Source organism: Jaculus jaculus, chromosome 11 (genome assembly GCF_020740685.1).
Source record: "Jaculus jaculus isolate mJacJac1 chromosome 11, mJacJac1.mat.Y.cur, whole genome shotgun sequence".
Classification (NCBI taxonomy): Eukaryota; Metazoa; Chordata; class Mammalia; order Rodentia; family Dipodidae; genus Jaculus; species Jaculus jaculus.
Window position 1 is genome coordinate 66446298 of NC_059112.1, and position 72089 is coordinate 66518386.

The following is a 72089-nucleotide window of genomic DNA, read 5'->3' on the forward strand; positions in this document are numbered from 1 at the left end:
CCTAGTATTTGCAGAAATTATATACTCAGTCCTCAGATCATTAGTCATCCAAGAATTGAACTTTGCATTGTACACTGACGATCACACACTGGCCACTCCAGACATCATTGTTTACATGTTTTATTTCTGTTTTGTTCAGTTGTTTAAATAAACTGATGTCAGACACTCAGCTTTACACTGATGAGCTCATTCCTTTATTTTTTTTTCCTCTGGTGAAATTATATCTATTTAATGATTCATGTTTCGAAATTGGATTTTTTTCTCCATTCCTTGCTACTTTAATAAGTGGTATAATAACTACCATGAAAGCAGAAAATGTATTATGTGATGCATTTCTTCTATGCATGCACACATTTTATTAATGCAAGTGGCAACTATTTACTTCTGTATCACCAATAGTCCCTCAAAATCAGTGAGACCTTAATTACTTCCTAATTATCCAGACCCCTATTTCTCTATAAAGACTAACTGGAAAACAAAAGTCAATAGATCAGACATTTTACAGCTAACATTGATTTCTCCTCCCTCCTCATTTATTGATGGGCCATTTTCCCTCTTGGATTTCCTTTTCCATGGTGAAGTTATAAATGAGCTGTGATTCCTTCAGTTAGCATTAGCTCAGTGGACTTCTTTGCATCCTTGGCCTTTCTGGCTATGATACTTATACTGAGATTAAAACTTTATGGTTCCATGTTTTATATATTTGTAGCCCATTTCCACAAAATTATTCTGCAAAATAATCATTGCCACATGGGAACTTTTGCACTTTGTGCTAGTGTACACACTATCATCACTCTTTTCTCTTTGTAGTTTTAATAGATCTAAAATGCAGAGATACTCTATCACATGCATTTCAACAGAAAAATAGGACTAATCTGTCAATGAATAGCATATGTATTTACCTCTAGTAGCCTGGGGAAAACAGAAACAATCAGAATAGTTCTATAAATAGAAGCTTCATCAGTTCATTCTCTTCAGAATTTCCAAAAACACAGCCATTCTGCCCAAGGTAAAAGATCCTGTTCAGTGATTTGCTCTGTCCATAGCACAAGACCCTATTTATCCCCCACTCTCATTCCAGACTCCAGCATGTGCTATAAAATAGAAAGTAATCTCTGCCCGAGACAAAAGGGAAAATAACATTTCCACTTAAATAGTGAAAATATTTCATTATTCACATCCATCCACACCTTGGGTGGTAACTTTCTGCTGTACCTAAGTGATCTTTATCCTATGTCTAAATATGTTAAAGTAATAAAAACACAAACAAAGACTCTAATTTCAAACTCAGCCCATGGCATGCAATGTGACAAAGGATGGTATTGTATTGATCTCCTGGTGCTGCTATAACAAATTACCAAAAACTTGATGGCTTTATATGACACAAATTTTTTTATCCCATAGTATCAGAAGTCAGATTTCTAACATGAACCTCACCTCTGAAGTCAAATTGGCCACCAGATTGGGTTCCTACTGCATGCTTAGTAGAGGCTCCAGTTCTCACTTTTCTAGCTCTACAGACCACCTGCAATTTGGACTCCTGGCCTCTTCCATCTTCAGGGTCAGTAATGGACTGCATCATGGATACTGGCTCATGATTCCATCTTTTTCACTTGTAAAAAGTCTGGGATGACATTGGATCCTCCTGTACAACCCTGGCTAAATCTCTCATCACCAAGTCAGCTGACTAGCAACCATAGTTCTTCTTTGCCATGTAACATTGTTGTGCTTCTAGGGGATAAGAGATAAACATCTTTGAGAAGCCATTATGAGTCTCCCTATGAATGATTTGGGGTATGTTATTGAAACAATGAACTTGTATTTTTAAGTGAACTTTATCCCCTTCACAGTAATAATTTTGGAGGCCATACACATTTCTAATCATGTCAAATATGTTGAAGACATGACTTTTTTTTGGTTCTGTCTGCAACCTCAATGGAAATTTCTTAGAATAATAACAATTTTAGTATATTTTTACATTTAAATATGAATATACAATCCAGACATGGTGGTCCACACTTGCAATTCTAGCACTCTGGAGGCTGAGGTAGGAGGATCTCAAGTTTGAGGCCAACCTAAGCTCCATAAGTTGTTGAAGAACAACCTGAACTATATAGCAAAACTCTGTCTCAGAAAACCAAAAACAGAACTATACAAATTTACATTTAGGGCTGGAGAGATGGCTTAGCGGTTAAGTGCTTGCCTGTGAAGCCTAAGGACCCCGGTTCGAGGCTCGGTTCCCCAGGTCCCACGTTAGCCAGATGCACAAGGGGGCACACGTGTCTGGAGTTCGTTTGCAGAGGCTGGAAGCCCTGGTGCACCCATTCTCTCTCTCTCCCTCTATCTGTCTTTCTCTCTGTGTCTGTCTCTCTCAAATAAATAAATAAATAAAACTTAAAAAAAATTACATTTAGAAAGAGCCAAAATCATAAGAAAACAAATGCTTTGACTTAGTTAGCCTGGGAGAGAGCAACAGAATACAGCAGAGAGCAATTTAGCCAGGAGGGTAGAGGCTCTCTGAGCACATAACACTGAAGAAAAACAAAAGGCAGACATACTTAAGTCTGTAAAGTCAATGTAACCTGTATTAAAAATTCAGCCAGTTACCCTGCCTCTTAATATTTGTTACACTTCACGTATCTCACACTTAATGTTGCACATTCCTAACAGTTTTTGGTTATCCTCCATATTTCCCAGGTCTCTTCTCACATCTTCTAGCTATATACACAAATGCATATATTATAGGTACCTGCATGTTTCTGACTTACTTCCTGTACTGGAAAAAAGTAGAAAAAGGTTTGAAACTTGACTATCACCTATACCTTAACAAATACCAAAAACTTTTAAGACAATTATGTTTTTCAATAACATAGTCATTTAGTTTGATTAATCCTCTAATAGATCTTGACTATGAGGTACAAGAAGGAATAGATGATTCTTTCTACTCTACTTATATTCTTTTGCTCTTCTCTTTGGCTATTTGATTTTTTTTTAATGGGGTGGTAGGCCAGGTATGGTGGTACACACCTTTAATCCTAGCACTCAGGAGGCAAAGGTAGGAGTATCACTGTGAGTTTGAGGCCACCCTGAAACTACATGGTGAATTCCAAGTCAGCCTTGGCTAGAGTGAGACTTCTAAAAACCAAAAAAAAAAAAGGTGGGGGAGGTAGTAGAGGTAATGATACTTGTCTTCAATGAACCATTGGTGCTTCTGTAGTTAACTGATTTCAAGAGCTAGTCATCAATGTCACTTAAAAAAGTAATTCACATCTAAAATTTCTATAAGTGAGACAACTGGACCCCTAAAACCTTATAAGGAAGCATTATGGGAATTTTTGCAAAACCAAATTCCTTCCAAGAACATTATCTGCTCTTTTACCTTATTCTAGGAGAACTTTTTAAGATATATAATATATGAAATGTAGATAGTTTCCAGTTTCTTTAGAAAAAAACTGACAAAAAGTATACATTTCTAAACTATACTATATGAAAATTAGTATTTGTTTGCAAAAACCCCAATAGTAAATAATTCAGCTTTCTTCCTCAGACAAAATTAAAACACATTTCAATCTGCCTAGTGAGATTTTACACATATAAGCAAACATGGAATTTATTATCTGGAGAGTCAAATATCCCATTTCTCTGACTGTAAGAAAGCCTGTGTTGAATATCCTTCCAGGAAGAAAATTAGTCAAAGAAAATGAAAACATATTTCTTCCCCCAAATTGTAATGAGATAAAAGATATGAAAGGGATAGGATAAGCCAGCAGTGCGATGGCAGGATATATAATCTCCCACTTCCCAAAATCTCACTTTCACTAAAACAAATCTTAAAACTTGAAATAGAAAATGGAAATCAGATAGAGGTGGACTTTTACTCTACCTGTTCTCTTTATTTATATAATAATATCTAGACTCTTATGTGAAGAGCATGAACAAATAAATCCATTTGTAGGAAAAGCAATTATGTAATATATTCTAGGGTACCCTGCAACTATTTCAAGTTATCTTTTCTGCAGTTCTGTTCTGGAAGCATAAACCTAGAAGAAGTGTATTTAGAGACACAATATAAAAAACTGACTATAAAATAAACTGGAATACATTCATAAAATCAGACATTTATTTCAGATTAATTCATAGATTCTGGCCTATTTACTTAAAATTGTAAAAATATTTTCACAATTAAACCTTTTTCACTCATATAATTAGTTAAAGATTTTCGCCAGTTTCATGTGCCTGGAGGTTTTTGCATACTTCATTAAAGTATAAAGATAAAGATTTAAAGTTTAAAGATAAAGATTAACCCTTGATAATGTTAATAAAATAATCACTTGAATGGATAGAATAGTCAATGAAGCTGTGATTGCATTAGTCCCCATCAGAAAACAGAATATTATTAATTCTCAAAAATGCCCATACCTTAAAAGACATTAATATTATGTAAATGCTATTCAATTCATTTTGTGGTGATTTAAGCAGGAGGCAAACAGTAGCAAGAAAAACAGTATGATGAACCAAGTAGACATTTAGCTTCATAGAATGAGGGGTGAGGGAAGAAAAAAAAACAGAGAATGGGGAAGGAAAATCAGGCAACAGGAAACTAATGTTTCTTGAACACACCTAGTTTAGATTTCTTTTTCTCTTGTGGGACAAAGGATTGAATCTAGAGCCTCTCATGCTAGCCAAGCACTCTTTCAATGAGCTATGTCTCCCATACCCTGTTTAGTTTCTATTATCAGATAGAGTCTAATTTGTCCAGGCTGACCTTGAATTCATTCTGTAGCCTAGGCAGACTGTGGATTTGGGCTGCTCCTGCCTCAGCCTCCTAAAATCACAGGTCTGTGCCACCAAGCCTGGCTTGTCAGATGTGATTTCATTTATCTTTATGTGAAGTCTTGCATTAACACTTCCGGGGCAGCATGAAGTCCATGGCAATACTATCTACATCATATAGATGAGAAAATAACATGGTAATTAACTCATGTGTATTTCTATTTAGTTTCTAATTCTTTTGAACAAGTAGTGAGGAGGAAAGTAAGGGATGATTAGGTGTGGAAAGTAATAAATACTTTATTTTCTTTCTGGAATAGAAAACAAAATTGTGTTCACTCGCTGAGTTTTTTATTTGAGTTCTATAGTTGTTTGCTGTATAGGGACACTTAAGCTAAGATGGAGGAATATCTCTCCTTTCTGAGAGAACAGAACTTAACAAGCAGGAGAGCAGTATGCCAAAGAAGCTTCAGTGTAAGGCAGGAAAAAGTGACCCCTGGAGTATGAGGGATACACAACAAAAACACAAATCTTCTTGGCATTTGATTGAGAAAAAATGCCCATTGCAGGAGAACCAAAACAAAATATCCATCTTTCCCTGGATGGAAGTCACCTGGAGCTGGAGTCTATAGCCTGGCAAGAAGGAGTTTGGTTTACACTGGCCAAATGCTCTTATGCAGGGCACATCCTGTGCTGGCATCATGTACTATGTCCTGGAACTTGGTATGCATGGCGGCTTTGTTAAATGGCCTCATTTTCTAAGTCTCATCATGTAGGGAGCTTTGTTTCCTATCTTCAAGAGCTCCCAGCACCATCTTGCAGGTCTCCATGTGTCCTGCACCTTATAAGCAAATCAGTTGCAATGCCACTTACTCTGAGAATCTATATCCAAAAGAAAGTCATGAAAGGACAGAGATAGAGTAGGAGACTTCTGCTGCCTGAAGAAAGCATCCAGTTGCTAAGAAGAACCAAACTTCAGTCTGACAGTCAGACTGAAGACGAGGAATGTCTCAGGTTCTGTCATTGTTCTTTCCTCAATATAGTACAAGTTAGATAAAATGGTGAGGAGACAGAGCTCATATACTTCCAGGTTACACTCACTATATAAACATTTTATAGATCCAACTCCAGGCTGAATTTGAAAATTCAAAATCCCCAATACTCAGAAATCTGAGACTTAAAAAAAATATTTTGGGCTAGAGAGATGTCTTAGCAGTTAAGATGCTTGCCTGTGAAGCTTAAGGACCCAGGTTCAATTCTCCAGGTCACACATAAGCCAGATGCATAACATACATCTGAAGTTCATTTGCAGTAGCTGGAGGCCCTAGCTTGCCCATTCTCTCTCCCTCTCTCTCTCTCTCTCTCTTTCTCTCTCTCTCTCTCTCTCTCTCTCTCTCTCTCTCTCTCTCTCTCTCTCTGATTTCTGTCTCTAATAAACAAATAATCTTTTAAAAATATTTTACTTATTTTCAAGGAGGAAAGAGAGAATGGTCATGCCAGGGTTGCAAACGAACACCAGATGCATATGGCATTCTGTGCATCTGTTTTTACCTGGGTACTGGGGAATTTAGCTGAGGTTGTTAGGCTTTGCAAGCAAGCACATTAACTGCTAAGCCATCTCTCCAGCCCAATCTGAGAAATTTTGAACACTGCTCAGCAAAGTACATGAGCACATGTTCTCTAAATGTGAGCCCCAAGCCTTACTTGGTGAAAGATAGACTCACTTTTCCTCAATACCACTAATTTATCAACCTCTACAGCCAAACACTGCTTCTTCACATAGATTCTATGTATCTTTCTTCTCATCCCACCCCACCTCACCCTGATACCTCACACATAAATATTAATAAATAAATATTTGATAAATATACACAATAATGATATTCAGTACCTGCATTTAATGACTTTTAGCAATTTCTGGGAGAGATGCCAAGATTTTCCATAAAAGCTACAACACCTAATAAGGTACTGAAATATTAAATACTATGGAAGTTGTCCCTGTCCTAGTCTATATTTACTCATACAGTAAACACTAAGAAGCATGTCTTTGCAAATAAAGAACAGTGTTATTAGGAAGGTACTATAGTTGGAGCAGTGAGAGCAGGAGGGACAAGAGGAGAGCAGACTCTGCCTTCAAGCCTATATGAGGACAAGAGACATATACCTCAAATAAATGGACATCAGCACAGTCTGTGGTAATCATGGGAGACTCGGGGGAAAATGTTAGGGGCTTCAAGTGGAAGAGTGACAAGCTACAAGGTGACAGTGTATGAGAACAAACCTAAGGTCTTCATGGACATTACAGACAAGGAAAGAAAGAGATGTAAATACCATCAAGTCAGGGAAGCACGTGCCACCAGTTGTCTCATTATCATACCCTATTCATACTATCTGCAAAGTCAAACAAACTGGCAGCTAGGCACCAAATGTTGGTAGTACACATCCAATGTGGTCAGGTTTATGTTGTTCTAGATAAGGGTGTCTCTTACGTCTTTCAACATTTGAATTTTCACCAGTGATGTGTTTTTGGTTCTATAATTAGAAGACAAAACTATTAGTTCTTCTTAGTTACCTAATGTTGTTCTTCTTCATGAGGTGCTACTGAGTAATAACACTGAGGCACCTCTATTGCACCTACTCTATATATTTCAAAATTGATGTTTCTGTAGTTATCTATATCTTGCTTTCCCTAGAATCATTTTACGCATTTTTCAGGCTACGGAGATGGCTTCATTTATGCATTTTCAGGCTACAGAGATGGCTTCATTTATGCATTTTCAGGCTACAGAGATGGCTTCATTTAAGCATTTTTCAGGCTACAGAGATGACTTAGCTGTTAAGGCACTTACCTGCAAAGCCAAAGAACCCAGGTTCCATTCCCCAGGGCTCACCTAAGCCAAATGACAAGGGGGCACACACATCTGGAATTCATTTACAGTGGCCTGAGGCCCTGGTGCACCCATTCTCTCTCTCTTAAATAAATAAAAATAAATTTTTTAAAAAAATAAATAAAATAAAATAGATATGATGGATATGTTCAGGATATGAGCTATTTGTAAAAAAAAAAAAAATTGGGGCCTATTACTTATCTAAAGTAGCTTATTAAATGATGCAGCCAAAAAGATTAAAATGGTAATAAAAATACCAAGTTTTTAAGTGTGGAAAAACACCTTACAAAGATGTGAAAGAACTGATTCATGAAGCTGAAACTGCATATACTTCTCCAGAGATAGAATCAATAGTATCTTTAAGGAATTGACTTCAACAGCTATGGTAGACAGCTTCAGGTTTGCTGAGATGAACTTCCAGACCAAGCACAGTTATGGAGGAAGGGAAATTTATTGAAGTTCCCTAAGGGAAGAAGAAGCTAGCCTGCTTTCACAGGACCAAACACAGGGAGGGAAGCACAGTCCAAAAGCCAAAAGCCACACAGCACACCTCACCAACTCCAGACAGAACTAGGCACACTTTGTGTATCTTTAAATTGAAATCTCAAATCCACCACCGCAACTTAAGATCTGCAGGTGGCTACAGATAGAAACTACAAACTAAAAAACACTGACTATGTTGAGGGTCATCTATTCAAACTACCAATTCTGCCCCTGGAGCCCAGTAGATTTACATCCATCACACATTGTAAATTGTACTCAGTTCAATTTCAAAGGTCACCACAATCTAGACCAATTTAAGATAGTAAGTCCTATAAAATCAAATAAGTTAAATATTTCCAACATATACAGACACAGAGTAAACATTTTCAACTGGTATAATGCATAGCAAGGAGAAACTAAAACAATGCAAACTCAACTACCATCAAACAATCATCAAACTTCTGCAGTTCAAGTTCAATATAACCAGACTGACAGTCTCCAGATTTTCCAACTCTACCCCTCCAGCTGGGCAGAGTAGCCAGGGAACACTTCTGTCCTTGGCCAACAGTGTGCTCTATAGTAGTCCTGGCATAGTCCTGGTATATCCAAAATGTCTTCAGGTCTCCATGTACAACATGGTCCATCTTCCAAAGGCTCTTTCAGCCTATCAGGGCATCATTCCATGCTACATGCCACATCTCAGCAGTAGCTCCTGGAACTGTGTGCAATTCGCAACCACTCCTCACATTTTCATGCTCCTGAAACCAATATCAGATGTGCAGAACACAGCCATATTCTTAATTCAGGGACAACATAAATCATAACCTTGAAAAGCGGGTTCCTTCTCCAGTCAACTCTTTCCAAAAGAGTTTGCATTTCTATGATAGTCTTTCTTCAAGCAGCCTTTCCATTGTTTTAATGTAAAGCAGTTGGGCCATTTTCCTTAAGATTGCTAATGTGTTTGACAATAGCAGGTTCAGTAACCTAAAGCCAGCCTTGGTGCCTGTAATTTTAACTTGCTTGAGGTTTTCCAACTTAAAATCTTAAATCTCAGGCTGAAGAGATGGCTTAGCATTAAGCGTTTGCCTGTGAAGCCTATGGAACTCAATTCAAGGCTCCATTCCCTAGAACCCACATTAGCCAGATTCACAAAGGGGAACATGCATCTGGAGTTCATTTGCAATGGTTAGTGGCCCTAGTGCACCCATTCTCTCTATCTATCTATCTATCTATCTAACTCTTTCTCTCTCTCTCTCTGTCTATCACTCTCAAAAAAATAAATAAAAAGAAACAATTTTTTTTAAGTCTTAAATCTCTCAGTCCAATATCTTTATCCAAGCACATCAATCCATTACAAATTTAACTTTGATCAAACTCTCTGGGCCTGACCAGCAGGACATAACCAGCCCTATGTCAGTAGCCTAGTTCCAACAAAGTCCTCTGCAGTCTTTCCTTCCCCTCAGAAAGCTCGCAAGCCAAGCCTCGATGTTCAATACTGTCTGTACTTTGCATTCTCAAACTCTCATCAGAATAGTCCATAAAACTTGGTTCACCACTCCTGAAGGCATCTTCAGTTGCAAGCACCAAGTCCATGCCCATTCCTCCAAAACAAAAGTTCCAAAAGACCAACATCTACATGGTCAGGTTCATTTTATCCCACTCCTCAATACTAACTTCTGTAGCAGATAGCTTCAGGTTCACTGATATGAACTTACAGACCAGGCACAGTAATGGAGGAAGGGATATTTATTGGAGTTTATAGATCAGGGGAAGTTCCATAATGGCAGAAGAAGCTGGCCTACTTTCACGGGACCAAACACAGAGAGTGAAGCACAAGATAAAAGCCAAAAGCCACACAGTACACTTCAGCAACTCCAGATAGAACTAGGCACACTTTGCATATCTCTAGATTAAAATCTCAAACCTACCACCACACCTTAAGATCTGCCCAATGACACTGCCTCCATCCAGGTGGCTGCAGATACAAAGTACAATCTAATAAAACACTGAATATACTGGGGGTCATCTATTCAAACTACCACAACAGCCAAATCCAAGGATGATCCAGTCCCTTATATAAAATAGCATAGTGTTTACATATCACCCATACATATACTCTGACATCCTTTAAATCATAGCTAGTTTGTTTAGAATGTCTTGCATAATGTAAATTCTGTGTAGCTCCTCTGTTGTTTATGGAACAGAGGCCAGGGAAATCTGTGTGTGTTCAATATTTCAATGTGTTATTTTTTTTCAAATATTTTGAATCTGAGGGTGGTTGGATCTAAGGATACAGAACCTGTGGAAATGTAGGACCAACTGTATATGCATAAAACTGGAAATAGAGAAATAGAGAGGTAGATATGTAAGGATATGTATTATAAGAATTGGCCCGTGGCATTGGGGAGACCAAATAATCCCACAAATGGCTGTCTGTAACAAGAGATCCAAAAAGCTGGTGGTGTGGTTCAATCTGAAGAATTGGGAAAGTCCATGAGCAGGAAAAGACACACATATCAGCTCCAAAAGGGATTAAAAAGTTTCCCATTCTCTTGCTCTATAGACAACCACATTTATGTCTCTAAATAATATCTTCTCTATTCTCTGTATTTGGTTTATTTTCTCCTTTTGTGTTTGTTTGGTTGGTTTGATTTTGAGGCTTTATTTTCTTTTTTAAAAAATTTATTTTTTTTTTCATTTTCATACATGTATATAATGCATTTTGATCTTACTCTCCAATTACTCTCAGGCCTTTTTGTCTTATCCAAGATTGGTCTGCTTCTGGGCTTAAGCAATCCTCTAGCCTCAGTCTGTTGAATAGCACCACTGTGTCAGCTTTCTATGTTCTTACAAAATGTGTTTCTATTTTTGTATCATAACTGATATTATTGATATTATCTCATTCTTTCATACTCTTTTCCTAAGTACCACTTTGTGAGGTGATTTTATTTATATTTCTCCATGTACACTTAATCTGTTGTGCTTTAAATACCATGCAGTATTCCATGGTGTACATGTATCATGATTCACCTCTCCACTTCACAGAACACCAAGTACTTCCAGACTCTTGCCACAGCAATAATGATGCAGTGTTCTGAAGGGCTCTGAACAAAATTCTTTGAGAGGCCTACAGAGGAACAGAATTGTTAAGCCTCCAAGTTTGTTTATATTTAATGTAACTAAACATTACAATGTCTTTCATTGCTTCTGTAACTCTAATTTCCTAAGTAGTTAATGAATAAATCTGTAATATTCTGGGCCATCTTCTCTAATACACTGCTCACACCTTTTGACCACTTTTCTAACTGTGTTTGGTCTTTGAGTTGGTGCTTTCAGACCACTAGTCCATACATCCTTTCTTATAATAATGCCATAGTTTCCTCATTCCTAGGTCTTTTGTCTCCTTTATTAAAAATATGATTTTTCTCCCTTTGAGTGTTTTATAGTGAATTATTAAGAACTATTTTGAAATATAGAATCCTTTGCTTTTCTGAAATAAATCCCATTTGATTTTATTACACTATTGGTAATACACAATGGGACTTTGTTGAGTAATATTTTATTTAGAAAGAGATCTCCTTTATTCAAGGATGGAATACCATATATCATTAAGATGTCAATACTCTCTAAATTAATCTATAACTGTAAAGCAATTCCAGGAAAAATCCCAGGAATAGTGTATATATATATATATATTTAGAAATTGACCATCTAATTCAAAAATTTATATAGCTTGGTGTGGTGATGGGTACCTTTAATACCAGCACTTGGGAGGCAGAGGTAGCAGGATCACCATGAGCTCAAGACCACCCTGAGACTACAGAGTGAATTCCAACTCAGCCTGGGCTAAAGTGAGATGCTACCCCCCAAAAAATAACTTACGTAGAAATGCAAAAGAAATAAAATAACCAAGGGAATCTTAGAGAAGCTGGAAAACTTCCAAGTTCTTGAATAGGTTGAAGAGTAAAATACAATACCAAAACTTATTATAGGGGTTTGTGTAAGGCTCAATGATGGAACATGTGTTTAACATGTTCAAGACCCAAACACCAGAAGAAATATTTATTAGAAAGCTCCACAATTAAGAAACAGGAGGGGGCTGGAGAGATGGCTTAGCGGTTAAGAGCTTGCCTGTGAAGCCTAAGGATCCCGGTTCGAGGCTCGGTTCCCCAGGTCCCACGTTAGCCAGATGCACAAGGGGGCGCACGCGTCTGGAGTTCGTTTGCAGAGGCTGGAAGCCCTGGCGCGCCCATTCTCTCTCTCTCCCTCTATCTGTCTTTCTCTTTGTGTCTGTCACTCTCAAATAAATAAATAAATAAATAATTTTTAAAAAAGAAAAAAGAAACAGGAGGACTGGAGAGATAGTTTAGCAGTTAATGCACTTGCCTGCAAAACCTAAGGACCCACGTTCAACCCTCTAGATCCCACTTAAGCCAGACATACAATGGTGAAGCAAACACAGGTCACACATGGCCATCAGGTGACACAAGCATCTGGAGTTTCACTATAGTGGCTGAGGCTCTGGTGCACCAATTTTCTTTCTCTCTCACTAAATATTTTTTTCAAAAATAGTTAAATTTAAAAAAATAAGAAAGAAACAGGAGCACTAGGACAAAGATGAAAAAGTCCAAAGAAACAGAATAAAGACTCTTCTGGAAGAAGTCCTCTAGACATGGGCTGACAGTTGCATTCATGACCCCACAGTGGTTACTAATAAGCCCACAAGGCCAGCTCAGTTCTGAGACCATCAACATTTTGATATGAAGAAGAGAGAACAAAAAGAAAGAGACAACAAAACAGAAAAAGGAATGTCTTGAAAGAGGAGGCCCCTCAGGGGATACAGGGCTGACAAAAGGGAAGCAAAAAGGGATAAAGGGATGAGAACACAGTCCAATTACTCTATGTTCATGAATTAAAGTTCTCAATTTTAAAAAATCTAAATTAAAAAAAGAGTCCTGGGGCTGGAGGGATGGCTTAGCAGTTAAAGCATTTGCCTGCTAAGCCAAAGGACCCAGGTTTGATTGCCCAGGGCCCACATTAGCCAGATATACAAGGGGGTACATGTGTATGGAGTTTGTTTGCAGTGGCTGGAGGCCCTGGCATGCCCATTCCCTTTCTCTTTCTCTCTATCTCTCTCCCCTCTTTCTCTGTGAAATAAATAATAAATAAAAATAGTTTTAAAAATTAAAAATAAAAAAGAGTCTGATGGAAACACACACAATTGCTAGGTTCATGGGTGTGGGGTGGAGGCAGGACTACAGAAATTTAGTGAGAGAACAATAGTGTCTTGCTAAATAGTACTAGGCCAATCAGATACTCTTCTGGGAAAAATAAACTTATAAAATAAATGTGTTAAAAATAAGCATGTGGAAAAAAATTAATGACAATGAATTATAGATTACATGGCATGATATTAGCAAAGTTGCAGGGCAGGTATTTCCAAGTCTTGTCACCTTACAGAAACATCTATCAGGTCATCTATATACAGAATGCCTTCACAAAAGCTAAGACAGCCTGGTGAGCACTGACATCCCCAGAACAGTGTACCAAAATCAGAAAATATGCATTGAAGAATGGAGGAAGGAAATTTTCACGTTACACTCCTTAATCCTTCATGGAATCAATGAAATTGAGACTCTGGCACCATCCGGGCAGACACAGGCTTCAAGCCTGACCCTACAGGCCTAGGACTCAGGCCCACTCCTATAGAAAACAGGATCAAGCTAGTCCCCATATACACAGAATACAGTCTTCCTCTCAAGATCGAGGCTGCAGTCCAATAATCTCCCTATCGGCCCCTTAGAATGCAGGTATCAGGCAATTCCATGTGGACCAAGGCACCAGGCCCAACTAATCTAGTGATCCAAACACTATTATCAGCCCATGCAAAAATTCCAGAAGCAAATCCATTTGTAGACCCTACCATGGCAGCCTGCAATAGCACTAGATGGACTATCTGATGAGAGGTTTTCTTTGCTAAAGCCAGTCTTTAAAGACAAGGAAAAGTATCCTTTTTCGTTTGTTTGCTCGTTTTTTGAGATAGAGTCTCACTCTAGCTCAGGCTGACCTGGAACTCACTAGGTAGTCTCAGGGTGGCCTCAAACTTGCAATCCTCCTACTCTGCCTCCCAAGTGCTGTGATTAAAGGCATGTGCCACAACGCCTGGCAAGGAAAGGTATCTTAGTTTCTTCAGATACACAGCCACCAATGCAAGACCATAAGAATCATAAGAAATCAGAAACACAGGATGACACCAGAAAAGTAAGGCAAAACTCCAGAAACAGGCCCTGAAAGAAATATAAATCTATCTGAAAAATTATTCAAAATAATTATCTCTAGAAGTTCAGGAAGATACAGGAGAACAGAAATAGATAACCAAACTTAGAAAAACCACACACAGGCAAAATCATGAATTCAATCAAGAGATAGAAATCATGAGATGGCGAGAAAACTTAGTGGTTAAGGGACTTGCCAGCAAAGCCAAAGGACCCAGGTTCAATTCACCAGAACGTATGTAAGCCAGATACACAAGGTGGCACATGTGTCTGGAATTCATTTGCCCTGGTGTGGCCATTCTCTCTCTATCTCCCTCCCTCACCCTCTCCCTGCTTCTCTCTCATAAATTTAAAAAATATATTTTTAAATGCATAAAAAGAGAAATCATGAGAAAGAGCAAAACAGAAATTCTAGAACTGAAAAACATGATGACACAATGACAAAATTCCATGGAGAGATTTGACAACAAAGGCTGTAAAGCATGGTAAAAAATTAGCAAGCACAAACATATCTGAAATTTGGAATTATCCAATCAAAGAAACACAGAACAACAAAAAGGATGAAAAACTAAAGAAAGACTATTAGTCTTAAAGGAAAACATCATACAAACTGATGCAAACTGATCTAGAAAGCCCAGAAGAAAAAAAAAAATAGGGAGGGCTGGAGAAATGGCTTAGCAATTAAAGCACTTGCCTAAGAAGCCTAAGGATCCATGTTTGACTCTTTAGATCACACATTAGCCAGATACACAAGGTGACAAGCACACAAGGTTGCACATACGCACAAGGAGGTGCATGGGTCTGGACTTCAATTACAGTGACTGGAGGCTCTGGTGGGCCAATTCTCTCTCTTGCTCACTCTCACTCTCTCACATAAAGAAAAAGGCCAATCTGTTGGACTTGCCTCAAAAAAAAAAGGGAGGGTAAAAGTTTACTTAAAGAAATCATAACAAAACTCACTTCCCCAAATCTGGAGAGGGAGATGGAAATGAAAACCCATAAACCCCAGAGGACCCCACATTAAGACATAAAGAGATCTTCATCATGACTATGGGAACATTTTCCAATATGAAGAGATTTTGACAGCAGAACACACTAAGTTCAACATTAGCAAAAGAAAGGAAGTGATAAAGGTTAAAGAAGAAATAAGTGAAATAGAAAACAGAGAAATAAGCAAAAGAATCAATGAATCTGACTTTGATTTGATATTTGAGAAGTCTTTAGCTAGAGGAAAAAATAAAAAGACACAAATTATAAATGCAAAAAGACATACAATTAATAGCATGGTAACACAAATAATGATAAAAGACTAATATGGACAACAATACACCAACTGAATAACCTGGAAAGTAATAACAGATTCCTAGAAATAAGCAATCTACCAAGACTAAGCTATGAATAAAAATTGAAAATCTGTACTGAAGAGTAATGAGTCAGGAGACTATATCAATAATCACAAAACATTACAACAAAAGAAAAGCCCAGGGCCTGATACCTTTACTGGATAATTATGTTAAACATTAAAAAAGGAGGGTTTGGAGAGATGGCTCAGCAGTTAAGGCACTTGTCTGCAAAGCCTAATGATCTGAGTTAGATTCCCCAGTGCCCACTTAAAGTATCTGGAGTTTGTTTGCAGTTCTTAGAAATCTGGGCATACCCTTCTCTCTCTCTCTCTCTCACTCGCTCTCTTGTTCTCTCACTCTCGCTCTTGCTCTCACTCTCTTTCTGTCTCTTTCTCTTTGTCTCTCTCTCTTTCTCAAATAGATAAAATTTTTTTTTAAAAGAAGCAATGTGGGCTGGGAGGAATGGCTTAGCAGTTAAGGTACTTGTCTGCAAAGCCAAAGAACTCGGGTTCAATTCCCCAGGACCCACATAAGCCAGATGCACAAGGTGGCACATGCCTCTAGTGTTCATTTGAAAAGATAAATTAGCAAGGCATTAGCTGAAGGGAGAAATAAAAAGACTCAAATTATAAATGCAACAAGATATTACAATTAATAGCACAGAAACATAAACATAAACAATGATAAGAGACTAATATGAAAAACAATACACCTAGAAGAAAATAACAGATTCCTGGAAATCATGGTGAATGCCCTGCTTCTCCCCAACCCCTGCACAACTTCTCAGGACACGGGTATAACAGCAAGCTTTTTACACAACTTGCCTCTAGCCCAGTCCAAACAAAGCAGCAACTGATTTCTGACACTGGGAGTTACAGGCCAGAGGCAAAAGAAAATTTAAGGTTAGTCTTTGTTCTACTCTCTCCAGGGCCCTTCTTTTCAGGTGCTATTCCCAAATGATAAGGGATGTTGAACATTTTCTTAAGTGTGTGTTAGCCATTTGTATTTCTTCTTCTGGGAACTCCATATTCAGTTCTTACCCCATTTTTGGAGTGGGTTGTTTGCTTTTAATGTTTAGATTTTTGAGTTCTTTGTAGATTCTAGATATCAGGTCTCTGTCAGTGGTATAGCTGGCAAAAAATTTTCTCTGATTCAGTGGCTAATCTATTGGCTCTGCTTATTGTATGTTTTTCTGTGCAAAAGCCTTTTAGTTTCATGAGATCCCATTAGTTGAGTAATTGTTTAATTTCCTAGGCTTCTGGGATTTTGTTCAAGGGGTCTCTCTCCACACCTACATACTGAAGAATTCCTCCTATTATGTTTCTTACAGTAGAAGAGATTCAAGTCTTATAGTGAGGTCTTTCATACATTGGACATGAGTTTTGTGTATGGTGAGGTGAGTTTTATTTTTCTATATATGGTTATCCAATTTGTCCTGCACCATTTGTTGAAGATGCTGTCTTTTCTTCAGTCTATGTTATTGGCACCTTTATCAAATATCAAGTAGCTGTAGTTACTTGACCTAAGGTCCAGATCTTCAATTCTGTTCCATTGGTCTATATTTCTGTTTTATGCCATAACCATGCTATTTTTATTACTATGGCTTTGTAGTAGAGCTTTAGAGCTGGTCTGGTGATACCTACTTCCAGAGGTGCTTCATTTGCCAAGGATATATTTGGATATCCGAGGCCTGCTGCCATTCTATACAAATTTTGAAGTCATATTTCCTATCTCTGTGTAGAACGATGCTGGAATTTTTATTGGTATTGCATCAATCTGTATATTGCTTTTGATAAAATTGCCATTTTCACAATATTAATTCTACCTATCCAGGAGCATGGCAGGGCTTTCCATCTTCTCAAGTCGTCCTTGATTTCCTTCTTGAGTTTTTTGTTTGTTTTCATTATATAGGTCTTACACATCCTTGGTTAGTATTATTTAAGGTATTTATTTTTTTGTTGTTGCTATTGAAAATAGCAACAGCCTCGCTGAGTTATTTCTCTGTATCTTTGTCCTTTGCATATAGAAAGACTACTGATTTTTGTGTGCTGATTTTCTATCCTGCCACTTTACTGAAGGAACTAATCACCTTTAGAAATTTTAAGATTGAGACTTTCAGGTTGCTTGGGTATGGGATCATGTCATCTGCAAATAGCTTACCTTCTTCCTTTCCAATTTATATCAATTTATTTCCTTCTCCTGTCTTATTCTTTGGGCTAGGATTTCTAGTACTATGTTGAAGAACAGTGGTAAGAGGGGGCACCATTATCTTGTTCCAAATATCAAAGAAACTCCTCAAGTCTTTTGTCATTAAGTATTATTTGTTTAGGTGCTTTTTATATATCTTTGAAATATAAACCCCCATGCCTATTCTCTCCAGTGTTTTGATCAAAAAGTGGTGTTGTATTTTGTCAATGGCCTTCTCTGCATCAATTGAGATGATCATGTGGTTCTTACTGTTAAGTTTATATATACCCTGACCAATTTCTGTATGTTGGACCATCTCTGCATTCCTGGGATGAAGCCTACTTGATCAAGGTGGATAGATAATGCTCTTCATGTGTTATTGAATTCTGTTTGTGAGGATTTTATTCAGAATCTTTGAATCTAAATTTATCAGGGACATAAGCATATAGTTTAGATTTCTTTGCTTGTACCTCTTTCTGGTTTTTATATTAGGGTGATGCTAGCTTCATAAAAGAAGTTGTGGAGCATTCCCTGATCTCTAATTATATGAAACAGTATGAGAAAAGTTAGTCTCAGTTCTTCAATAAAGGTTTGATAGAATTTGGCTGAGAAGCCATCTAGTCTTAGACTTGTATTTTTGGAGAAGTTTTTGATTACCTTTCCAATATTCATGGATATGATAGGCTTGTTTAGAAGATTAATAGGTTCTGAGTTTAGTTTTGGTAGGTGGTATGTGTCTAGGAATTTATTCATTTCTTCCATATTATCCAATTTTGTGTCGAAGAAGTTTTGGATGTATGTCCTGATGACTCTTCCAAATTCATTGATGTCTGTTATGACCTCTGCTTTTTCATTTCTCATTTTGTTAATTTGAGACTGCTCTTTTTTTCACTGACCAAATTGTCCAGGGGTTTATCAATCTTGTTTACTTTTTTCAAAGAACCAGCTCTTCATTTCATCAAATTTTAAAATTGCTTTCTTTGTTTCTAATTCATTAATTTCTGCTCTGATCTTGATTATTTATTTCTGCCTGGAGCCCTTAGGGTTAGATTCTTGTTGTTTTTCCCATGCCTTTAGCTGGACCATTAGGTTATTGATTTGGGATCTCTCACTCTTTGTTATGAAGGCATTTAGTGCTATGAATTTTCCCCTTAGGACTGCCTTCATTGTGGCCCATAAGTTTTAGTAAGTTGTGTTTTCATTATCATTCAATTCTAGAAATGCTACAATTTCTTTTTGATTTTTTTCTACAACACATTCATTGTTTAAAAGTGTGTTGTTTACTTCCCAGAAGCTGATGGAGTTCCTGGCATATATCTTGTTAATTTCTAGATTTAAAGTACTGTGATTTGATATGATTCAGGAAATTACTTCAATTTTCCTGAACTTATGGAGGCATGTTTTATGGTCTATTTTGGAGAAGAATCCATGGACTGCTGAGAAGAATGTGTATTCTGTAGAATTGGGGTGTAAAGTTCGGTAGATGTCTGTTAGGTCTAGTTGATTGATGGTGTTGTTGAGCTCTATTATTTCCCTGTTGATTTGTGCTTCTTGGATGTTCTATTAATGATAGTGGAGTACAGAAATCTCCAACTATGATGGTGTTGGTGTTTATTTTTGTTTGGTTATCAAATAGGTTTTGTTTTGTAAAATGTGGTACGCCTGTGTTTAGTGCATATAGATTTAAGATTGTGATGTCCTCATGTTGGAATGTTTACTGATGAGTAAAAAGTAAACTTCTTTGTCCTTTTTTATTACATTTAGTTCAAAATCTATTTTGTTTTGTTATTATTGTTGTTGTTGTTTGATGTAGGGTCTCACTCTAGCTCAGGCTGACATGGAATTCACTAGGTAATCTCAGGATGGCCTCAAACTCATGATGATCCTCCTACCACTGCCTTCCGAGTACTGGGATTAAAGGCATGTGCCACCATGCCCGGCTTGAAATCTATTTTATCTGATATTAATATAGCAACAGCTGCTCATCTCTTATGTTCATTTGCTTGGAATATCATTTTCCATCTTTTTACCTTGAGGAGGTGTCTATCTGTATGGTGAGGTGGGTTTCATGAAGACAGCAGATTCTGTTTTTCTGATCCACCTGTTAACCTGTGTCTTTTAATGGGTGAGTTAAGACCATTAATATTTAAGTGTATAACTGAAATTCAATTTAATCCATGCCATGATGCAGGGTACTTTATGGAGCTTTGTGCTTTCTTGTGTTTTGTACTTTTTTGAGTCTAGTCGTTTTAGTTGTGATCATCTTCTTATAGGCTCTTGAGATTGGTTGTTTGACTCTTCTGTGTGGAGTATTCCTTGAAGTATTCTCTCTAGGATTGGCTTTGTGTTCATAAAATCACAGAGTTGACTTTTTTCATGGAAATTTTTCCTTTCACCATCTATTATGCGGATACTCTTACTGGGTACAGTAGTTTATGTTGGAAACCATAGATTTTAGACTTTGACATGTCCCATTCCAGGCCCTTCTAGGTTTGAGGGTTTCCATTGAGAAATCTCAGGTAATTCTGATGGAATTGCCCTTGTATGTAGGTAGTTGTTTCACTCTTGCTGCTTTGAGCACACTCTCTCTCTTTGTTTTCATTGTAATGAGTTTTAACTATGATGTGCCTTGGAAAATTTCTTCTTTGGTCTTTCTGTTTGGTTTTCTGTGGGTTTCTTATATCTGATTGGGTTTCTCTTTTGAGAGATTGGAAAATTTTTATTCAATAATTTTGTTGAATATGTTCTCTATGCCTGTGGTCTGAATTTCTTCTCTTTGTGGTATGCCCATGATCTTAATGTTTGGTCATTTTAGGGTATTCCACAGTTCTCTCAAATTCTGTTCACATGACTTTTTGAACTTAGCAAAGTTTTTGGACTCCCAATCAATTTCTTCTGTCTTGTCTGCAGTTCTATCAGAGGTTTTGTCTTCCACATGAGTGACTCTGTTAGTGAAAGGTTCTAGAGAGGTTTTTAAAAGCTCTATTTGTGATTTCCAGGAAAGATGATGGCATAGGAGCCATGCAAAACCAGCCTAGAGAGGGATTTAAGCAAAACCACAGCAAAATACACTCTTCTTCTGAGAAGTGAAGGCATATAGGTTAGTCTTAGACACAGTGGAGAATCCAGAGAGACCAAGATCCACCAGAAAGGAGGAAAATGTCCAGAATCCCACTAAAGCCCTTGTGTACCATCAATCTGTGGGATCTCCACACCCACAAAGCACTAACTTGGCCAGGTGTGCCAAGTGGCAACAGTAGCAGAGACCAAATAAAGGGATTTTTCAACTTAATCAGCCTCCTGGCAAAGTTAAGAAATCTGAAGATCAACAAAGGAGCTACTGCAAGGGATACAGGTGGAACTGTGTGAGCAACTCCAGGAGTCTGCACTCTCCCATCCCCCAATAATCAGAACTGCAAACCTCCAACATTCAACCCCCAATGGAAGCGCAGTCAGCACAGCTGATCAGAGCTCCAGCTTCACAGCACAACATGGAGGGATCAAGGTGGGCACTCAGCATTGGTGAGATTGGAAGCCACCCCAAAAGGTAATGAAACCAATGGAAAAAAAAAAAAACAGGTACATAGGCCTGCATTGGAAGAGCTAATCTCTCTTGCCATGTCAGGGCAGGTTATGGGTTATATATTCTTGATTGGCTTTACCATTTTCAAATAAGCTGTATTTGGAGGTTGAATGTTGTTGCCTTTGGTGGCTTCATATTTACAGGGCCTTTGTCTTTTGCTTCTGTCATTATTGGAGGCAGAGTCTGATCCAGATACAGGCAGACCTGGAACTCAATTCAGAACCTGCCAGCTGACAAGAATAAGGGTATAGAACAACACACATCCTTAGGGATTTGGGCTTTAAAAGACCATCTGCTTTCTTTAATCCCCCAAATTGCATACTCTGTGCTGGATTTTGTTGATTGTGTATATTGCTCAGTTGAAGTTTAGAATTTGCCAGTAATTGTTCCACCCAGTCCACTAGAATACTTTCTTAGCAAGAAAACTCAATACCTAAGATTACTTCTGTGCTGGATTGGGGTACAAGAGCTGCACCTGACACCTTAAACTCATATACTGAAAGTATATAAAGGTGGATTGCCACATCTAAGAACACTGCAGATAAGTAGAAAACCCAAGCATAAAATCAATTTAGGAGGCAAAAGTTGCTACATTATAATACAAGAAACTCAAAGAATCAAGACAATACATTCCCACCAAAAATTATAAATCCATCAGAATTAATCAACAATGAGACTGTTTTAGATGAAATACCTGACAAAGATTTCAAAAGAATGATGGCATCTATACTCAAAGAAATCAAAGAAGAAATGAAAGGAATCAAAGAAGAAAACAACATCTGAAAGAGAACACAGGAAATCAGATTAATGAAATGAGGAGGTCATTACAAGATATGAGTAAGTAAATAGAAATATTGAATAAAGAAACAGATTGAAATCCTAGCTCTGAAGAATACAGTCAAAAAATAAAAATAAAAAATAAATAAATAAAATAAAGAGGGCTGGAGAAATGGCTTAGCGGTTAAGCGCTTGCCTGTGAAGCCTAAGGACCCCGGTTCGAGGCTCAGTTCCCCAGGTCCCACGTTAGCCAGATGCACAAGGGGATGCACGTGTCTGGAGTTCGTTTGCAGAGGCTGGAAGCCCTGGCATGCCCATTCTCTCTCTCTCTCCCTCTATCTGTCTTTCTCTCTGTGTCTGTCACTCTCAAATAAATAAAATTTAAAAAAAAATTTAAAAAAAAATAAAATAAAATAAAATAAAGAATACAGTCAGTGAAATAAAAAACACTGTGGAAAGTCTCACGAGTAAAATGGATGAAGGAGAAGACAGAATATCTAAACTAGAAGACCAGGTGGAAGTCCTAATATAGTCCAACAAAGAGAAAGACAAGGTAATAGGAGGTACAAATGGGAATTTCAAGAAATTTTGGACACTATAAAAAAATCAAATAAAATTTTTAAAAAGATTATTCACCCCAACCAAGTTGGCTTTATCCCAGGGATGCAGGGATGGTTCAACATACACAAATTGATAATTATAATAGATCATATAAATGGTGTGAAGGACAAGAAATCCCCTGATAATCTCAACAGATGCAGAAATGGCATTCGACAAAACCCAACATTATTTATAGTACAAGTATTACAGCAACTGGGAATAAAAGGAACACATCTCAACATAATAAAAGTTATTTATGACAAACCTACAGCCAACATAATATAAAATGGAGAAAAACATGAGGCTTTTCCACCAAATTCAGGAAAAAAAAACAAGGGTGTCCATTGCCCTCACTTTTATTTAATATAGTACTGGAAGCCTTTTCTATCACAATAAGGCAAGAGACACCCATAAAATGGATACGAATTGGAAAATAACAGATAAAATTATCAGTATTTGCAAATGATATGATTCTATACATAAAAGACCCTAAAGACTCTACCAGAAAACTGTTAAGAGCTGAGGAACACTTTTAACAACATAGCAGGATACAAAATAAGCACACATAAATCAATACCTTTCCTATATACTAACAAAAAACATGTGGGTATGAAATCAGGGAATCGCTCTCATTCACAATTGCCTCAAAGTAAATAAATAAAGTACCTGGGAATAAACCTAACAAGAAAGTGAAGGATCTCTACAATGAGAACTTTAAAACTTAAAATTTTAAAACGCTCAAGTGAGAAATTGCAGAGGACACAAGGAAATGAAAAGACATCCCATGTTCATGGATTGGAAAGATCAATATTGTGAAAATGTCGATCTTACCTAAAGCAATCTACACATTTAATGCAATCCCCACTAAAATTCCAATGGCATTCCTCACAGAAATAGAAAAAAAACAGTCCTAAAACTCATTTAGAGGCACAAAAAAAACCTAGAATAGTCAAAACAATTTTGAGAAACAAAATAAGGCTGGTGGTATCACTGTACTTGATTTTAAGTTATGTTACAAAGCCATAGTAACAAGAACAGCATGGTATTGGCACAAACACAGACATGTAAATCAATGGGATAGAATAGAGGGCCAGATATTAACCCAGGCAGCAACAGCCATTTGATTTTGACAAAAATATCCATTGTAGAAAAGACAGCCTCTTCAACAAGTGGTGCTAGGAAAACTGGATATCTACATATAGAAGGATGAAAATAGATTTTTGTCTTCTTCATGCACAAGAATCAAATCCAAGTGGATTGGGGACCTTAATATCAGACCTGAAACTTTGAAACACCTAGAAGAAAAGGTAGGGGAAGCCCTTCAAAATATTGGAATAGATACTGACTTTAGGAATAACCACAGTTGCTCAGAAAATTAAACCACTAATCAACCAGTGTGATCTCATGAAATGACAAAACTTTTGTTCAGCAAAGGACACTGAATAGAGAAAAGAGACAACCTACAGAATGGGAGAAATCTTTGCCAGCTACACATCTGACAGAGGATTAATATCAAGAATATACAAAGAACTCAAAAAACAGGACAATAAGAAATCAAACAACCCAATTAAAAAATGAGCTATGCAACTAAATAGATTTCTCACTGGAAGAAATAAAGATGGCATATAAACATCTAAAAAGTGTCCTACATCCTTAGCCATCATGAAAATGCAAATTAAAACTACTTTGAGATTCCATCTCTATCATGTCAGAATGGCTACCATCAAGAAAACAAATGACAACAAATGTTGGCAAGGATGCGGTAAAAGGGGAACACTTCTACACTATTGTTGGGAATGTAATCTGGTACAGCTATTGTGGAAATCAGCGTGGGGGTTCTTGAGACAACTAAAAATAGATTTACCATATGATCCAGCACTCCTAGGCATGTATATATGCATATATATATACATATATATATTATGACTCTTCTCACTACCTTAGAGATTGTACAACCATGTTTACTGTTGCTGTATTTACAATAGCTAGAAAATTGAACCAGCCTAGATGTCCATCCAGAGATAAGTGGATATTAAAGATGTGGTACATTTACACAATGGAATTTTATTCAATGAAAAATAAAATTATGAAATTTGCAGGGAAATAGATGAATATGAAAAGGATTATACTAAGTGAGGTAACCCAGGCTCAGAAAGCCAAATGTCACATGTTTTCCCTCATATGTGGATCCTAGGTACAAATGTATAGACTTGTGTGTGAGCTGGCACCAAAAATCAGTAGCAAAGGCCCATAAGCTAAAAAAAGGCTATAAGGGAGGGAGGAGAGGGAACGTCTTAGGGAGATGGTATTGTATATATGTAAGTAGAAGAACAGATTACAGGGAAGGGAAAGACCTAAGCAAGGTCAGGAGAAGAGATTGTATAAAAGGATAGGGGAGGACCAATCAAAACTCAAGATATTCTGAATAAGACATGAAAATCTACTTTCTTAAATAGTGGCACATCCAGAAGCCATAGATTGTTATTAGAAAATTTTCCGTGCCAGGAATGGGATGTCTTCCAGTGACTTATTGGCCAGAGAGGTCCCTGTTGTCTCCAAAACATTACAGGCTATTGCCAAGGCCCTTGGTTTTCCTCGAGAAACAGATGGTAAGACCCTATTGCTGAAGACTTCACATGCCTGAGCAGTGAAGTCACTGAGAAACCAAGCTGGTTCTGAGCAGAAAACCTTCTCCCTGTAGACCCACCAATGGAAAGCTGGAAAAAGCTGCACTGTATTTATCCCTATGGGAGACAGATGTCACCATCAGTGAAAACAGTGAACACTGGAAGCCTCAAGTTTGGCCAGATAGGCCAAATAACTGAATGAGTGCAATAGTGGCATGTCTGCTATGGGGGAAACCAACTGCTTTTGAATTGGACTGAAGGCCTGATCTGTGGGAGGAAATACATTCCTGGTACTGACAGCCTAATTAAAAGCCTATGGCAGGGGAGGTCATGAGCCTTAGGGGTATAAAGTCTGCTCTTGTCTGGATAAATGCATATATCATTCTCACCAAACTGCCCTGAAAGCACTACACTTAATGTTCAAATTCATATATTAATGCTACTCTCATTTCTGGTTAATGAAGCTTCTCTTTTCAGATGCTGATGACCACTGGGATGACCCAAAAGGCAACATAGTGTTGAGAAGAAGGGATGGAGGAGTGTCCAGCACTGAAACATCTCACACCTTCCAAGGCTCAGGGTCCATTGTAGAAGAGGTGGCAGAAATAATGTAAGAGCCAAAAGAGGGGTACCATTCCTTACATACAAATGTCTGAACAAAAATTGGCCTCGATATCTATGGCCTTACAGTGCCTAGCAATACCTACACAAGACCCTCATAATAGGAAAAAAAAGATGATGACATCAAATTAAAAGAGAAACTAATGGAGACAGGGAGGATATATGATAGAGAGCTTAATTATGAAAGGGAAAGTGGGGGAGGGCAGGGAAATACCATGGTTTATCATCTGTAAGCATAGAAGTTGTCAATAAAATATATATATTTTAAGGCTCTATTTATTATTTTTTGTTTCCTGTTGTTATATTGTATTGTGTCCAGCTCTTTTTTGAGGTTTTATTTTCTTTCTTTTTTTCTTTCCAAAGAAAGACATAAAACTTTAATCAATAACAATATTCTAAGACCAAATTCTAACATTCTACTGCTGAGTAGGAAGTACAGGAAAAATAGGTACCATTGGAAACATCATTAATACATAAACAGTTTGATTTGCTTATTCAAAGTTCTGAGTATGTTTTTTTGTTTTGTTTTGTTTTGTTTTTTTAATTTAATTTATTAGTTTTCTTCTCAGTAAATACAGGCAGTTTGGTACCATTATTTAGGCTCATCTGTGATCTACCCCCTCCCATTAGACCCTCCTTGTTAATGAAAATGGGTCGTGCATTGTGGAGTTAGCCCCCAGTTATTGGTATGATAAATGTCTCTGCAAATCATGACTCAACATGTGACTCTGACATTCTTTCCGCCCCCTCTTCCACAAGATTTCCCTGAGCCATGTTGGGTTCATTTTTGGTCTGCTTCAGTAATGAGGTTTTGGGGGCCTCTGAGGCTCTGGCTCTCTGATTTGGTAAGAGTTGATTTTTCTCTGCGTTGATCTCCTTCCACTTTGTGCTGGTATCCGGTTCACAGGAAAACATCACCCTTACTTACTTCGCCAGTTGTCCTTAGTTTCAGTTGGACCCCTTTTGAGGTATGTTGGGGCAGCTCTCTTCTTAAGATCTGCATCTATCTGGAAAAGAGAAGCAGATTCTCCAATGGAAAGTAAGTTAGCACCCGGAAAATTGAGATTACACTTACTTTTTTGATAGACAGTATGATAGGTTTAGGCCCTCTTATACCCCGTGACTGATGGTAGCTTGATATTGTAGATTGGGCTTGTGTTTGGGTATGGTTCTGACTTGTTTCCCAGCTCCAGCTTTGGGTCTAGTACCACTGAGTGGATCAGTTAGCCAAATCAAGAGCAATTGATTCCTCACCATGGCTGTGTACCACTATTGCACTTGTGTGGGCATCACATCCAGTTTTTTGTTGCTAATTAGGTTAAACAATGTGTTTCTTGGACAGATCTTTGTCATTTCCCCCAGTCGCCTATGTAGCGCCTTCTGGCACTAGACACACTGACTGTCTGGGGACTGACTCTCTCCTGGCTTCCAGCCATGTCATTCCATTTTACGCATCAGCTGCATATGGAGTCTTCAGCAATAGGGTCTTACCACTGGCCGTTGGTGGGTCATCAATTACTCTGACAGAAGTCTGTCATTGTTTTGGGAAACCTTGTAGGATTCTCTGATCAAAAGCTCATTGTGGATGGTAGCCCCAAGCTGGAAGTGGGGGTTACAGGTCAGTGTCCACTAAGAAATTGATGAAAAAGATAACTAATATACAAGAGTTAGAGAGGAGAGAGATAGAGGGGAGAGGGGGAGAGGGAGGGAGGGAAGATGTAGGAGATTTAGGTCAGTCTTGATCCTATCCTCTCCAGTGTCTTGTGGTTCAGGTGTTTCCTGTAAGGGTCTAGTGAAGGTTCATCCATTTGGTCTGTCTTTTAGGAAGTAGAATTTTATGGTACCATTGCCGTTTGGGTCCGGATTACTGTTTTCCACCCTTTTATTCCCTCCCCACCCTCCCATCCATCTTATTGTCTAGTTCATGAGGTGCATTCTGGGTATGTAAGGCATCTTGGGCAGATTCAGGTTAGGTGTTGCAGATGAGTGAGACTATGTGTCGATTTTTTTTCTGTGATTGGGTAAGTTTGCTGAGAATGATCTGTTCCATATTCAACCATTTTTCCTCAAATTACTTTATGTCGTTTTTTCTTACTGCTGTATAGAATTCCATTGTGTAGATATACCACATCTTTGTTATCCATTCTTCTAATGATGGACATCTGGGTTGATTCCAGCTTTTAGCTATTACGAATTGAGCTGCTACAAACCTTTGGTAGGATTGTCATCTTCACAATGTTAATTCTGCCTATCCAGGAGCATGGGAGGTCTTTCCATCTTTTCAAGTCCTCCTCAATTTAAATTTTGAGAGTTTTTATATTTTCATTGTATAGATCTTTTACTTCCTTGGTTAACGTTATTCCAAGGTATTTTATTTTTTTTGTTGCTATTGAAAATGGGACTATGTCCTTTATTTCTTTTTCTGTGTCTTTGTCATTTGGATACAGAAATGCTACCAATTTTTGTGCATTGATTTTGTATCCTGCTACTTTGCTATAGGAGTTGATCACCTTCAGGAGTTTTGGGATGGAGTCTCTCGGGTCTCTTACATATACAATCATGTCATCAGCGAATAGAGCTAACTTAACTTCTTCCTTTCCAAATTGTATCCCTTTTATTTCCTTCTCCTGCCTTATTGCTTGGGCTAGGACTTCCAGAACTATATTGAAAAGCAGAGGTGAGAGAGGACATCCCTGTCTTCTTCCTGATCTCAATGGGAATTCCTCCAGTCTCTCTCCATTAAGTATTATTTGGGCCTTTGGAGTATTGTATATTGCCTTTATTATGCTAAGATGTGAACCTGCCATGCCGATTCTCTCCAATGTTTTGATCATGAAGTGATGTTGTATCTTGTCAAAGGCCTTTTCTGCATCTATCGAAATGATCATGTGATTTTTATGTTTAAGCTTGTTTATGTGGTGTATTACATTGACAGATTTTCATATGTTGAACCATCCTTGTGTTCCTGGGATAAACCCCACTTGGTCAAGGTGGATAATGCTTTTGATGTGTTGTTGGATTCGGTTTGCGAGTATTTTGTTGAGGATCTTTGCGTCTATGTTCATTAGGGAAATAGGCCGATAGTTTTCTTTTCTTGTGGCATCTCTGCCTGGTTTTGGGATTAGGGTGATACTAGCTTCATAGAAGGAGTTGGGTAGCTTTCCCTGTTCTTCAATTGTGTGGCACAGTTTTAGGAAGATTGGGTTGAATTCTTCCATGAAGGTTTGATAAAATTCGGCTGGGAATCCATCTGGTCCTGGACTCTTCTTTTGTGGGAGTTTTTTATTAGTTTTTCAATCTCCATGAGCGTGATGGGTTCATTGAGGTGGTTGATCTGCTCTGAGTTTAGCTTTGGTAGATGATATGCATCCAGGAATTTATCCATCTCCTCCACATTTTCCAGTTTTGTGGAGTAGAGGTTTTTGAAATAAGTCCTGATGATTCTGCCAATTTCACTGATGTCTGTTGTAATCTCTCCTTTTTCATTTTGAATTTTGTTAATTTGGAGTCTCTCCTTTTTTTGCTTGATCAAATTGGCCAGAGGTTTGTCAATCTTGTTTATTTTTTCAAAGAACCAGCTCTTTGTTTTGTCAATTGCCTTAATTGTTTCCTTGGTTTCCAATTCATTAATTTCTGCTCTGATTTTAATAATTTCTTTCCTTCTGGAGCTCTTTGGGTTGGATTTTTCTTCTTTTTCCAATGCCTTGAGGTGGATGGTTAGGCTATTGATTTGGGATCTTTCTGTCTTTTTTATGAAGGCATTGAGTGCTATGAATTTTCCCCTAAGGACTGCCTTCATTGTGTCCCATACGTTTTGGTATGATGTGTTCTCATTGTCATTCAATTCCAGGAATTTTGCAATTTCATTTTTTATTTCATCCACTATCCATTTATTGTTTAAGAGTGTGCTATTCAGTTTCCAGTTGCCTTTGGGGTTCTTGTTGGGGTTTTTTTTGTTGATTTCTAGGAATATAGCATTATGATCTGATATCATGCAGGGAATTATGTCGATTTTCTTAAATATGTGGAGGCTATCTTTGTGACCCAGTATATGGTCTATTTTACAGAATGTTCCATGGACTGCTGAGAAGAATGTGTAGTCTGTGGATTTGGGATGGAAAGTTCTGTAGATGTCTGTGAGGTCTAAGTGCTCTATGGTTTTGTTGAGCTCTCTTACTTCCCTGTTGAGCTTCTGTTTGGATGATCTGTCTATTACTGATAATGGTGTGTTAAAGTCCCCAGCTATGATGGTGTTCGTGGTTATTTCTGTTTTATTGCCAAGTAGGTTTTGTTTTACGAACTGTGGTGCCCCTGTGTTTGGTGCATACAGATTTATGATTGTAATATCCTCTTGATGGATTGTTCCCTTTACAAGTAGGAAGTAGCCTTCTTTGTCTTTTTTGATTGTTTTTGGTTTGAAATCAACTTTATCTGATATTAATATAGCTACACCTGCTTGTTTCTTATTCCCATTTGCTTGGGATATTGTTTTCCACCCTTTCACCCTGAGGAGGTTTCTGTCTTTAGTGGTAAGGTGGGTTTCTTGATGGCAGCAGATTGAGGGGTCTAATTTTTTGATCCACCATGTTAGCCTTTGTCTCTTGATGGGTGAATTTAGGCCGTTAATGTTTAGGGTGACGACTGTGAGATTTGATTTCATCCCTGTCATGTTTTGGTGGTAGAGGTGTGTTGGCGTTTCCATGGAATTTAATTTTTTTTTTATTTTTTCTATCTACTCTGGGTTTGATTGCTGTGATCTACTTCTTGTAGGCATTTGTGTTTGGTTATTTGTTTCTTCTCTGTGGAGAATTTCCTGGAGTACTTTCTTTAGGTTTGGTTTTGTGTTCATATAATTGTAAAGCTGAGTTTTGTCATGCAAAGTTTTCCTTTCAGCATCTATTATAAGGGAGACTTTTGCCAAGTAGAGTAGTTTGGGTTGGAAGCCATAGTTTCTTAGAGTTTGGAGAGTATCATTCCAGGCCCTTCTAGCTTTCAGGGTTTCCACTGAGAAGTCTGAAGTAATTCTGATGGGGTTTCCTTTGAAAGTGGTGTGCTGTTTTTCCCTAGCTGCTTTTAGGATTTTTTCTTGGTGTCAATGTTTAGAGTCTTAATGATAATATGCCTTGGGGAGTTTCTCCTTTGGTCTAGTCAGTTAGGAGTTCTGTTTGCTTCTTGAATCTTGATGGGCCTTTCTTTTAAGAGATGGGGGAAATTTTCTTCAATTATTGTGTTAAATAAGTTCTCCATGCCTTTGGTCTGAAATTCTTCTCCTTCTGGTATTCCAATGATTCTGATATTAGGACGTTTAAGTGTATCCCACAATTGTCTCATGTTCTGTTCACAGGAACTTTTGAACTTACTGAAATTTTTGAACTCTCGAACTGTTTCTTCCATCCTGTCTTCCAGATCAGAATTTCTATCTTCCACTTCGCTGACTGTATTCTTGAGAGCCTCTAGTGAGTTTTGGACTTGCTCAATTAAGTTTGCATTTTCTACTACTTTCCTATATATCACTTCCGTCTCTTTGTCCAGCTCCCTTTTTGTCTCATTTTCTGATTTTCTTGATGATTCTTGGAAATCATCCTTGCATTTCTTTATGTTTTCATTTAGTGTGGCCAGCTGATTTTTAAGGTCCTCTTTTTTTTCACTCTCCCTCAACTCTTTTAGCTCTCTTTGAATTCCTTCCAGTGTCTTATCATATTGCTCTAGCTTAGTGATGGTAGCATCCATACAATTATCTATCCTTTGTAGCTTTCCTGTCAGTTCTAGCAGTAGTTTGGTCAGTGTTGCATTGTTCATAGCTTCCACTTGATGTTCTGATCCTAAACACTCTTCTATGTTTTGGTTAGTTGTGATCCTGGTTGGACTGGGTGATCTGTCTGGATTTTCTTCCATTTTATTTTTCATGTTATTTCTTTTGCGCTGTGGTCTACCCATGTCAGTGTGTGGGCAGGTAGGTGGGTGAGCAGCCTGGGATCTAGCTTAATGCGAATCCAAGGCAGCCTGGGGCAGTTGCAAGCAGCCTGGGTTTTTGCTCACTCTTGCCAAAGCCGCCTATCTATAGCCTGACAGGGGCACCAACGTTGCCTGAATTCTCACCCAGTAATTCACCTACGCTGCCTGCCTTTGAGCTTAAAAGGGGACTGAGGTAGCAAGCCCTGAAGGTGCCCAGACTCTGGCTGGGTACACTGGGGTCTGTAAACAGTCTGTGCTCTCCCACCTCAGGGGAGTGGGGAATGGGTGGCGATGTACAGGTAGGGGATAGCACCTGCGCTGGCACTAGTGACTCAGTGTGGACCTGTGTGGCTCTTGCTGTGGGAGTGGGCCCGCTGCACGTGCAATTGTAGTGCAGAGGCAGATGATGTGGGTACGAATCAGGACACAGCAGAGGCTGACCGGTGGCAAGTGATGTGAGCACAGCAGCAGGGGATCTGGCAGCCACCTATTCACGGCAGGGGTTGCCCCCACAGGCCTGCGAACCAAGCACCACGTGGGTGGTCTACTCATAGTATCAGAGAACAAGGGAGAGGTAGGAGGTCTCAGCTTCAGTGCAGCAGGCTGGCAGGCATGACTGGTGGGTGCCCGATCAGAGCACAGCCACGCGGGACATGCGGAGGGTGCGTGGGCGGGTGGGCGGACGGGGGGCGTGGGGTATGACGGGGTATATGGAGCGAGTGGGGCACGCGGTGGGGGGTGCGGGGTGCCCGGGCAATCAGGGTGGGGTGTACAGGAGGCGGCAGGGCTCAGGGGGTGCGGGGTGTGGTACCCTGGAGGGGTGGTGGGCATGGGGCGCTCTGGTCAGTCGGGGGGGTGAGGGGCACGCGCAGGGGGGTTGCAGGGCCAGGGGGGCGCGGGGCACCCAAGGGGCATGGGGGGGTATGGGGCGGGGTGGCGGCGCGTGGGTCGCGGGGGAGTGTGCTTCCCTCTTTTACCCCAATCTGTGCCCTCCCTCTTGCAAAAAGTTCCTAAATTCCCTTGAATACTTGCCTTTTTTTTTCCTTGTTGTCTGTAGTGCAGCTAGGCGGTCGCCATCTTGACCGGAAGTCCCTCGAGGTTTTATTTTCTTGATGCTTCCTCGGATACATTCCTGCATTTGATTCTGTCTTCATTAAGCTTAATCAGCTGCTTATTGAGATCCTCTATCTGTTGTCTCACCTTGAATTCATTTATATCTCTTCTGAGGCTTCTTTGATTTTCTTCAATTAATGTAAGCTTTATGACAATAGCTGAGTGCTCTAAGAGACAATTTTGCTCCATTACATTTATTTGATTGTTGTGTTTTTGATGGCTTGCTTTAAGTTCAGCAATTCTTTTGATCAGGTTCACATAGCTTGTTGTTTTCATTTGGGGATTTATTTGCCATTGTTTTCTCTATAATGTCATTGGAGGCTTCCATTGTGAGTCTATGCATCCTTTGTGGAGATCTGTTTTCTGACTTTTTTTTTTTTTTTTTACATTGTGGTCTACCCATCTTGGTGAAAAGTTGTTTTTTCTTTTCTTTTTTTTTTTCTTTAATTGAGGTGGAAGCAAGTATTTGTCCTTGTAGGATCTTCAGTGAGTGTTCCATTTTAAATGTGAATCATATTTATGTATGATGCAGATTTTCAGATTGTGGAGATTGAAAGTTCTTCAAAGGTACCTGGGGAACTGGTAGGTGGGATACTGGGAGCTCTGGCCTACTCACTTCACTTGCATGTACTCTTCAGCAAAAAGGGACTAGGCATTGGGGACTCAAAAGCTGGGAAGCTGGGGAGCCAGGGGCAAGAATCCAGTTCCCACAGTGGTTCATGTACCCTCTATCTCAGAGGAATAGGGATTTGGGGACCCAGGGGACAGTCAATCAGGAAACCCAAGCAAAAGGCCTGCTTATATAGCATACATGCAAATACCAGGCCATCCAAGCCAGCAGCAGGGATACCAGGACCAGGATTCTGGGAGGTGAGGAACAAGCTGACAGCTCTGGCCTACTCACTCTGTGTGCACACGCTCTGGAGCAGAGGATCCAAGATTTGGGGATCCAGGGACCATCAGTCAGGAAGGTGGAGCACAGGGTCTGCTTCTGCAACAAGCTCAGAAGGTACAGGCAGCCCCAAGCCAGCAGCAGGTGAACCAGGACAAAAGAATTGGGAGGTGGAAAAGGAACTGGGAGCTGTGGCCTGTTCACTCCAGATTTCTCTTCTTTCTTGGGTGCAAGGTATATTCTGGCCCAGGCTGACCTGTAACCCACTTTAGCCCAGAAATCTCAGCCTCCCAACTGACACCATGCCAGTCCAGTTTAGGGCATTTAGTTTTGTTAGGTTTTGTTAGTTTGTATGTTTGTTTTAATCCCCATTCATGCATAAATACTCCATGTTAGTTTTCTGTGTATTTGTATCTTGCTCAGTTGGATTTTAGATTTGTTCTGTGTTACTATTTGAATCTTTCTACTACTCTTTCAAAAAATAACTTGTTTACTTTCCCTCTGTTTCCATCCTCTTTTACATGAATCTCCTCCTTTCCCTTTCTCTTTATTCTATATAAGTGCAACATTTAATAGCCCCAACAATCTCTAAAATCTGTGGAAACTAACAGTACTTCAACTTCCCTCTCCCAAATACTTGTGCACCTCCATCTTTTGCAAAATTAACACTAGTCTTCACACTAACTCACCCTATACTTCTCCCACTTCTAAATGACCAGATCCCTAGTATACTTCTACCAACCTTGTTCCTTCTCCTACCAGTGATTATTGAAGTAAAAAGGAACATTGTTTTTAATTCACTACTAGGACATTTGCATAGCAGGCCAAAAGCATGGGTCACTTCTGCCATTACTTTGGAAGTAATGTTGAGCTCCTACCTTAAAGATGTAAGTCTGATCTACCTATCTAAGACTAGAGCTGATAACTAAGAAACAAGAATATTGAAATACCTAAAAATATAAAATCTCTATGTAATAATATAACAAAAAAAAACAATACATTATAATTTCTCCCAAAATTATAAATCCAACAGTAATGACTAAGGACCTCTAATGATTACTGAAGTTTGCAAAGAGGATATATTCTAAATATTCACACCACACACATGCCCACAATGGTCACTATGTGAGGTGACAGGTTGATCAGCTTGAATATGGTAATCATTTCATTGTGTAGATTGTGTACACAGATACCAAAACATCACGTTGGATACCTTAAATGTATATTTCTCTTTTTGTTTGCAGTGTTGGGGATCAAATCTATAGTCTTGTACATGCTAGGCAAGCACTTTGCCACTAATTAAAACCTTTAGTTCTAAATATGTGTCAGTTTTACTTGTCAATTATCCCTAAAGTTAGAAAATAAATAAATAAAATTTTAGAAATAAAAAGATGTAAAAGATAAAACAACTTCTAAAAACAGTATGAGAGGCATCTCATTCCTTATATGCCATATTCTAGGACAGATGAGACATGTTGTCACAATGCCTGAAATTAATACCACCCATCTCAATGAGCAGCAAGTTCAACTCTGGCAGAGATTTGTATTCTTATTGATGAAAATGACAATAAAATTGGGGCTGACACCAAGAAGAATTGTCACTTAAATGAAAACATTGACAAAGGATTATTGCATCAGGCTTTTAGCATCTCCTTAGTTAACACTGAAAATAAGCTTTTGCTATAGCAGAGATCAGATAATAAAATTACCTTTCCAGGTCGTTTAAGTAATCTAGGAGAGCATGAAGAAAACAATGCCATTGGTGTGAGCAGCACAAAAGAAGCATTTAATGCTCAAATGGGAATACCCTTGGAAGAAGCTCATCCAGAGGAAATGAAGTTTTATTTTTTAATTTTTTTTTCAGGGGAGAGCACAACTGCAGTCCCCCACTACCACGAATTGTGCAGTTGAGTTTTCTGCATTTGGGGAAATTGCAGGGGTCAGCATATCCAGAGTGCAAATGGATAAGCCTCGCCCTGAGTAAACCACCTTCCTGATCATGGTATCTCCCCTGCCAGGTAAGTATGTAATGAAGTATTTAACACAAATTTACCAAAGGCACAATCAGATGGTATCCAGAGTGAATAAGAAATTGATTATATTTTATTTTTGAGGAAATATGTTACCTTTAATCCAGATCCCAATGAGATCAAAATCTATTGCTATGTGTTAAAGGAAGAACTGGAAAAAATTATGGGGAAAAAAAGCAGCCAATGGTGAAATTAAGTTAACCCCATGGTTTAAAATTATTGTAGATACTTTTCTCTTTAAATGGTGGGATAATTTGAACCACTTAAATCAGATTGTTAGACATGAGAAAATATATTGGATGTGAGTGCATAAGTGAATGATTGCCAAACAGTTTCTTTACCTAATAAGATTGGGGGGGGGGGTGTTTGTTTTAAATTGGGCTCTCTCTTATGATACAGATAACCTTTTAACCAAGATTTGTGTGGGTAAGTGTTGGGAGCTATGAACCAAACCTCAGCCATGTTGACAGAAACCGCCATATAGCAAGTTAAGTTTCTAGTTCCTCATCTAATGATCTATTACCAGAAATGAAGGAGCCATTACGCCTGGGTGACAGCCTCTCCTGGTGCTGCCGGTAATTGATGAAGAAACAAAGAAATTACATTTAACCAGTAACCCTGTGATCTCTGGCCTGGTTATGATTCCTTCCCCCTACAACCCTATAAAAACCTATGTGTAAAAAATAAACTTCGAGACCTTGACAAATACCTAGCTTGGTCTCCTTCTTGTGTCTGTTTTCCTCCCCCATTCACGTTGGCTTCTCCCCGAGTCCTTGTTCAACTCCCTGCTGGCCGGGACAGGTAAGAAAATAACTGACTTAAAGTTTTGTATAACACTTATATGTACTCTGCTGTTTGTAAAACATTTATGAGAAGCTATTATAAAACAGATATAGCAAATAAAACAATTTAAGCAATAGAAAATTAATGGGTATGACAAACTTGTGGAAATAAGTAAAACTATTTATATTTTGAAATTTTTCAGAACACTTTGTCATTTTCTAGGTGCTTTAATACATTTTAAATTTTATCATAGTCTAGAAAAATGAGCAAAGGAAACCATTTACATAGCTACTTCACAACAGTCCTCATTCTCTGATTAACCTGGCAGAGCAGGGATATAGGGGTAGCTCAGTGATAGTGTGATTGCCTAGCAGGCATGAGGCCGTGGGTTGTTAAATTCCCCTAGTGCCCCCCCTCCCCTAAAGGAAGAAAAAAGGGGACTGGAGAGATGGCTTAGCAGTTAAGTGCTTACCCGTGAAGCCTAACAATCCCAGTTCGAGGCTCAATTCCCTAGGACCCACGTAAGCCAGATGCACAAGGTGGCACATGAATCTGGAGTTTGTTTGCAGTGGCTGGAAGCCCTGGCCTGCCCATTTCTCTCTCTCTCGCTCTCTCTCTCTCTCTCTCTCGCTCTCTCTCTCTCTCTCTCGCTCTCTCTCTCTTTCTCTCTCTCTCTCTTTCTCTCACTCTCAAATAAATAAATAAAAATAAACAATTTTTTTTAAAAAAAAAGTAGGGAAAAAGCTTGACCAGGTTCAAAGGAAAGTAAGTGATATCAAGTTAGCATCCTTCAGTATTCATACCTGATTGATGTCAGGAGTCCCTTCATAACAAAAAATCTGTGGGTTCTCTAATCACTTCTATATTATGATAGTATTTTCATAGAACTTCACACATCCTCTCTTATACTTCCTATCCTCTCTAGAGTACTTATAATACCTAATTCAGTGTGAATGGTTGTTATCCTGTGCTGTTCAGGAGATAGGGGCAAGGAAAAGTGTACACATGTATAGAGTACAGATCCAAAAATTTTTAAATATTTTCAGTACATATTGACTGAACTTGTAGATGTGGAGGGCAAACTGTACACTCTACATTCTGTCATTCTGAGTTGTTTTTGTGCTTTAACTATCCTGAGAATTATTTTGCTACATAAAGTTAACTGTTACCTTTGGTGATAATAATTAGTCGACTTTAAGTTCTATTTGCCATTTAGCAGCCAATTCTTTTCAAAAGTACAGTGGAATTGCTGGGCCTGGTGGCACATGCCTTTAATCCCAGCACTTGGGAGGCAGAGGTAGGAGGATTGCTGTGAATTAGAGGCCACCCTGAGACTACTTAGTGAATTCCAGGTCAGCCTGAGCTAGAATGAGATCATACCTTGAAGAAAAAAAAAAGGAAAAATACAGTGGAAGAGATGCTACTCATGAGATGGGGTTGAGTCCTCTGCAGAAGTTAAAACATTTGGCTCTATCATCATTTGACCAGGATTCTTCATTGTGGGGCCATCCTCTAAGTTGAATGTTTGATAGTGTCTGCCCTCTACACATTATATGCCATTTAACAGCCCTTTCTGCTATGACAACCAGAATTGTAACATTACTAAATGTCCCCTAGGAGCAAAGTAACCCCTAGTAGAGAACCACTATTCTGCACTCAGGGCTTATTTTAGAGGCAGATGTGAATGAATAACAATGAGAAAGTTTTATTAAAATAGCTTCAGGTTATGAAATAAATGTCTGTTATATTTTAAATTATATATCTTGGTTGAGATACTTCATTAAATTTGCCACATGTATGTCAAATTTAAAATCTTAAGGCAGGATTATTCTTAACTGATGTATAATGGATAAAATAAAATTTTCTTAGGAAGTTAAATGTTTTGTAAATCTAATTGTTAACTCTGAACAGTTGATTTATATTTTAAGATATGGCTATAGAGCAAGTATTTATTAAAAAGTAATAAAAGCTTATCATATTTCAAAAAACAGTATGAGAGAATGAGAATACCTTCATTACTCTGCAGTAAGCAGAAATTTCTTAAACAAGACTCACAAGCTCTTATACAAGACAAGACTGATAAGCTACACCTCATTGCAATTAAGAACTTCTGTTCATCCGAAGACATAATTAAGGGAGTAAGCATGGTAAATCACAAAATGAAAAAAGATACTACTATTATGCTTATGTGACAAAGTAGCCTGTATACTTTAGTAGATGATGACAGATAGATATAGGTACATGATAGATAGATAGATAGATAGATAGATAGATAGATAGATAGATAGATGATAGACGATAGATAGATAGATAAAAGATAGATAGATAGATAGATAGATAGATGATAGATAGATAGATAGATAGATAGATAGATAGATAGATAGATAGATGATAGATAGAAGATAGAGAAAGAGAGGGATGATAGTGGGCTGTTTTGCTACTTGATATAGGGTCCTACTCTGTAGGCCAGGTTGACTTCAGACAAGTGCTGGGACTATAGGCATGAGCTGCCATGCCCAGTCCAGAAATAAGTCAATAAGAAAAAAACTCAACTTTTCAAAGAAAGACTTGAGCAAGCATCTCATAAAACAGAATATTAAATGGCTAATGAGCATATTAGAGATGTTCAACACTGTTAGTCCTCACCAATCATTATGGAAGTACAGTTTCAAGTTACAATATGACCTGATTTACTGGGTTAGAGGGATGGTTCAGTGATTAAGTGCACTTCCGGCACAAAGGCAAAGTCCTGACTTGGCCAAGTACAAATCTCCAAACCCACATAAACAGCTTGTGACCCCAGGCACACAAGGGAAGCAGAAACCATGAAATTAACCTGGCTCAGGGTAAAAAAGAATTGATTACAACTCCACCAGAATGACTAAAACTAACAGCATGAACAATTCCAACCAATCTTATATCTGGTAGGTGCTATGGTTTTATAACTGTTCCCAAAAGACCATGTGTTGAAGGCTTAGTCCCAAACTCCTATTGCTGTGAGAGGTGTGGAACCTATAATGGATGATAGTTAGGTCTTTGGACTTGCACCCTTGGAGAAGATATTAGGACACTAGCTCCTTCCCGTTTTCACTCTGTGGTTTAGCCACTGTTTGGGGAACAGGCCTGTTCTGTCACATGCTCCCAAGATACATTGTGCCACCACAGGTCCAAAGCAACAGAGCCAAGGGGCCATCTATTGAAATCTATGAAAGCATGAGTCAGAACAAACTTTTCCTCCTTTTAAAAGTTGATTCTTACCAAGAAAAAGCAAAGTTGGTTCACTCAGATATTCTGTCATTAGCTGATCAATACTGCTCTTTTTGTTGCCTGGACATGGTACATGGGCATTGCTGGTTATTGGAACTGCTCTATATTCTGATCTGGGATCTTATTGCTGTAAAAAGACCTCAAGCTATACATATAAGACTGTACAAAGCCTGGCGTGGTGGCACACGCCTTTAATCCTAGCACTCGGGAGGCAGAGGTAGGAGGATCGCTGTGAGTTCAAGGCCACCCTGAGCCTCCGTAGTGAATTCCAGGTCAGCCTGGGCTAGAGTGAGACCCTACCTCGAAAAACTAAAAAAAAAAAAAAGACTGTACACCTCACTATAAGTAATACTTTAGTAAGAAAATAAAAATAAAGTAACATATTTATGACCTTTGCATCTATGATCATAGTTGAAAGGGTCTGTAATTTTCTTTTATTATACTATCCTGCCTCATTTGGGCATTAAGATTACTCAGGCCTTAAAACATGAGATTGACACCTTTTATCCTTTAAGTATCTTTTTGTGTTGTGTTTTGTTTTGTTTATTTTTCGATGTAGGGTCTCACTCTAGCCCAGGCTGACCTGGAATTCACTCTGTATTCTCAGGGTAGCCTCAAACTCACAGAAATCCTTCTACCTCTGCCTCCTGAGTGCTGAGATTAAAGGCATGCTCCACCACGCCCAGTTTAAGTACCTTTTTGAAGGATGGAAGAACCTTCTAGGTTCACTCTGGGTAACATTGAACTAGCATGAACATTTGTGGAGTAACATAGCGCTCTGAGGTATGCAGTGATCTTGCCACTATTGCCACTGGGTTTTAGCTCTGTTCACATCAATCACCATCCACAGCACTCACTTCACGACTAGAAATAATTCCAGTCTGCTTCCACAAGACAAGCCTAAACATTCTGGAGCAGTTTTTCTTGGAAACAGAGTGAAGGGGAAAGGGCTTAAGGATGTGACTGTCAACGCCAGATCATAAACGTTAACCAGGAATTATGGATCAAGTTCTGAAAGTGGTTTGGAAAAAAAAAAGTAAGAATTCACTGGCACTTGACTCAGCCTGAAAGAGAATGTTAAATCAGTTATGTTCAGTTTCAATTCTCTTTAATTGTTTCACATTTACTGTACTCCAAATTGCCTTTAATAAATAAAAAAGATGAAATGACTCCAAAACACTGGTACTGAATACTAAATTGGTGATACAAATACCTAGCTTTAATAATTCTGATATGATTTTCCAAGTCCCAAAACAAATAAAATGTGGTGTTTAAACATAATTATAATGAGTGAACAAATCATCACATTTTTTGTAAGTTTTATCTACCCTCAAGCATGAGACAGAGTGGCAAACTTCCAGGGTAAGTTTTAGCAGAATTGGCAAGGCAAGGTAGAGTCATGCCAGGGCCTTCACTTTGCATTTAATTGCAAGCACTCCACAATGAAGAAAACATTATCCCCATTTAATTATGAAGAGACTAAGGTCAGAGGTTAAGTATCATGGAAACAATCCTATAACCAAGAGATTCATTCCAGAACATGAGTCAAGGTCTTTCCTCCTCCAAGTATACCCTCTCTCCACTTACAGCAATAAGAGGCTGCAGAGGCTCCCATTTTGTCTAAAAAGGAGTTGGTAAAACTTGGCAAGTAGCTCAAAGTTGTCATAGCCATACAGAACTGGCTGCAAGAGTACATTTGAATGTCATAAGAACATCTTGTGGTTTTTGAAGAATTATTGTTTTTTCCAGGACAAGGAACATCCAGGCCCATCACATGCTGTACATCTTCCAGAGGACATTTTCCCTTGCTTGTACATTCTCTGACACATAATGAAAACAGAAGAGCTTACCAGCAAGCATTGCTTTCTCTCTTTTTAACAGACTCTATTAAAACTTAATTGACAATCACAAGATTATTAAAAATTAAAGAATGATAAAAGTTAAATGTTTTCAATACATTCAGACAAACCACAGATAAATGTAAATCAAAGAGATAAGCAGGAAATGGGACAGCTGTTTAATGAAACTTCCATCCAACAATAAATCAAGCAAACCAGTTGCAGAGACTTCCCAACAAGGTGGCTGTTTTAGGTCACTTAAGTTGTGCTCACACCACTATTGTACAGCAGTGGTCTGGCCTGGAGGGGCAAAGCTGTGACTGGAGAACTATGTAAATGTTATCACAGAATGGCCCTAGGAAAATCACAAAGGGGTTGCTGAAGAGGGCAACATGGGAACTCAGCCGTGGGCACTCTGAGCCTGATCAGCACACAAACCATTTACAATCATTATCATAATTACTGCTAAATGATTGTTGCACTGGGGGTGGAGAGAAGGCCTATTTTTGAACTCTGGTTTCACTAAAGCTTCCAAGATGACTATTTCAATTTTCAGAATAAATAATTTCCTTTCCCACAATTATTTCAAAGAAGCCAAGCTTTCCCTTGTGACTTTTAATTTGAGTTCTCTAATCAAAAACTTTTGAGTGGCCTTGGGCAAGGCATCAGAGTACTCAATGTCTTAATTCCTTTAGTTGCTAAATAGCAATAATGATACCTGCTCTCTTCTTCTCTTCAGGCTGAAACACTGATTGCTGAAAGATTGCTAAGCACTTTAAAAAAAGAAATAGCTTAAAGGGAGAAAGTTTTAATATGTAGGGAAGATGCCTATAAACAGTGTCTTTAGATCTTTATTCCAAATTTCTCTCAGCTTTTCAAACTCCCTGAAATCCTTGCCACTTCAGTGCTTATACACAGTTGAGACCAGGGTCTGCCCTGCCCTGGATTTATCTATTTAATTCCTGCATGTCCTCATACCTCAAATACCTTCCTCAGGCAAACCTATGAAGGCAATATTTATCTTGGTAATCACTGAATCCCTGGTGTATAACACATTGACCGTTATATGGAAAAGGCTCAGTTACTACTTATTTTATTTTTCATCTATTTATTTTTATAAAGAAAATATGTGGAATCTTGGGGAATCTATTTAATCACCCTGGGCCTTTTTTTATCTGCAAGATAAATAGCTAAAATAACTCATCATCACCATTGTCCTTTTAGTGTTAACATTATGGGATTAGGACTTGAAGATCAACAGCTTCTCATTGTACTTTAATCTGTTCATTCTGCCAATTTAACTATTAAGATCATAGTGAAGGAGATAGATACAGATATATTTGTGTGTGTAGGTATGTATGTGTATGTGCATGTGTATACACACACACACACACACACACACACACATATATATAAACACATAATCTACCATGTCCACATATTTGGTCAAAATAATTCTGGGTGTTTCTGTGGGGGTTATTTAGATGAGATTTAACATTTATATCATGGTCTCAGAGTAAAGCAGATTATTCTTCATTCTTGTGATCAGTTGAAAGTCTGACTAGCCAAAAGGATTTAAATTTCCCCAAGCAAGAAAATTCCCCAGCAGATCATCTCTGAATTTACATGTCACATCGATGCTTCCTGAATCTTCAGTTGGGATAGACGGAAAGACAGATTAATCTTACTGGTTCAGTTTTCTGGGGACTGCTATTACAATCATGGCAGCTCTTCCTGTCACCAGAGATCAATATAGTTCTATTGAAAACAAGCATGGATGGATGCAGAAGCCAGATTAGAAGGCTGGAGAAGAACAGTGCTGGGTACCTGTCCTAGTCAGTTCCACCTTCACTAACAGCCTTGCCAAATATTAGCTTGCTGATCTCTTACTCTTCCACCAGCCTTCAGGTAGACCCTGGCCCAGGACAGAAGTGATATTAGCTGTCAAGTTTAGTCCAGTGTGTAGGACTCTACCTTCCAACTCCATGATGCTCACTGCCCATGGATCTTGCCTTGCTTCTTCCATGTATAAAAACCTCTGCCCCTTAGGCTTCAGCCTACAGCAGTAGTCTATGAAAGCCAATAACAAAGTTTCCTCATGTCAAAACCCTCCATGCTTTCACCTAAGCTTTCTTTCTGTTGTGGATTTCCTAGCTGCCATGTGCTTCCCAGTTGCTCTGTCTCCTTGATACAAACAAAGCTGCTAGTGTTCAACTTGCTTTCTATATCTAGTACACCAAAATTTGCCTAAAGGTCATATTTTCTAACCAGTTTCACTGGCTATAGAGAAGGAAGAATGTAAGTTTGGAGGTTAAGGCTAATTCTCAATATTATTCTCTTACTAACTATGAAACCTCTAGCAAATTACCTTATCTGGCCAAGCTTCTTTCCAAATCTGTGAAGTGGAAATAGCAGTGCTATGTAAAATAGATATTATGAAAATTACATAAAACACTAAATAAACAAACAAAAACACAAGCATGTGGATATATACAGCACAAGTCTGACTTATAGTTTGCCCTCAGTACAAAAATTGTCCTTTTTCTGTCTCATCATTTTTACCAACTTTAACATTGTTTAAAAGTCCAAAGTCTCATCTGAGGTTTAAGACTATCTCTTAACTGGTAGCCCTGTAAAATCATAATGCAAGTTACATACTTGAAACACATAGTGGCACAGAGTAAATATTTCCACTGCAAAAAAGGCATAACAAAGAGAGACTGGGCCAATGAAAAAACCAGCAACAAGTAGGTAAACATCAAACATCTGCAGATACAAGTCCAACATCTACAACCAGAGTTGAAATTTCTGGTTTCTAATTCCACCCCTCCAGCTGTAATGCTCACAGCCCAGGAAAAATTTCATCTCAAGCTGGAAACTTTCCTTTGCAGCCATCCCACAGGCCTGGTATATCCAAAACATCAAAACACCCTCGAGTTTAAATTGCAAGCCACAGTTCATCTTTATAGCTCCATACAATGGCCTTACTTGCTCTCCATATAGGAAATTCAACCCTGTTCTATATTGCTTCATCTCAACAGCTTCTGGAACTGATTCATCACCATAGCTCTGTACAATGGGCTTACTGAATCTCCACACAGGGATTTTAACCTTGTTCATGTTGTCACATCTTAACTGCTCCTGGGAAAGTTTCATCTTCACAACTGACTTGGGCTCATACATATATTTCAACCCTGCTTCACACTGTGACATGACAGCAGCTACTGGAGCTGTGTGCACTTCATGACTCACACTGTGCCTTTTTCATGCTTTCAAAACCAGTATCAGGTGAGTGGCATAACCAAATTTGTAAATCCAGGGGGAAATGAAGCTTGACCTTGAAAAGCAGGATAACTTACCACTCTTCTTTCAAGCCACGTCTTTTCAAAAGAATTTGTATTCTTACTAGCTTAAGCCTTCCATGGGTAGGTTTCCCCCTTAGGTATCTTTTTGTTGTCTCAATGCAAAACAATTAGCCCACCTTTAATGGTGGTATACTCCTACTGGTTGTAGCTTAAGTAACCTAAAACTAAGTCTTTGTGCTTATAACTTCAAAATTGTTTGAATTTTTCCTGTGATAAACTGTGCATCTTTCATACCTTTCTGTTCTATACATCTCCCAAGCACACCAGTTCATTACTTTTAAATATAACTTTGCTCAAATTCTCGGGGCATAAGCAGTATATAACCACTCTTCCTGCCATTAGCATAGTTCTAACAAAGTTGTGTCCTTCCCATTTGAAAGTTCCTAAGCCAAACCTTCATGGCCCACAATTCTCTGCATTTAGCTTTTTCAAACTCTCACCAAAAGCCAGGCATGGTGGTGCATGCCTTTATTTCAAGCACTCAGGAGGCAGAGGTAGGAGGATCTCTGTGAGTTCAAGGCTACCCTGAGACTGCATAGTGAATTCCAAGACAGCCTGAACCAGAGTGAGACCCTACCCTAAAAAACAAATACTCTCACCAGAAAAGCCCATCAAGCTCTGCTTTATAGCATTGAAAGTCTTCTCCAACCCAAAGTACCAAGTCAGTTCATATTCCTCCCACAAACACATTTCAAAAGACCAAAACCCATGTAGTCAGATTATTTGCAGCAATGACCCCACTCTTAGTACCAATTTTTTGTTTCAGTTAAGATGTCATTATTATAGCAAACATCAACTCAGACGTAGTTTATAGGAGAAAAGGGTTTATTTCAGATTTACAGATTCCAGGAGAAGCTTTATCATGGTGGAAGATGGATGCTATCTCACTTCTATACATCCATAGCAAACAGACAAAAGCTAGCACTTACAAGGACAAACAGCCATTGTGCAAGTTGGTTCTCACCATACCTAGTAGGATTGTACTCAAGATCTGCCTTCAGTGACATACATCCTTCAACAGGACTCCACTTGCTGAAGATTAAGTAGGAAACTTCACCAAAAGTGCCTAAGGACAGGGCTGGAGATATGGCTTAACAGTGAAGGCACTTGCCTGAAAACCCAAAGGACCCCAGTTCAACTCTCCAGGACCCATGTAAGCCAGATGCACAAGGGGGCACATGCATCTGGAGTTTGTTTTGTTGGTTAGAGGCCCTAGCATGCCCATTCTCTCTCTTTCTCCCTCTATCTCCCTCTATCTCTCGTAAATAAACAAAATATATTTCTTAAATGCCTAAGGAAACAGGTATGGTGGTACAAACCTTTAATTCCAGCACTCAGGAGGCAGAGGTAGGAGGATCGCTGTGAGTTTGAGGCCACACTGAGGCTACATAGTGAATTCCAGGTCAGCCTGGGATAGAGGGAGACCACACCTTAAAAAACAGCAACAACAACAAAAAATACCAAACAAATTTAAAAAAATGCCTAAGGACATGAGAGGGGACATACATTTACTTTAAATCCACATAACTTTATATCAAAAGAGAATAAACAAAATCCCTAAAATTAAAAACCAACTGAAAAAGAAATGAAACTAACTTAAAAGAATAAATACACAAAATGCTATCAGTTTTATAATTATACAATAATTAAGTTGCTCTCTAAAGTTATAGGGCATGGATAAATAGTTGGAAAATATTGGTAAAATATTAGTCATTACTGAAGCTAGGTGATAAGCTTTTAGGGTTCATTGTTATCATAAATCCCTACTTACATGTGGTTGAAACTTTATATAATAAAAGTTAATAATAAATAAGTACAGCAATTTTTGTTTGGAGAGGCCCACAAAGAAGTTTAAAAAGAGGAGTTAGTAAATTAAAATTAGTGAAGGGTTTTTTAAATGTAACTTTAATATAATAGATATTGGTGACAGAAATGCCTGTTAGCTTAGCTTTCTTACAAAATGTAAAGGTAGGGCTGGAGAGATGTCTTAGCAGTTAAGCCCTTGCCTGTGAAGCCCAAGGACCCCGGTTCGAGGCTCAATTCCCCAGGACCCACATTAGCCAGATGCACATGGGGGCACATGCATCTGGAGTTTGTTTTCAGTGGCTGGAGGCCCTGGCGTGCCCATTCTCTCCCTCTCCCTCTCTCTCTCTCTCTCTCTCTCTCTCTCTCTCTCTCTCTCTCTCTCTCTTCTTCTTCTTCTTCTTCTTTCTCTGTCTGTCACTTCCAAATAAATAAATAAACATAAAAAAATTAAAAAAAAAGTAAAAGTAGATTTATCTGGGTTATACCCCTAGGATTTTGTCCTCAGTTTTCAAGCTCAGCAACTCCCTTTCTTTTCTTTTTTCCTTTAGTAATGCTAGGGATCAAGCCCAGGATCTTCATGTATGTTCTACCACTGAAATACAGGCCCACCCCAAAACTATCATCAGCTCACTGAAAATGATAACCTTAGAACTGGGGGTGTGGCTCAGTTGATAGAATTCATGGATAGCACACATGAAGTCTTGGGACGAGATCTCCAACCTTCCATGAACTGGTTATGATGGCATATGTCTATAATCCCAGCATTCCACAGGTAGAGGCAAAAGGATCAGTGTGGTGGTTTGAATAGAATAGATGGCCCCCAATATATTCAGTTGTTTGTAGTTTGCATCTGCAGCCACCTGGCTGGAGGCAGTAACACTGGGTGGATCTTAAGGTGTGGTGGTGGGTTTCAGATTTCAATCTAAAGATATGCAAAGTGTGCCTAGCTGGAGTTCCTGAAGTGTGCTGTGGCTTTTGACTTTTAGGCTTGTGTTTTTCTCTCTCTCTGCTTGGTCCTGTGAAGGCAGGCCAGCTTCTTCTGCCATTATAGAACTTCCCCTGGATCTATAAACTTCAATAAATATTCCTTCCTCCATAACTGTGCCTGGTCTGGAAGTTCATCTCAGCAAACCTGAATCTGACTGCTACAGAACTTGGTACCAAGGAGTGGACTGAGATGAACCTGACCATGTGGATGTTGATCTTTTGGAACCTTTGTTTTGGAGGAATAGGCATGGACTTGGTGCTTGTAACTGAAGATGTCTTCTGGAGTGGTAAGCCAAGTTTTATGGACTATTCTGATGAGAGTCTGAGAATGCTAAGTGCAGACAGCATTGAGCTTCGAGGCTTGGCTTATGAGCTTTCTAAGGAGAAGGAAAGACTGCAGAGGACTTTGTTGGAACTGGGCTACTGGCATAAGGGCTGGCTGCATCCTGCTGCCCAGGCCCAGAGAGTTTGATCAAGGTTAAATTTGTAATGGACTGATGTGCTTGGCTAGAGATATTGGACTGAGAGGTTTAAGATTTTAAGCTGGAAAACCTCAAGCAAGTTAAAATTACAGGCATTGAGACTTGTTTTAGGTTACTGAATCTGCTATTGTCAAACACATTAGCAATCTTAAAGGAAGATGGACCAATTGTTTTACCATGGAAAAGATGCCTGAGAAAAGACTATCATAGAAATGCAAACACTTTTGGAAAGAGTTGACTGGAGAAGGAACCTGCTCTTCAAGGTTATGATTTATTTTGTCTGTGAATTAAGAATATGGCTGTGTTCTGCACACCTGGTATTGGTTTCAGAAGCATGAAAAATGCAAGGAGTGGTTGTGAATTGCACATGCTTCCAGGAGGTGCTGCTGAGATACAGCATGAGGTAGGGCCTGATGCCCTGGTAGGCTGAATGACCCTTTGGAAAATGTAACAAACTGAAAAAAAAAAAAAAAAAAAAAACAGCCAACACACACTCCATGTGGATACTGTCTTATAAAAATACTTAACATATTTTTTTTCTCAGTACAATCAGAAAGTTCTCTGTATCCTTCCTGAAAATTGAACTTAGAGCTTTACACATGCTATATAAGTGTTCTGCCTCTGACCTATATTCCCAGCCCTTTTTTTCATTTCATTTTGAAACAGGGTCTCACTAATGTCACCAAACTGACCTTAAACTTACGATATCTCTAATGTACCCTCTTGAGTGGCTAGGATTGCAGGCATTGCCACTAGGCCTGACCTTCTCTTTTCTAGGATTTGTATTTATTTATTTATTAGAGAGAGAGAGAATGGGAACACAATGGCCTATTGCCACTGCAAACAAACTCCATATACACATACAACCCTGTGCTTCTGCCTTTACATGGATAGAGGGGAATAGAATCCAGACCATCAGACTCTGGAAACAAATGCACTGAACCATCTCTATAGCCCCTTGGTCTTGTCTTTTCAATTTGTAAGTGCTAGTAAAACAATGGCGAGACAACAGAAAAGTCGTGGAAACCTAAAATGTCATAATAACTCTTCTATATTGGGAACACTAAGTAAAGTAAAACTGGTATTTAAAAAAATTGGGGCTACACAGAACATTTTCCAAAATTGACCATATATTAGGATAAAGCATGCCTTCATAAAGGCAGGAAATTTGAAGTAACTTCCTATATCATGTCAGATTACAATGCTTTAAAGCTACAAATTAATAACAAGAGACACATCAATGACTTCGGGGTAAGCATAGGAGCCATGCCAAACCAGCCTAGAGAGGGATTTAAGCATCCAGTAAAATACACTCTTCTTCTGAAAAGTGAAGGAGTATAGATTATTCTTAGGAAAGGAGGAAAATTGCCAGAGTCCCACTGAGGTTCTTGTGGCTCACTCATCCCTGTGATCTGCACACCTGCCCAGCACTGCCCAACCAAACAAGGGGTTTTTACAACTTCATCAACCTTCTTGTGAAGGTAAGAAATCTGAGATTTCTTGTGAAGTTAAGAAAGCTGAGATCAACTAAGATGCTACAGAAAGAGATACAGATGGAACTGCATGAGAAACTCCAAAAGTCTTAAATCTCCCATCACCCACCACCAGAACCATAAACCTCCAGCATTCAGCCCCCAGTGGCAGCACAGCTAGCACAGCTGATCAGACTCTAGGTCCACAGCACACCACAAAGGGGTTGAGGTGGACACTCAGCATTGGTGAGATTGGAAGCCACTTTCAAAGTAATGAGGCTGACTGACAAAAAAAAATAAAAACATGTACATAGGCCTGCATTGGAAGAGTTAATCTCCCTTTTGTTATCAGGTCAGGTTATGGGTTATATAGTCTTCGTTGGTTTTACTATTTTCAAATAACTTGTATTTGGGGGTTGAATGTTGTTGCCTTTCATATTTATAGGGCCTTTGTCTTTTGCTTCTGTCATTATTGGGGGCAGGGTCTGATCCAGATCCAGGTTGACCTGGAACCCAATTCAGAACAGAAATCTCTATCGCACAGCTGACGAGATTAAGGGTATAGAACAACACACACCCTTAGGGATTTTGACTGTATAAGAGTATCTGTTTGTTTTAATCCCCACAATTGCATATTCTGTGCTAGTTTTTATTATGTATATTTCTCAGTTGAAGTTTAGAATTTGCCAGTAGTTGTTCCACCCAGTCCACTAGAATACTTTCTTAGCAAACAAACTCAACACCTAAGATTACTTCTGTGGCTAGATTGGGGTATAAAAGCTACACCTGGCACCCTAAACTCTTTTCCTGAAAGTATATAAAGATAGACTGCCACATCTAAGAACACTACAGAAAAGTAGAAAACCCAAGCATCAAATCAATTCAGGATGCAAAAGTTTTTACATTATAATACAAGAAACTCAAAGAATCAAGAAATACAGTCCCACGAAAAATTATAAATCCATCAGAATTAATCAATAATGAGACTGTTTTAGATGAAATGCCTGACAAAGATTTCAAAAGAATGATGGTATCTATACTCAAAGAATTCAAAGAAGAAATTAAAGGAATCAAAGAAGGAAACAAGGAAATTAAAGAAGAAAACAAACTCTGGAAAGAGAACACAGGAAACCAGATTAATAAAATAAGGAGGTCATTAGAAGACATGAGTAAGGAAATAGAAATACTGAAGAAAAAACAGAGTTAAATCCCAGTTCTGAAGAATAGAGTCAGTGAAATAAAATAAAATAAAATAAAATAAAATAAAATAAAATAAAATAAAATAAACTCTGTGGAAAGTCTCACCAGTAGAATGGTTGAAGGAGAGAACAGAATATCTAAACTAGAAGTCCAGGTGGCAAACCTAAGACAAGGTAATAGGAGGTATGAATGGGAGTTTCAAGAAATCTGGTACACTATTTAAAAAAAAAAAAAACAAAAGATTATTCACCCAGACCAAGTTGGCTTTATCCCAGGGATGCAGGGATGGTTCAACATATACAAATTGATAGTTATAATACAGCATATAAATGGTCTGAAGGGCAAAATATCACATGATAATCTCAATAGATGCAGAAAAGGCATTTGCCAAAATCTAACATCCTTTCATAGTAAAAGTATTACAGCAACTGGGAATAAAAAGAACACATCTCAACATAATAAAAGTTATTTATGGCAAACCTACAGCCAACATAATACTAAATGGAGAAAAACATGAAGCTTTTCCCCTAAATGCAGTCACAAAACAAGGGTGTCCATTGTCCTCACTTTTATTTAATATAGTACTGGAAGCCTTAGCTATAATAGGCTGAAATCCTGGCTCTGATGAATACAGTTAATAAAATAAAAAACCTCTTTGGAAAGTCTCACCAGTAGAATGGATGAAGGAGAGAGCAGAATATCTAAACTAGAAGACCAGGTGGCAGACCTAATACAGCTCAACAAGGAGAAAGACAAGCTAATATCAAGGTATGAATAGTAATTTCAAGATATCCAGGACACTATGAAAAGATCAAACATAAGAATTCAGGGTATAATACAAGGAGGAGAATTTCAGTCCAGAAGCTTAGTAGATGTTTTCAACAAAATCATAGAAGAAAAAATTCCCCAAATTGGGAAAGAAATGCCAATACAGATACAAGAAACATTAGAACACCAAACAGACAAAACCTGGAAAGAACCTCTCCTTGCCATGTTATAATTAAACTACTAACCATGCAAACCAAAGAAAATACCTTGAAAGCAGTTAGAGAGAAAAAGCAAATCACCTACAAAGAGGAGAGCCAATCAGGATCACAGCAGATTACTCAACACAAACTTTAAAAGCCAGAAGGGCTTAGAATGATGTATTTCAAGTTCTGAAAGATAATACTGTCAACCAAGATTACTTTACCCTGCAAATGTATCTATTCAAATTGATGGAGAACTAAGGACATTCCACAACAAAAACAGGTTAAAGGAATTTATGATAACTAAACCAGCTCTACAGAAAATACTTGAAGGAATTCTTAATGCTAAAGAGAAAGCAAAACACACCCAGGAGGAAATAGAAAAAAAAAAAACAAACATGCGTCAATAACAGTTAAAACAAATGAGTAAAGAGAAAACAGTCTTACAGAGACTGGGAATAGAAGGAACATATCTCAGTATAATAAAAGGTTTTTATGGCAAGCCTACAACCAACGTATTGTTAAATGGGGAAAAACTGGAAGCTTTTCCACTAAAACAAGGAACAAGACAAGGGTGTCCTCTGTCCCCACTTTTATTTAATATAGTTTAATATAATTTTGGAAGTCTTAGCCATAGCAGTAAGGCAAGAGACACACATAAAAGGGATACAAATTGGAAAGGAAGAAATCAAGTTATCATTATTTGCAGATGACATGATTCTATACATAAAGGACCCTAAAGACTCTATTAGCAAGCTGTTAGAGCTGATCAAAACCTACAGCAAGGTAGCAGGATACAAAATAAATACACAGAAATCAGTAGCCTTCATATATGCTAACAACAAACACACAGAGGATGAAATCAGAGAATCACTCCCATTCACAGTTGCATCAATAAAAATAAAGTACCTTGGAATAAACCTAAACAAGGAAGTAAAGAATCTCTACAATGGAAAAGTGAAGAAACATCCCTTGTTCCTGGATTGGAAGAATCAATAATGTGAAAATGGCAATCTTACCTAAAGCAATCTATACATTTAATGCAATCCCTATCAAAATTCTAAAGGCTTTCTTCATGGAAATAGAAAACACAATCCAAAAATTCATTTGGAATCACAAAAAACCTCGAATATCTAAAATAATACTGAGCAACAAAAAAGAGGCTGGTGGTATCACCATACCTGATTTTAACCTATACTACAGAGCCATAGTAACAAAAACAGCATGGTACTGGCACAAAAACAGACATGTAGATCAGTGGAACAGAATAGAGGACCCAGATGTAAGCCCAAGTAGCTATAGCCACCTGATATTCGATAAAAATGCCAAAAATACTCATTGTAGAAGAGACAGCCTCTTCAGCAAATGGTGTTTTGAAAACTGGATATATATCTGCAGAAGGATGAAAATAGATTCTTCTCTCTCGCCATGCACAAGAATTAAGTCCAAATGGATTAAAGACCTTAACATCAGACCTGAAACTCTGAAACTGCTAGAGGAAAAAGTAGGGGAAACCCTTCAACATATTGGTCTTGGCAAAGACTTTCTGAATACAACCCCAATTGCTCAGGCAATACAACCACAGATTAATCCCTGGGACCTCATGAAATTACAAAGATTTTGCACTGCAAAGGACACAGTGAAAAAAGCAAAGAGGCAACCTACAGAATGGGAAAAAATCTTTGCTAGCTATATATCTGATAGAGGATTAATATCTAGGATATACAAATAACTCAAAAAGTTAAATAATAAGGAATCAAACAAGCCAATCAAAAAATGGGCTATGGAGCTAAATAGAGCATTCTCAAAGGAAGAAATACGAATGGCATATAAGCATCTAAAAAAAAATGTTCTATGTCACTAGCCATCAGGGAAATGCAGATTAAAACTACATTGAGATTCCATCTCACTCTTGTCAGATTGGCCACCATCATGAAAACAAATGATCATAAATGTTGGCGGGGATGTGGGAAAAAAGGAACCCTTCTACACTGCTGGTAGGAATGCAATCTGGTCCAGCCATTATGGAAATCAGTGTGGAGGTTCCTAAAACAGCTAAAGATTGATCTACCATATGACCCAGCTATAGCACTCCTAGGCATATATCCAAAGGACTCATCTCATTTCCTTAGAAGTACGTGCTCTACCATCTTTATTGCTGCTCAATTTATAATAGCTGGGAAATGGAACCAGCCTAGATGTCCCTCAACTGATGAGTGGATAATGAAGATGTGGCACATTTATACAATGGAGTTCTACTCAGCGGTAAAGAAAAATGAAGTTATGAAATTTGCAGAAAAATGGATGGACCTGGAAAGGATTATACTAAGTGAGGTAACCCAGGCCCAGAAAGCCAAGTGCCACATGTTCTCTCTCATATGTGGATCCTAGCTACAGATGATTGGGCTTCTGCCTGAGAAGGAAAATACTTAGTAGCAGAGGCCAGTAAGTTGAAAAGGAGACATAAAGGGAAGAGAAAGGAAGGGAGGAGGATACTTAATAGACTAATATTGTATATATGTAATTACAATGATTGTAATGGGGAGGTAATATGATGGAGAATGGAATTTCAAATGGGAAAGTGTGGGGGTGGGGAGGGAGGGAATTACCATGGGATATATTTTGTAATCATGGAAAATGTTAATAAAAATTTTAAAAAAATAAATAAATGAAAAACAAAAGAATTTAGTACATAGTAGAAGAAGACTTACTCCAAAGGCATAATGGGTATTTTCAACTAAATCATAGAAGAAAACTTCTCCCATATAAGGAAAGTGATGTCAACACAGATACAGGAAGCCTATAGAAAACAAAACAGAAAAATCAGGAACGAACCTCTCACCATCATATTATAATTAAAATACACAAACCAAAGAAAATATATTATAAGCAGTTAGAGAGAAAAGTCAAGTCCCATACAAAGGCAAGCCAACCAGGATGACAGCAGATTACTCAACACAAAGTTTAAAAGCCAGAAGGGCTTGGAATGATGTATTTCAAGTTTTGAAAGATAGCAACCATCAATCAAGATTACTTTATCCTCACAATTATTGATCAAGTTAATGGAGAAATAAAGATATTCCACAACAAAAACAGGCTAGCAGAATATATGCACACTAAACTAGCTATACATAAAATACTTGAGTGAATCTTTCATGCAGAAGAGAAAGAAAAACACACACATAAGGAAACAGGGAAAAAAAAGAAACTGTGCACAAATAATAGCTAATACAAGAGAGTAAAGGAAAACCCAGAACTACAAAACAAGAAGAATGGCAAGAATAAATGCACACCTTTCAATAATAACTCTTAATATCAAAGGCATCAATGACCCAGCCAAAGACACAGATTTGCAGACTGGGATAAAAATCACAATTCTTTGATTTGTTGCCTCCAAGAAACTCGCCTTTCCATAAAAGATGGATATTATCTTAAGATCAAAGATTGGAAAATGGTATTTCAAGCAAATGGGCCTAGAAAACAGGTAGATGTCTCTATCCTAATATCTGACAAAGTAGACTTCAAGCCAACATTAGCTAGGAAAGATAAGGAAGTCATGTTATATTGATTAAAGGAACACTCCAATAGGAGGACATTAATTTCTTAAACATATGTGAAACTAATGTAGGGGCTCCCAATTTCATCAAGCAAGCACTATTAGAATTAAAGTCCCAGATAACACCAAACATAGTTTTAGTGGGGGACTAAAATACCCTACTGTCATCAAGTAACAGGTTATCCCAGCAAAAAAATAAACAGAGAAGCATCTGGATTAAATGAGATCATAGAACAAATTGTCCTCACAGATGTCTACAAAACATTTCATTCAAATGCTGCAGAATACAATTTCTTTTCAGCAGCATTCTCTAAAATAGACCATATGTTGGGACACAAAGCAAATCTTAAAATCTGAAAGAAATGGATGATTTCCTTCATTCAGATGACCTACCAAAATTAAATCAATCTTAGATAAACCATTTAAATAGACCCATAACAAGTACAGAATCCAAGCAGTTATAAAAAGTCTCCCAACTAAAAAAAAGTCCAGGCCCAGATGGATTCACTGGTGAATATTACCAGCCCAGTCCTTCATGGAAGAACTAACAATAATGCTTCTCAATCTTTTCCATGAAATAAAAAAGAAAGGAATTCTACCAAACTCCTTCTATGAAGCCAGTATTACCATCATATCAAAATCAGGCAAAAAAAAGAAAATTACAGACCAATCTCCTTCATGAACAGCAGTTTCAACAAATGGTGCTGGACAAACTAGATAACCATATATAAAAAATTGAAACTTGGTCCACACATCTCTCCGTGCACAACACTCAAGTCCAAATGGATCAAAGACCTCAATATAACACCAGAAATGCATCTACTAATGAAAGAAAATATAATAGGAACTTTCCATGATATAGGAATGAGAAAAGACTTCCCCAGTAGCACAGGAACTTAAACAATCACTCAACCAATGGGGTCACATCCAGCCGAAAAGTTTCTTAACAAACATACAATAAGCAAAGCCAATATATTACCCACAGAATGGGAGAAAATATTTGCTCAGTATCAAACTCACAGAGGCCTAATCTCTTGAATATACAAAGAACTCAAAAACCTAAACAATAAAAACTCAAATAATCCATTCACAAAATGGGGCAAAGAACTGGACAGGCAGTTCTCAAAGAAAGAAATACAAATGGTAAACACACACTTAAAAAAAGAAAATGATCATCATCCCTAATCATTAGGGAAATGCTAATTAAAACAACTATGAGATTCCACCTTACCCCATTAAGGAAAGTAAACATTAAAAAAAAAAAAAAGAAGAAGAAGAAAGAAAAATACTGGTGAGGATGTGGAGAAATAGGAACCCTCATCCACTGTTAGTGGGAATGTTATCGGTACAACCACTTTGGAAAACAATATCAAGACTCCTAGAAAAGCTGCCTGTACTTACCAACTGGCCCATTTATTCCCTTACTGGACATGTACCCTTAAAGTTCCACAACTCAGTTCAGAGAGATTTGCTCAACCATGTTTATAGCTGCTCAATTTGTAATAGCTAAGAGCTGGAATCAACCCACATGTCCATCAGTAGAATGGATAACTAAGATGTGGTATATCTACATGATAGAATTCTACACATCAGTAAGGAAAAATGACACAATGAAATTTGAAGAAATATGGTCAAACCTAGAACAGATAATTCTCAGTGAACTCACCCAATCACAGAAAGCAATTGCTGCATGGTCACTCATCTATAGCTCCTAATCTGAATCTACCCAAGATGCCACCATACCTAAAAAGCATCTCAAGGACCAGACAATAGGGTGGGTGGGGAAGGAAGAGAGAGTAAGGGAGGGTTTGAGGGACACAAATCTGGACCCAAATGACAATGGTAGCATAAAATTCTACATCCTAAAAGACAGACCAAATGGTTGAACCTTCACTAGGCCCTTAGAGGGAATACTTGAGTCACAAGGCTCTGGAGAGGGTATTATGAAGATTGACCTTAATCTTCTCCTGTTTCTCTTTCTCTCTCTCTCTCTCTCTCTCTCTCTCTCTCTCTCTCTCTCTCTCTCTCTCTCTTCTTATTTCTCATTTCTCTATCTCTTTTATAGTAGTTATATTTTTCTTCCCTCCACAATGAGCTCTTGATCAGAGGGACCTACAAGATTTCCCAAAAGAAGACAGATTTTTGTCAGAGTACTTGATGATCCACCAAAGGTTAGTGGTAAGACCCTGCTGCTGAAGACACCATATGCTGCTGGCCTGTAAAAATGAGTGACATGGCTGGAAGCTGGAAGAAAGTCAGTCCCCAGACAGTTAGCACATCTAGTGCCAGAAAGTGCTACATGAGCGACTGGAGGAAAATGACAAATATCTGTCCAAGTAACTCATGGTCTAACATACTTAGCAGCAAACATCTTGATGTGATGCTCACACAGTGCAATATGGCACACAGCCAGGGTGGGAAACCAACTGCTCTTGATTTGGCTAACTGATCTGCTCAGTGGAATGGAACCCATTGCTGGAGCTGGGAAACAAGTTAGAAACATATCCAAAACTGAACTCACTCACATTATCAAGCATCCACCAATTGAGGCTAGAAGTGGGCCTACACCTATTATATTCTCTCTAAAAAATAATGGTTGTCCCATTTATCTTGTGCTAATTTTACTATCTATCAGAGAATCTGCTTCTGTTTTGCAGATACATGCAGATCCTAAGGATAAAACCACCCCATCATACCTCAAAGGGGCCCCTGCTGAAACTAACAGTAATTGGGGAAACAGGTAAGAGGACTGTTTTCTTTGTGAATCTGGTGAGCAAGGGTGAAGGAGACAGACACAGAGAACAATCAACTCCTACTAAACTAGATATCCAGAGTCACAGATGTTCCCAAGACCTCATTACTGAAGCAGACCTAAAATGAACCCAACATGGCTCAGGGTAATTTGTGGAAAAGGGGGCAGAAAGAATGCCAGAGCCACATGTTGGGTCACGATACACAGAGACATTTCCTCCTACCCATAAATGATGGACTAACCCCACAATGCATGACCCATACACCCCACCAAGAAGGGTCCCTGTGGAGGGGGAAAGACAGGAAGGAGGCTAACAATGGTATCAACTTGACTGTATTCACTGAGGACAAAACTAATTTTAAAAAATTAGTGATGAAAAAGGCACCATAACAACAAATAACAAAGAAACTCAGAAAATCATAAGGATGTACTTTAAGAACATATACTCCACTGAGTTTGAAAATCTGACAGAAATAGATGATTTCCTGGATTAATATGACCTACCAAAGTCAAATAAAGATGAAACTAACCACTTAAATATACCTATAGCAAGTACAGAGATCCAAGCAGTTATAAAACAAAAATCTCCCAGCTGGACTTCCAATCAAGATGGCATCTGCCTAACCCCACCACACCTCCCAGGAAAGGAAAGGAAAGACATTAACAGCTCATTGGGTCTTCTAATAGACCTACAGTGGGAGGGCGCTGAGGGGCAAAAAAGGGAATTGACTGATTCCAACTTTCTTGGGTAGCCCACCAGTCCCCCAGTCACCTCAAGCAGGTAGCCATAGTCCCAGCAACAGGATCCTTCTGTATTAACTGCAGGCAAGGGGACACAGGCCAGCTTAGCTCCACATGCAGTTCCACACATGGACTATCATCACACTCCCCCCACCCAGCATGAGAGATGACCCACAACCCATACCCCTATGAAAGCTGCCCTGCTCCCCTCTGCCCATGAGAAAGCTGCCCCACTCCCCCCTGTTCTTCTACCCCCACCCTGTGTGAAAGCCACCCCACCCCCAATGCCCTACAACCCCCACCCCACTTGAAAGCCACCCAGCTCCCCCCATCAGGACCTCAGTCCTGCTCCCCTGTCCCTTGTGACCACAGTCCCACTCTCCCTGCCCCTACACTATGATGGCTAGACCACAATACAAATGAATAGTATGAAAATCAAATGCAAGTAAATCCAGTAATATTGGATGTCTAATCAAAACATAGAACAGAACCTCAAAATGAAGGTATAAGCTATGCAACCATGACAAAGCAAATAGTGGGCAACAAGAGGACCTACACCTATTAAATTCTCTCAAAAAAAAATGGTTGTCCCATTTATCTGGTTCTAACTTTACTCTCTTTGGAGAATTTGCTTTTGTTTTTCAGATAGACACAGATCCTAAGGAGAAAACCAGCTCATCACACCTCAAAAGGGCACCAGGTGAAACTAAGAATAATTGGGGAAATAAGCAAGAGTGCTGCTTTCTTGGTGAACCTGGTACCAGCTCAAGGGTAAAGGAGAAAGACACAGAGAACAATCAACTCCTACCAAACCAGATATCCAGAGACACAGAGGCTCCCAAGACCTCATCACTGATGCATACCTAAAATGAACCCAACATGGCTCAGGGAAATTTGCAGAACAAGAGGTGGAAAGAATGTCAGAGCCACATGTTGGTTCATGATACACATAAACATTGCCTCCATAACTCATGGCTAACCCCACAATGCATGACACATATGCCCCAATAAGGAGAGTCCCTGTGGAGGGGGTAAGACAAAGAGGAGGCTTACAATGGTACCAACTTGACTGTATACACTGAGTACAAAGGTAATAAAAAAAAAAAATCTCTCAACTAAAAAAAGTCCAGAAGGGACTAAATATGTCCATTTATAACATACATAATTAAATAAATAAATAAATAAATAATTTATGAAGTCCAAGCCAAGATGGATTCACTGGAGAATTTTACCAGACCTTCATAGAAGAATGAACACCAATGCTTCCCAAACTTTTCCATAAAATGGAAAAGTAAGGAATACTACCAAACTTGTTCTACAAAGCCAGCATTACCCTGATACCAGAAACAGACAAAAACTGAACAAAAAAAAAAAAAGAAAGAAAAATAAAATTGCAGACCAATCTCCCTCATGAACATAGATGTAAAAATTCTCAACAAAATATTGGCATACAGAATACAAGAATATATCAAAGAGACTTCCAGTTAAGATGGCAGCATAGGAACCACGTCAAAGCAGCCTAGGGAGAAAAAGCCAAAGAAAACCGAGCAAAATACACACCTTTACTAAAAAGTGAGGCGTATAAGAAATTAAAATGGCAGCAGAGAAGTAGGAGATATCCAGAGCATCCAGAGCCCTCCCAGGCAGGTCGAGCACCTCTGGCAGTAGCGGCTCCAGCTCCAGCAGCAGAAGTGGTGGTGGAAGCCATGGCTCTTGCTCCAGCAGCAACAGCAATGGCTCCGACACCAGCAACAGCAGCTCCAGCAGTGGCAGGTCCAGCAGCAGCAGCTTCAGCAGCAGCAGCAGCAGTGGTTCCAGCAGTGGTGGTGCTGGTCTGCAGTTGCCAGGCTCAGTTTGCCCCACAGGAAAAGCCAGTGCCCAGCTCCAGAAAACAAAACAGTGGTCAAGCAACCCAGCCAGCCTACTTGACTGAGACCAAAATCATCCAAAAAGGTAACTGGGATTACACCAGGGAAGGGTCTCACTTGGTCACAAGCTTACTTGGATCCCTCAACAGACCAGAAATCTTAACCTCTTTGTTGATAGAGAAACTGGTTGTTATATTACCTACTCTTCCATAAATACTTGGAGCTGTTTTTGATTGAATGGGTACAGTGTTTAGTTAAATTTTAGAATCTACCTGTACTTTATTCCATCCAGCCTACTTGAATACTCCCATAGTAGGCAAACTCAACCCCTAGGAACACTTTTCTAAATACTCTGAGAGTGTTAAGAGCCACACCTAACATCGTAATCTCCTACCCGGGCTGGAGAGATGGCTTAGCGGTTAAGCGCTTGCCTGTGAAGCCTCAGGACCCCGGTTCGAGGCTCGGTTCCCCAGGTCCCACGTTAGCCAGATGCACAAGGGGGCGCACGCATCTGGAATTCATTTGCAGAGGCTGGAAGCCCTGGCACGCCCATTCTCTCTCTCTCCCTCTATCTGTCTTTCTCTCTGTGTCTGTCGCTCTCAAATAAATTTAAAAAAAATTAAAAAAAAATTAATCTCCTACCCTGAAGATATATAACATCAGATCAATTGATACAGCTAAGAGTACCCAGCTAACTGGAAAATCCAAGCATTAACTTAAACCAAGATGCAAACATATATACATTATAACACAAGAAACACCAAAAATCAAGACAATATAAATCCACCAAAAACTATTAATGCATCAGAAATGACCTCCAGTGAGAAAGAGCTAGAGGAAATGCCTGAGAAAAATTTCGAAAGAATGATTGTAAATATGTTCAAAGAAGAAATCAAAGGAATCAAAGAAGACACAGGACACCAATTTAATGAAATAAAGAAGTCAATACAATACATAAATAAGGAAATAAAAATAATAAAGAAAAACCAGCAGATTACTCAACACAAACGTTAAAAGCCAGAAGGGCTTGGAGTGATGCATCCCAAACTCTGAAAGATAACAACTGTCAACCAAGATTACTTTATCCTACAAAGTTATCCATTCAAATAGATGGAGAAATAAGGACATTCCATGACAAAAGCAGCGTAAAGGAATATTTGAAGACAAAACCAGCCCTACAGAAAATACTTGAAAGAATCCTCCATGTCAAAGAGAAGGAAAAGCATAAATATAAGGAACCTGGAAAAAATAAGCAATACTCAAATACTAGTTACCACAAGAGAGCAAAGGTCTTTCTAAAAAGGATGGACATTACCTTAGGGTGAAAGGTTGGAAAACGGTGTTTCAAGGAAATGGGCCTAGAAAACAAGCAGGGATTGCTATCCTAATATCTGACAAGGTAGACTTCAGTCCAACGTTAGCCAAGAAAGGTAAGGAAGGTCACTTTATATTGATTAAGGGCACACTTCAACAGGAGGACATTACAATCCTATACATATATGCCCCTAACATGGGGGCTCCCAAGTTCATCAAGAACATATCAAAAAGATCAGTCACCCTGACCAAGTAAGCTTTATCCAGAGATGCAGGTATGGCTCAATGTGCACAAATTAAGAAGTATAATATGTTATATAAATGGACTGAAGGATAAAAATCACATGATCTTCTCAATAGATGCAGAAAAGGCACTTGAAAAAAAATCCAACATCATCCCATAGTAAAAGTACTACTGAAACTGGGAATAGAAGGAACATATCTCAACATAATTAAGAGCCTTTGTGACAAACCTACAACCAACATAATACTAATTGGAGGAAAAACATGAAGAATTTTGCACTACAATCAGGAATAAGACAAGGGTGTCCACTGTCCCCACTTTTATTTAATATGGTACTAGATGTCTTAGTGAGATATAGAGATAAACATAAAGGACACAAATTATACAGGAAGAGATCAAATTATCATTATTTGCATATGATATGATTCTACACATAAAGGACCCTAAAGACTACCAGCAAACTGTTAGGTCTGATCAACACTTTTAGCAACATAACACGATACAAGATAAATATACAGAAATAGGTAGCTTTCCTATGTACCAACAACAAACAGGTTGAGGAGGAAATCAGGAAATAACTCCCATTCACAATTGCCTCAAAAAAAAAAAAAAAAAAAGTTACTTGGAATAAACCTATCCATGAAAGAGAAGGATCTCTACAAGGGAAACTTAACAACACTCAAGAAAGACACTAGGAAATGAAAAGACTTTCCATGTTCTTGGAATGGAAGAATCAATATTGTAAAAGTGTCAATCTTACCAAAATCAATCTACACATTTAATACAATGCCATAAAAATTCCAATGGCATTCTTCATGGAAATAGGAAAAATATCCTAAAAGTAATTTGGAAGCACAAAAACCCTCAAATATCCTTAACAATTTTGAGTACCAAAAATAAAAACTGGCAGATTTGCCATACCTGATTTTAACCTATATTAGACAGCCATAGTAACCAAACACACACAAACACACACAAATGGACACATAAATCAGAGTAACAAAATAGAGGACCCAGATATAAATTCAGGCAGCTACACCCACCTGGTTTTCAGTAAAAAATGCCAAAAGTACACCCTCTTCAAAAAATGGTGCTGGTCATGATTTTCAGAGACATTTATCATACTAATAACTGGGGGCTAACTCCACAATGCACGACCCATTTTCAATAATAAGGAGGGTCTAATGGGAGGGGGTAGATCACAGATGAGCCTAAATAATGGTACCAAACTGCCTGTATTTACTGAAAAGAAAACTAATAAATTAAATTAAAAAAAAAAAAAAAAAAAAAAAGGTGCTGGAAAAACTGGATATCTGTATGTGAAAGGATGATCCTAGATCCTTGTCACTCTCCATGCATAAAATTAAGTCCAAATAGATCAAAAAATTTAATATCAGATCTAAAACATCAGATTTTTCAATGGAAAACCTGAAAGCCAAAAGGACCTGGAATGGAACACTTCAAAGTCTAAAAATTTTGTCTTCCAACCCAAGCTACTTTACCCAGCAGAAGTATCACTTATAATAGACAATGAAAGAACATGACAAAAGTCAATTTTATAATTATATAAACACAAAGCCAAACCTACAAAGAATAGTTGAGGGAATACTCCACACAGAACAGTCAAACAACCAGCCTCAGGACTCAACAAGAAGATCATAATAACCAAAATAGACGAGGCTCAAAACACAAGTAAGCACCCAACCCCATAAAACCTCATCATGGCAGGGACAAATTCAAACCTCACAGCAATATCCTTAAATATTAATGGTCTTAACTCAAAAGACACAGGTGGGCTGGAGGTATTGCTTAGTGGTCAAGGCATTTGCCTGCAAAGCCAAAGGACCCAGGTTGGACTCCCTAGGACCCACATAAACCAGATGCATAAGGGGGTGCATGTATCTGGAGTTCCTTTGCAGTGGTTCGAGGCCCTGGCATGCCCATTCTCTCTCTCTACCTACCTATTACTGTATCTCTCTCTCTCAAATAAATAAATAAAATAAAATAAAATATTTTTTAAAAGATACAGACCATGAGGATAGATCAAAAACTGGACCCTTCTATCTGTTGGCTTCAAAAAACCCATGTGACCACTAAAGATAGATACTTCCTCAGGGTGAAAGGTTGGAAAATGATATTCCAAGAAAATAGAAATAAAAAAACAAGCAGGTATTTCTATATTAATATCTGTTAAAATAGACTTCAAACCAAAAGTAATCAAAAAGGACAAAGGAGGTCACTTCTTGCTCATCAAGGGAATGATCCAACATGAGCACATCAAACTCATGAAAACATATGCCCCAAACACAGGGGCACCACAGCTTATAAAACAAAAATATACTCAAAAATAAAACAGAAATAAACATCAACACCATCATAGTTGGAGACTTCAATACTCCACTATCAGCAATAGACAGATCATCCAAGTATAAAATCAACAGGGAAATGATAGAGCTCAACATCAACATAGATCAACTAGACCTAATGGATACCTACTGAGCTTTCCACACAAACTCTACAAAATACACATTCTTCTCAGCAGCCCAGGATTCTTTGCCAAAATTGGTCATATATTAGGCCATAAGGCATGATCTCATACAGTCAGGAAAATGGAAGTAACTTCCTGTATCATGTCAGATCATAATGCTTTAAAGCTAGAAACTAACAGCAAGAGACACATCAAGAAAGCTACCAATTCCTGGAGACTAAACAACACACTTTTAAACAATGAATGAGTCATAGAAGAAATCAGAAAAGAAAGTATAAAATTCCTAGAATTAAATTATAATGAAAACACAACCTACAAAATGTGGGATACAGAGCCGGGCGTGGTGGCACACGCCTTTAATCCCAGCACTCGGGAGGCAGAGGTAGGAGGATTGCCATGAGTTCAAGGCCATCCTGAGACTACAGAGTTAATTCCAGGTCAGCCTGGACCAGAGTGAGACCCTACCTCAGGAAAAAAAAAATGTAGGATACAATAAAGGCAGTTGTAAGAGAAAATTCATAACCCTAAATGTCTTCATTACAAAGAGAGAGATCACAAATCAATAACCTGAGTATCCACCTAAATGCATTGGAAAAACAAGTCGTATCCAACCCAAAGAGCTCCAGACGGAAAGAAATAATCAAGATCTGAGCAGAAATTAATAAATGGGAAACAATTTAAAAAATCATTGAAATGAAGTGCTGGTTATTCAAAAAGAAAAGAAAAAAAAACAAGATTGACAAACCACTGGCCAAAGTGATCAAGCACAAAAAAGAAAAGCCTTACATTAACAAAATTAGAAATAAAAAACAAGAGATCACTACAGACATCAATGAAATTGGAAGAGTCATCAGAGCACACTTCCAAAACCTCTACTCCACAAAATTAAACAACCTGGAAGAGTTGGATGAATTCCTAGACACATACCATGTACCAAAACTAAATTCACAGCAGATTAATCTCCTAAAGAAACCTACCATATCCATGGAGATCAAAAATATAATCAAAAACCTCCAAAAAAAGAAAAGCCCAGGACTGGACTTAATCCAAGATGCAAAAATATATACATTATAACACAAGAAACACTAAAAAGCAAGACAATATAAATCCATATAAAAGTATTAATACATCAGAAATGACCTCCAATGAGAACGAGTTAGAGGAAATACCTGAGAAAGATTGCAAAAGAATGATTGTAAATAGGTTCAAAGAAGTCCTCTGAGAACAAATCAAAGGAGTCAAAGAGGAACTTAAAGAGGAAATCAAAGGAATCAAAGAAGATGCAGGACACCAATTTCATGAAATAAAGAAGGCAATACAAGACATAAATAATAATAATAATAATAATAATAATAATAATAATAATAATAATAAATAGAAATAATAAAGAAAAACAGGTCAGAATCACTAGCAATGAAGAACACAGTTAAAGAAATAAAAAACTCTGTAGAAAATCTCACCAGTAGAAAGGATGAAGAAGAGGACAGAATATCTAAGCTAGAAGACCAGGTGACAGATCTAATTCAGTCCAACAAAGAGAAAGACAAACTTATAGAAAAGTATGAGTGGGAATTTCAAGATATTCAGGACACTATGAAAAGACAAATATAAGAATTCAGAGCATAGTAGAAGGAGAAGAATTCCACTCCAAAGGCATGCTAGGCATCTTCAACAAAATCAAAGAAGTAAATTTCCCCCAAATTGGGAAAGAGGTGCCAATGCAGATACAGGAAGCCTTTAGAATCCCAGCCAGACAAAACCTGGAAAGAACCTCTCTTAGCCATATTTTAATCAAACATCCAAACACACACACAAAAGAAAAAATATTGAAAGCAGTTAGAGAGAAAAATCAAGTTACCTACAAAAGTAAGCCCATCAGGATTACAGCAGATTATTCAACACAAACTTTTAAAGCCAGAAGGGCTTGGAGTGATATATTCCAAGTTCTGAAAGATAACAACTGTCAACCAAGGTTACTTTATCCTGCAAAGTTATCCATTCAAATAGATGGAGAAATAAGGACATTCCATGACAAAAGCAGGTTAAAGGAGTATTTGAAGACAAAACCAGCTCTACAGAAAACACTTGATAGAATCCTCCATGCTGAAGAAAAGGAAAAGCACACATATAAGGAACCTAGGAAAAACAAGCAATACTCAAATACTAGTTAACACAAGAGAGCACAGGTAGAACTGGAACCACCAAAAAAAAAAAAAAAACAAAAAAAAATGGCAAACATAAATACAAACCTTTCAATTATATCTTTTAATAACAATGGCCTCAATGCCCCAACCAAAAGACATAGGTTTGCAGACTGGGTTAAAATGAAGGATCCTACAATTTGTTGTCTCCAAGAAACTCACCTTTCTACAAAGGATAGACATTATCTTAGGGAGAAAGGTTGGAAGACGGTGTTTCAAACAAACAAGCCTAGAATACAAGCAGGGGTTGCTAACCTAATATCTGACAAGGTAGATTTTAGTCCAATGTTAGTCAAGAAAGATAAGGAAGGTCACTTTTATTGATTAAGGGCACACTCCAACAGGAGGACCTTACAATCCTAAACATATATGCACCTAACATATGGGCTCCCAAATTCACCAAACAAACACTATTAGAACTAAGGTCAGAGATAACACCAAACACAGTGGTAGTGGGTGACTTTAACACCCCACTCTCATCAATTGACAGGTCGTCCTGGGAAAAAATAAACTGAGAGGCATCTGGACTAAATGAGGTCATAGAAGGAATGGACCTAACTGATATATATACAGGACATTTCATCCAAAGGCTGGAGAATATACATTCTTTTCAGCAGCACATGGAACATTCTCTAAAATAGACCATATAGAAAGACACAAAGCAAATCTTAACAAATTCAGGAAAATTGACATAATTCCTTGCATTCTATCTGACAACAATGAAATTAAACTACAAATCAGTAGCAAGAAAGGCTATAGAGCATACACAAAATCATGGAAACTAAACAATACACTACTAAATGATGAATGGGCCAATGAAGAAATAAAGAAGGAAATCAAAAAACTTATAGAGTCAAACAACAATGAGAACACAACATATCAAAATCTCTGGGACACAATGAAGGCAGTTCTAAGAGGTAAATTTATAGCCTTAAAGGCCTATATTAAGAAATTAGAAAGGTCACCAGTAAACGACCTAATGCTTCACCATAAAGACTTGGAAAAAGAAGAACAAGGCAAACCAAAAGTTAGTAGACGGGAAGAAATAATAAAGATTAGGGCAGCAATTAATGAAATAAAAACAAAAAGAACAATCCAAAGAATTAATGAAACAAAGAGTTGGTTCTTTGAAAGGATAAACGAGATTGATAAACCCTTAGCAAATCTGACCAAAAGAAAGAGAGAAGAGACACAAATTAATAAAATCAGAGATGAACAAGGTAACATCACAACAGATTCCAGAGAAATTCAAAAATTCATAGGGACATACCATAAAAGCATATACTCCACAAAGTATGAATTTCTGAAAGAAATGGATGATTTTCTTGATTTGGCCTACCTAAATTAAATCAAAATGAGATTAATAACTTAAATAGACTTATAACAAACATGGAGAACCGAACAGTTATCAATAATCTCCAAACTAAAAAAAGCCCAGGCCCAGATGGATTCACTGCTAAATTTTACCAGAGCTTTAAGGAAGAGCTAACACCATTGCTTCTTAAGCTTTTCCGGGAAATAGAAAGAGAAGGAATTCTACCAAACTCCTTCTATGAGGCCAGCATCACCCTGATATCAAAACCAGGCAAAGATAGAACAAAAAAAGAAAATTACAAACCAATCACCCTCATGAACATACATGTAAAAATTCTCAACAAAATATTGGCAAACAGAATACAAGAGTATATCAAAAAGATCATTCACCGTCTCCAGGTAGGCTTTATCCCAGAGATGCAGGGATGGTTCAATATATGCAATTCTATAAATGTAATACAATATATAAACGGGTTGAAGGACAAAAATCACATGATCACTTCATTGGACGCAGAGAAAGCATTTGACAAAATCCAACATCCCTTCATGATAAAAGCCCTACAGAGACTGGGAATAGAAGGAACATATCTCAATATAATAAAGGCTATTTATGACAAGCCTACAGCCAACATATTACTAAATGGGGAAAAACTGGAAGCTTTTCCACTAAAATCAGGAACAAGTCAAGGGTGTCCACTGTCCCCACTTTTATTTAATATAGTTTTGGAAGTCTTAGCCACAGCAATAAAGCAAGACACACATAAAAGGGATACAAATTGGAAAGGAAGCGATCAAGTTATCATTATTTGCAAGAGACATGATTCTATACATAAAGAATCCTAAAAACTCTACTAGCAAACTGTTAGAGCTGATCAAAACCTACAGCCATGTAGCAGGATACAAAATAAATACACAGAAATCAGTAGCCTTCATATATGCTAACAACAAACACACAGAGGATGAAATCAGAGAATCAGTCCCATTCGCAATTGCATCAAAAATAAATAAATAAATAAAGACCTAGGAATAATCCTAACCAAGGAAGTAAAGAATCTCTACAATGAGAACTTTAAAACACTCAAGCAAGAAATTACACAAGATACTAGAAAGTGGAGAAAAATCCCCTGTTCCTGGATTGGAAGAATCAATATTGTGAAAATGGAAATCTTACCAAAGCAATGTACACATTTAATGCAATCTCTATCAAAATTCCAAAAGCATTCTTCATGGAAATAGAAAAAACAATCCAAAAATTCATTTGGAATCACAAAAAAGCTCGAATATCTAAAATAATACTGAGCAACAAAAATAAGGCTGGTGGTATCACCATACCTGATTTTAACCAATACTACAGAGCCATAGTAACAAAAACAGCATGGTACTGGCACAAAAACAGACATGTAGATCAGTGGAACAGAATAGAGGACCCAGATGTAAGCCCAAGTAGCTCTAGCCATCTGATATTCAATAAAAATGCCAAAAATACTCATTGGAGAAAAGACAGCCTTTTCAGCAAATGGTGTTTTGAAAACTGGACATATATCTGCAGAAGGATGAAAATAGATTCTTCTCTCTCGCCATGCACAAGAATTAAGTCCAAATGGATTAAAGACCTAAACATCAGACCTGAAACTCTGAAACTGCTAGAGGAAAAAGTAGGGGAAACCCCTCAACATATTGGTCTTGGCAAAGACTTTCTGAATACAACCCCAATTGCTCAGGCAATACAACCACAGATTAATCCCTGGGACCTCATGAAATTACAAAGATTTTGCACTGCAAAGGACACAGTGACAAAAGCAAAGAGGCAACCTACAGAATGGGAAAAAATCTTTGCCAGCTATATATCTGATAGAGGATTAATATCTAGGATATACAAAGAACTCAAAAAGTTAAATAATAAGAAATCAAACAAGCCAATCAAAAAGTGGGCTATGGAGCTAAATAGAGCATTCTCAATAGAAGAATTTGAATGGCATATAAGCATCTAAAAAACTGTTCTACGTCACTAGCCATCAGGGAAATGCAGATTAAAACTACATTGAGATTCCATCTCACTCCTGTCAGATTGGCCACCATCATGAAAACAAATGATCATAAATGTTGGCAGGGATGTGGAAAAAGAGGAACCCTTCTACACTGCTGGTGGGAATGCAATCTGGTCCAGCCATTTTTGAAATCAGTGTGGAAGTTCCTAAAGCAGCTAAAGATTGATCTACCATATGACCCAGTTATAGCACTCCTAGGCATATATCCAAAGGACTCATCTCATTTCCTTAGAAGTACGTGCTCAAGCATGTTTATTGCTGCTCAATTTATTACAGCTGGGAAATGGAACCAGCCTAGATGTCCCTCAACTGATGAGTGGATAATGAAGATGTGGCACATTTATACAATGGAGTTCTACTCAGCGGTAAAGAAAAATGAAGTTATGAAATTTGCAGAAAAATGGATGGACCTGGAAAGGATTATACTAAGTGAGGTAACCCAGGCCCAGAAAGCCAAGCACCATATGTTCTGCCTCATATGTGGATCCTAGCTACACATGATTGGGCTTCTGCGTGAGAAGGAAAATACTTAGTAGCAGAGGCCAGTAATTTAAAAAGGAGACATAACAGGAAGAGAAAGGAAGGGATGAGGGTATTTAATAGGTCGATATTTTATATATGTAAGTACAATTATTGAGATGGGGAGGTAATATGATGGAGAATGGAATTTCAAAGGGGAAAGTGTGTTGGGGGGGAATTACCATGGGATATTTTTTTATAATCATGGAAAATGCTAATAAAATTTTTTTAAAAAAGAAAATATTCAACATCCCTAACCATTAAGGAAATGCAAATTAAAACAACCATGAGATTCCACCTTACTCCAGTAAGGATAGCAAACATTAAAATATCAAATGAAAACAAATGTCCGTGAGGCTGTGGAGAAATAGGAACCCTCATTCACTGTTGGTGGGGTTGTAACATAGTACAACCACTGTGGAAATCAATTTGTAAACTCCTGAAATGGATAAATATAGAGTTACCAGTAGACCCTTTAATTCTCTTACTGGGCAGTTACCTTAAAAACTCCACATCTCAGTTCAGAAATATTTGCTTAACCATGTTTATAGCTGCTCAATTCATAATAGCTAAAAACAGGAATCAATCCAGGTGCCCATCATTGGATGAATGTATAACCAAGATGTGGTGTATCTACATGATGGAATTCTACTCAGAAGTAACAAAAAATGACACATTGAAATTTCTACCAAAATGGTCAAACTTGGAACTGATCATTTTAAGTGAGCTTAC

General features: G+C 38.2%; 1 non-coding gene and 1 pseudogene across 1 annotated transcript; one reads left to right on the forward strand and one right to left on the reverse strand.

The window, feature by feature from the left end:
• The first annotated feature begins 35567 nt into the window (after positions 1-35567).
• LOC101602177 lies at positions 35568-36449 on the forward strand (annotated as a pseudogene).
• On the reverse strand, positions 35976-36140 carry LOC123453486. Its single transcript, XR_006632864.1, has one exon. It is a non-coding gene; the product is annotated as a U1 spliceosomal RNA (small nuclear RNA).
• Positions 36450-72089: the final 35640 nt, after the last annotated feature.